The 72,089-nt window shown below is 46.1% G+C and overlaps 2 protein-coding genes across 13 annotated transcripts; one reads left to right on the top strand and one right to left on the bottom strand.

Moving 5' to 3' along the window:
• Nucleotides 1–5,434: 5,434 nt before the first annotated feature.
• LOC125520301 lies at nt 5,435–26,166 on the bottom strand. Of its 12 annotated transcripts, XR_007288616.1 has the most exons (7): nt 26,116–26,166; nt 25,912–26,041; nt 25,278–25,346; nt 24,419–24,476; nt 21,976–22,093; nt 21,797–21,874; nt 5,435–5,924 (listed from the first exon to the last, which is right to left on the bottom strand). XR_007288616.1 is itself a non-coding variant. In XM_048685193.1 (5 exons), the coding sequence occupies exons 2-5, from the start codon at nt 25,930–25,932 to the stop codon at nt 5,895–5,897; spliced, it is 225 nt and encodes a 74-aa protein (XP_048541150.1). In that variant the 5' UTR covers nt 25,933–26,041; nt 26,116–26,166; the 3' UTR covers nt 5,435–5,894. The 12 variants fall into 12 exon arrangements, 5 of the variants coding, with proteins under 5 accessions (XP_048541150.1, XP_048541148.1, XP_048541149.1 ...); XR_007288612.1 differs by lacking the exons at nt 24,419–24,476; nt 25,278–25,346 and adding an exon at nt 7,100–7,247 and having other exon boundaries at nt 21,998–22,093; XR_007288617.1 differs by lacking the exons at nt 24,419–24,476; nt 25,278–25,346 and adding an exon at nt 7,122–7,247.
• Nucleotides 26,167–43,132: 16,966 nt separating this feature from the next.
• Nucleotides 43,133–47,969, top strand: LOC125522985. Its single transcript, XM_048688025.1, has 3 exons — nt 43,133–43,588; nt 44,325–44,468; nt 47,607–47,969. Exons 1-3 carry the CDS (start codon nt 43,313–43,315, stop codon nt 47,784–47,786), a joined length of 600 nt encoding a protein of 199 aa, XP_048543982.1. The 5' UTR covers nt 43,133–43,312; the 3' UTR covers nt 47,787–47,969.
• The last annotated feature ends 24,120 nt before the right edge of the window (nt 47,970–72,089 follow it).

A 72,089-nucleotide genomic window follows, 5' to 3' on the forward strand; every position in this document is an offset into this window, starting at 1 on the left:
TGTCACACCCTAGTTAGTTCAAGCATTAGAGTGTGCATCATGTTTAAATTCCTCTTAAATTTGAAATGGGGAAGACAGAACCCCCAACACCCCCCTGAAAACAACTAGGGTTTACTAAAGTTATTTTTCAATGAACCTGAAATGCCCTTCTAAAAAGTTCACTCTCTTTGTCTTGGGTTAGAACCTCTGGCAAAATTGGTGCACAATTTTATAGGTCAATAGAAGGTCATTGAATTAAATCATAAGTATTTGATTTTGGGCATTTAAATGCTATAAAATAATTTAAATGCTCAAATAATTCTGGAAATAAATGTATACTGTTGGAAATATTCTAAACAGAGCCCACATTTATTTTTAGGATTTTTGGAAACGTTTTAGTATTTTCAATAAAGCCCAACAATTGTAGTTAAATAGAAAAACAGAAACAAATCAAAAAAAAGAGAGGGAAGCCCACCTGGGCCTTACCTGTGCTAGCCCAGCCCACCTGGCTCGGCCCAGCCAACTGGCCTTGCCAGTCGTCGTCGTCCTCCCGCCAGGAGGACGAGGAGCGCGTGGCCGGCGCCCGCGGCCACACGCCGGCCACCTCCTGCTTCTGCCGACGCCCTGGAGATGTCCAGGGATGCCACGCCGACCCCCACGTCCCCCTCTCATCCTCCCTCACTCTCCCCCTCGTCTCCCTCACCCTCTCCCGCGATGGCCGAGCGCGATCCTCGCCGCCGTTCGCCGTAGACGTCACCAGAGCCACCCCCTCGCCCCTCCGACAAGCCCAATAGCTCCGCCTCGTCGCCCTGGACCTCTCCGCTGACCCACGCGACTCCAAACGCCGCCGAACGCCGTCTTCGCCCTCGTCTTCAACCTCGGGCACCCGAGCCGTCTCCGGTCGATTCGTCGCCGCCAGGACCTCCCCGAGCTCACTGACCCCCTCTTCGACCCCGCTGTGAGCTCCTCTTCCTCTTCCCCTAGCTCCCGTGCTCGTTTGGCCTCTGTAGTCGCCACTTCCACCGCACCCGAAAGCTCCCCGCCGCCGGCCATGGCGCCGTCGTGGCTAGAGCCACAGTGGCTCGAAGCCAAGCTCACCGTTGTGCTCAGCGCAGCACCAGGAGCCCGTAGCCACCACCAGCTCTTTCTCCCGTGCACCGTAGCGTCGAACCCAACCCCGTCCGAACTCCGGCCGCCGCTGCCGAGCTCGCCGGCGTTGTTTCCGGTGTTCCCATGTCCAACCACTTGCACCACTGGATGCGGCAGCTCCCCAGCTACGCATAGCACGTCTCCACCGGCGATTTGGTCACCGGAGGACCAAATCTGAAGCTCTCCGCCGTCTCGGCCTCGCCGGTGACTCAAGCCGGCGGGATTAGCCCCGCTGACCAGGGGTTTGACCCCAGTTTGACTCCATCTGAGACACTGATGTGTGGGGCCGGCTTCTAACTAATTTAGATTAGTTTAAATTAGAGCTAATCACTCTGTTAGAGGTTAATGACGCTGTTAACTACCCCTCTCTCACTGACATGTGGGCCCAGAGCCTAACTAACCCAGTTTAGTGCTAACTAAACACTAACCAACTCTGTTAGTTAGCTGAGAGACTGACAGAAGGGGCCCACCAGTCAGGTTTGACCTGGGCTGGCGCCTTTGACCCGCTGATGTCACAGTGACGCAGTGCTGACGCATTAATTCAATTTCTGGATTTATTCTTTAATAGGAAATTCCAGAAAATAATCAAAACTTCTAAAAATCATAGAAAATCAACCATAGCTCCAAATGCAAAGATTTATATATGAAAAATGATCAGAAAAATTCAATCTATCCATCTGTAATGGTTTCATGCATGACAAAACAAGTTAACCTTGCTGTTTAAGCAGAATGAGGTAATGCAGTAATAAAGCCATGTTTAATAAGCTAATAATTGAATCTTTGACTCAAATGAGTTCATCCCTTTCTGTTTTAGCTTGCATTAGGCCAAGACACCTTCATCTTGCCATGTCATAGCATGCATCATATTGTTGCATATTGCCATGTGTTGATTATGTTTCGGTGTGTCTTTCGTGGTAGGTTCTGCCTCCGAGGATAACCCCGAGTATCCGTCTGAAGGGCAGTACCCTGCTACCACTACAACATGCAAGCAACCCATTGATCATTCCGATACAAAACCATGTTCTCGCTTCTGCTCTGGTTTACTGCATTAAGACAACGCGATTCAAACTGCTGTGTGTTACGGTAGTTGAACCCTTATCCTCTGCATGACCTATCATTGCCACAGTAACTAGATGAAACCCACTAGCATGTGTAGGAGTTGATTGAGCCATGTATGTGATTCCTACCTTGCTATGCCTGCTATGCTTAGAGTTGTGTCAGGTCTGGTTCATCTGGGTGATGGGCTAGAGTGATATGATATGTCGGTAATGTGAGGAATGTGTTGAACATGTTTTGGTAAAGGTATCGATGAGAAGCCATGTATGAGTACATGGTGGGTTGTTTCATTGAGACCGTCCATAAGAACTGAGATCTGTATGCGTGATTTAAGATTCAGCTACTACCACACATTGGGCCCTGAAATATGACCCCGCTCGACTTACTGACCCCTCTCGCCCTCTGTCCAGGAGTTGCAACTAGTTTCTGGTGTTTGTAGGACATGTGTTGGCGGCCGTGCGTAGCGCTGACCCTAGGGGTGGGCTATGATGCGGTAGATACACTGTGGCCGGGTATGCCGGGCGCCCGTTTGGCGTCTCGGGACCCTGTACACATCGTTTGGGGCCGTTGAGGACACCCCGGCCGGATTTCCTTGCAGATGGAACCTGAATAGGCGATAAACCTGGACTAGAGACTTGTGAGGTTAGTCAGGTCGTGGTCTACACCAACGTCGGTTTTCGCTTGAAGTCTGCCGAGCACATGTCGTGTGCAGACGCTAAGTGGTGGAAACATGTGTGACGAAGTACACCCCTGCAGGGTATAAAACTATTCGAATAGCCGCGTCCACGGTAAAGGACTACTTGGTTGCCTATGCAGTTCATAGACAAGTTAATGGATACTACTAAAAGACTCAAGATAAGTGTGAGTACCGAGAATGGCCCTCTCGTAGGATGACGAGGGAGGATCCTCGGTGGAGTATTGTGTTGGTGAGTAGTGGACTCGTGTGCGAAAACTATTTTACTGGTGGAGTTCCGTAGGATAGCTTAGCCAAGAGTCAAAGCTGGCTTGCTGCAATAACCCCACCTCCTTCTTGAGAATAAGCATTTATAGTAGGTTCTGTTGTAAGACTTGCTGAGTACCCTTGTACTCATGTTTGCTTAATTACTGTTTTCAGACGACAACACCGCCCCCTCCGATGGGTTCTACGTAGACCTTGACGTCGACGAGTGACTAGCCACCCAGGTGGTGATCCTGGCCATGGAGGGCCCTATGTAGATAGACAGGCTTCGAGAAGCTTTCTTTCTTTCTAGTGTCTGTACTCAGACTAGTTGCTTCCGCATGTGCTTGTATGATTGTATGACTTGAGTGTCGGGTCATGTGACCCCTGTCTGTATGAACATGTTATGTATGGCTCTCTGGAGCCTTTAAATAAAGTACTTGAGTTGTAGAGTTTTGTTGTGATGCCATGTTGTATGTACTCATATCGGGCATATTGTGTGTATGATTGAAATGCTTGGTATGAGTGGGATCCGACAATCTAGTTGTTTATCCTTGGCAGCCTTTCTTATGGGAAAATGTAGTCTAGTGTTCCTCGAGCCATAGTAGTCCGCTATAGCCCGGTTCACCGGAGTCCTGCTAGCCCAGCACTACTGTTCAGGACACTTGACTGGCCGGCATGTGTTTCACTTCGTTCCTATGTCTGTCCCTTCGGGGAAATGTCACGTGGAGACTTCTGAAGTCCTGTTAGCCCAGTGCTACAGCCCGGAATTACTCGCTGATGACCGACATGCTCGATGTGATTCATGTATGCCTGTCTCCATAGGTCTGTGCCGCTTTGGGTTCACGACTAGCCATGTCGGCCCGGGTTCTCTGTCATATGGATGCTAGCGACACTATCATATACGTGAGCCCAAAGGCGCAAACGGTCCCGGGCCATGGTAAGGCGACACCCGTGGGATACCGTGCGTGAGGCCACAATGTGATATGAGGTGTTACCGGCTAGATCGATGTGGCTTGGAATCGGGGTCCTGACATAGTTTCACAACCATCTTAGCTTTGCAACCAGTTTGCAATATTGCATCTCTCTTTTGTTTCTTGCTTCTCTTTTTAGTTTTACTCTCATCATCAACAAAGACAATATCCTCGTAGCCATCCATATCTTCTGTTTATTCAACAATGTCATCTAGCACAGGAACCTTTTCTGCCCCTCCATCATTGACTTTAGGTTTTCAAAACTTGTTGCATACAAACTGCTGCTTTATCATCTCACTAGTGTTAACAGGCTCCCTTACAGTATTCGTTTTTGATTGAAAACCCAATTTGCAAGGAATATGCATTGTAGTGTTCTTTGGCGCCTTCCAAAGTGTCAAACCTCATGCCCACATAAGACTCCTTGGGTTGTAACCAAGCTTCATCACCATTTTCAGTACCTAAACTAGTACCAGCAGTTCCTAGCAGTATCGCTCGCGACACCCGTGCCATTAGGGGTATGACCATCAGTCTCAGTTGCTACTACTACAGACACTTGTGTATTACCAGGAGCCCCTATCCCATGAATTGAGTGCCTATCTGTCTCCACTGCTTCTGCAGTAGCAACACTGACATTTTGCAGGATAGGAGGCTTAGGACATTCGGCCACAGACTCTGTATTTCCAGCAGCATGTTGTGTACAATCCACAAGATAACCATTATTTTCATCTGGTTCCTCATTTAGGTCAATCATCTTCAACCTGTGATTTTCAATTAGAAAAATGAATCAAGTTAGCTCGATGACGCAAGCAAGTAGCACACTAAATACAGGCAAGGAAATAACACACCAACCCAAGCACACCAGAATCACAAGAATATCATCCATTGTTTTTAAGGAAACGTTTGAACATACTTACATAGGCCTATTTTTGTGTGTATCATAATTTTTCTCCTCTCTTTTTTGTTTTTTAAATGCAGGCAACTTTTTTGTGCCTCGAAGGTTTTTTGGTGAAGCAAGCCTCATGTCACAGACATTATATTCAAGCATGGAATTCACACCAAAATCAGAGAGAGCAACATCATGTTTCTGTTAGAACTTTAAAATAGCAGCAGTCATGGGCAACATGTTGTGCCTTTATGTTTAGTACTCGTGTTTCACCTATCTTTGTACTAGTTGCAACTTTGTGCATTTATGTTCAACGTGTCTCCTATTCGCGTATTCGGTTTTGAAGTGACGTAGAAGCTGAGATAAAATAGTTGTCTAGGTCATGGGGGGTTTCTCCTCCATGGGGATGCATTTTTTTCTTCTTAGCATAGGATATTTCTTGTCCTTTATTTTTTGCATGATCAAAATAAGTCTTTTCCATCCACCCAAGTGTGGGAACACAACAGATTTGCCGAAATGCCCATTATTTGGGTCATGCTGAAGTATATAATGCAAGGTAAATTAAACCTTGGAATATACAAAAACACACCGAAACAGCCACATCCGCTCCAAAATTAGTGGCAACCAATCCTCCCGTCGCTCTTCAGAGTTGCCCTCCACCGAAACGCCCGCACCGACGACGCCAGACGACGGCGGCACCGACGATGCCAGACGACGGCCGCACCGACGACGCCGATGACGACCGCGACATCCACGACGACGACCTCCTCGCCAACACAGGTGCATGCTTTCTCTTCAATCTTTCAGACGCCGTCGCCCACACTGTCGCGACTGTCTCCGGACTACGCATCGGCGGCGGCAAACTCCTCGGCAGGCTGATTTGCACGCATGTGAAGATGTTAACAATGACATCCGTTCATTGCTCCTGTTTCTGTTCTGCATAGTTCTGCATAAATAGTGAAACCATGGTTAATCCACATACTAGGATCTATGATTGTCCATGTAATCGATGCAAGAGATGAACCATATGCCGTGAGCATATGTTATGAAAACCAATTATAAAGTGCATGAGCAAGTGAAATCATACCACGGATCCTCAGCAGATCCCCATGGTACTGAAAATTTGATACCACTGACCTAACCTATGACTGAAACAAATCTTTGTAGTTTGCCACAATGTTCTGTCAAATTAATATGTACATATAAAATTCACACTGACTGTGACCTCTTGGTTCCGAACATTAATCTATATGAATATTATTACAAACTACAGAGCTACATGTTTACCGCCAATGTCCCCTCAAAATCATATGACCATAAGAAAATACACCCTATACATGAGGCCTCTTGATCGAAAGCGACAATTGAGAATCAATCTATTACAAAGATGTCCCCTCAAAATCATATGACCATAAGAAAATACACCCTATGCATGAGGCCTCTTGAAAGCGACAATTGCGATTGAATCTATTACAAAGTACATCATTACATTTCGAGGTTGTTGGTTCCATATTCTAAATGATGGTCTTGCACTCCATTAAATATAATGATCTCACATCTTTTTACAGGAGTTCGTATGGGCCCTACCACTCCCAGCAGGACCCCCACCCCCTTCCAGGATATAAGCAACAACCAAACATCAGGTATTGATCATAACCCAGTCAGGACGTGCACCCCCTTCCAGGATATAAGCAACAACCAAACATCAGGTATTGATCACAACCCAGTCACTCAAGTTCGATACAGTATTACAACTACTGAACTGTGTCATGATTTGCAGACCCAAAGGAACTAAAAAGGTAGAGGGATAGAGAGCGGTATGCAAAAAATAAAGATGAGATTAATAAGAGAAGGCGTGAAGCCTACAAAAGAAAAAAAATACCACTGAGGAAATAGATGGCCTACATAACGGAACACCGGCACAGCTAGCTGTATCACAAGGTAATGATGATCAAATTTCATTATCTATGCCCCAATTGAATTGGCATGTAATTATTTTTTCTTCATCTGTTCAGACACTAATGAGACTAAGAATCGGAGGGAAAGGGAGCGTTATGCACAGAATAGAGAGGAAATATTAAAGAGACAACGCCAAACCCATGAGCAAAATAGAAATATTACTGCTGCTTTCGATGGCAGTAACCTTGTGTCGCATATGCCAGCTACTGGACAAGAGGCGGTCACCCAACTGCAGAACATTACTGCTGCTTTCAATGCCAGTAACATCGTGTCACATGTGCCAGCTACTGGACAAGAGGCGGTCACCCAGCTGCAAAACATCACAGGCCCAGATGGTGCATTACCAACTTTAGGACCATACAATGGATTCATACAAACTGACAAGGAGAATATTTCTGACAATGATGAATCCGATTGGCTGCACAGAAATGATGCGTACCAGATGCAACGAAGTTCAAGAAGAATGACACTCACACAACTGTCAGGGGTTGACAACCCCCAACTCAATACAGTCGTCAATCTACGTACCCCAGGGGTAACTTTTCATGATCAGGGTTAGTTCATCGATTTAATTAAGTTGCTAAATTATCAATAGTGTTTGTTTCTCCTTTAATTGAGCACTCCGTTCTTCATTCGATTGAGACTAGCATTTGGTTCATATCTTCGGTTCATCCCTACTACTTACTCACTGGGGTCAACCAATGTTATCAGGCAACGACCACGGCGAAGATGCGTATGGAATACTGGAGCCCGATGTCCAGACCGTAATACTTGATGGTATGCAAAATGGCAGTTTAAGATTCCTCTACCCCGATAATATGTGTCATACGCGTAATTTACGTGACCTTGTGCATCATAACTCTGTCCTAATCATGATTTACTAGACTGCTTGGGAGACCGGAACCTTGGAGAAACTGGTGATGTTGACCCTGATGAAGAAGCTAGGATGTTTGCTAGACCAGGTAGATTATTGCTATCATGAGTTATGAATACGACATAAGATAGTTATATGGTTTGTGCACAAACTTTAAATAATGCAATTGTCCATTCTTTTCCAGATGTTGATTTTGAATCCTACCGAGTGGCACGGCATCATGGTGATGGAACTATCACTAATGAGCATCATGACAGAGTTTACATGAACCTGCCCAAAAATCACCATGTACTTAGAAAAGTTAGCGACTGCTGCCACTGTGGAGCTTTGTGGTTCCAATACGAGGGGCCTGCATTTTGTTGCAGGAAGGGAAAAGTTGGTGTATTTACTCCAGAGGTTGATGAAGAGTTGAAATGATTGTTCACAAGTCAGGATGATGAGGATGCAAAATATTTCAGAGATAATATACGGTATTTCAACTCCCACTTCTCATTCACCAGTCTTGGAGTCACCCTTGATCGTCAAGTCAGCACTGCGGCAGGAACAGGTGTATATACATTTCGTGCCTGTGGGGGATTGTACCACACTCTTGATGATCTGTCGTCTGGTGATAATGGCCCTCGGCATTTGCAGCTATATATTTATGATACGGATGAAAACTTGCTTCACAGAGTTAAGAGGTCTCCGAATCTTAGGCTGGATCTCATACGGAAGATTCTAACAATACTAGAACATAACCCTTATGCAAAGGTTTTGAAGAGCCTTGGTGCTGTTCCGAATCTGGATGAATATAGGATCTCACTAAACACAGATATCAACCTCGATCAACGAAGGTACAATGCGCCAACTACTTCTCAGGTTGCAGCAATATGGGTTGAAGGAAGCGACCCACATAAAACCTTTGATAGGAGTGTTGTCGTATACGGTAAAGGAGACCGTCCCCTGTATATTAGAGCATACCATGGGTGCTACGACCCTTTGTCATATCCACTGTTCTTCCCACGTGGGGAGATCGGTTGGAATCGTTGGATGCCATATATTGAGTTAGTCGATGGCACAAACCAAGTTTCAGTGGATGAACTTGCACAACAGAACCCAACCTATGGTTTTCCTTCAGGTATGATGTTCAAAATTGGTATATATCATATTATTTAAATTAAAACTTATGCATTCATCCATCTTTCAGATGATAACGTGATTAGAGAACAAGTTGGTCATAACGCACAGCATGAAGAGCAACCCACTGATTTACCTGAAGGTATAGGTCGTCATTACTACTTCTATTATTCTCTAAATTCAAACTTATGCAGTCATCCATCTTTCAGATGATAACATGCTTACAGAACAAGTTGGTCATAACACACAGCATGAAGACCAACCCACTGATTTACCCAAAGGTATAGGTTGTCATTACTACTTTTATTGTTCTTTAAATTAAAATTTATAGTCATCCATCTTTCAGATGATAACATGATTAGAGAACAAGTTGGTCATAACGCACAGCATGAAGACCCACCCACTGATTTACTTGATGGTATAGGTCGTCATTACTACTTTTATTATTCTTACTTATGGTTGTACCTACCATAACAATTTTTATGTTGTTAACCAATTATTAGGTGATGACGATGATAACCTGGATGAGGATTTTGGTGACGATGAGATGAATCCAACAAAATCAAGGAAATTTGTTAGCGCGAGAGAGTACTATTGCTTCAAGTTGTGTGTCCGGAAGAAGCTTTTTAACATCATCTTGTTTGGGGGGCGCCTTTTCCAACAGTGGGCTGTTGACATGTACATCAAGATTGAGACAATGAGGCTTGACTGGTATTCAAAGCCAGCAAATCAAAAGGTTATACGCGCTGACCTATACCAGGTAACGTGCTTCTATTTATCACAAAATTTATATGTCAGATGCCTCACTCTTTGCTTGAACCTTTATACTAATTGGAGTGAAATATTGTTTTATTATAGGGTCTTGTTGACACCGTCGTTGCTGGCGAGTCACGCGGTGATCGGATTGGCAAGAGAATCGTGCTTCCACGTACATTTCCTGGTGGTGACCGTGACATGCAGCGCAGGTTTCTGGATGCGATGGCAATAGTTCAACGTTGGGGTAAACCGGATTATTTTCTCACGATGACATGCAATCCCTACTGGGAGGAGATAACGCAGGAATTGTTGCCTGGACAGCTGCCACAAGACCGCCCAGACCTTGTGGCAAGAGTATACAGAGCTAAGCAACGAAATATGATGGACTTACTAACTAAGTGTAAGCATTTCGGAGAAGTCGCAGCTTATTACATGTCACAGAGTTTCAGAAGCGAGGTCTCCCGCATGAGCATATACTTCTAATCATGAAAGCAAAAGGCAAGTTAAGGACCCTAGATGACTATGATCGGGTGATATCTGCAGAGATACCCGACAAAAAGAAATATCCTGTCCTCCATGATCTGGTAGTCAAACACATGTTGCACGGCCCATGTGGTGCACTCCAGAAAAGTTGCCCTTGCATGATAGATGGACAATGTCGATTTCATTACCCGCGAGATTTCTGTGATGCTACATTACAAGGGAAAGACTCATATCCCATCTATAGAAGGAGGGACGACGGGGTTCGAGTAAGGATCAGAGGAGCAGATTTGGACAATAGATGGGTGGTCCCTTACAACCCCTTTCTGCTTATGAAATACAACTGTCATATAAATGTCGAAGCATGCTCGAGGATCAAGGCAGTCAAGTACTTATTCAAGTACATCTACAAAGGGCATGATAAGGCATCATTTGCATTCGAGCAGGATATTATCAATGATGGGGGAATCATTAATGAAATTCGTCAATACAGGGATGCACGCTATATATCTCCTCCAGAAGCTATTTACAGGATTTTTGGGTTTAAAATGTTTGGTGTTAGTCCATCTGTGTTACAGCTGCAGCTTCATTTGCCAAACATGCACACAGTCGCATTTAAGGGTTATGAAAATCTAGAAGATGTTGTCGCTCGCCCAACTTCTTCCAAATCCATGCTTACCGAGTACTTTGAGATGAACAAGAAGTATCCAGCGGCACGAAAATGGCTGCACAGAGAGTTCCCAGAACATTATAGGTGGATTGCCGCTAATAAAAAGTGGCAAACGAGAAGAAGTAAGAGATCACAGATTGGAAGGCTGGTGTATGCACACCCTGTAGTAAGAGATCACAGATTGGAAGGCTGGTGTATGCACACCCTGTTGAAGGAGGTAGGTACTACTTGCGGGTGCTCCTAAGTCATGTCCGAGGTGCCACTTCATTTGATGATTTAAAAACAGTAAATGGCAAGCCATGCACTTCCTTCAGAGAGGCATGTGAGCACTTAGGCCTCATTGAGCATGACAGGACACTGGATGATTGCATGACAGGACACTGGATGATTGCATGACGGAGGCAGCGACATTTCAAATGCCTTCTACTCTTAGACGGTTGTTTGCGACTATACTGGTATTCTGTGAGGCAACACAAATCCGTCAATTGTGGGACAAACATCTACCATCGATGGCTGAAGATTACCGCCGCACTGAGTCGAACGAGGCAACACTTGAGCAGATGGTCCTTAGAGATGTCAGGGATCTGGTGCAATCCATGGGTAAGGATATTAAAATGTATGGACTTCTAGATCTGGTTGACATAGATGGTTCTTCTGACGCCGAGTATAGAGAGGTAACAGAGGAGAGACAAGTTAGAGTTGACCAAGAGCATCTAGATCTATTTAGCTGTTTGAACAGTGAACAACTGGATGGTTTCAACGACATAATGGATCATGTGACGAACCAAAAAAGCCAGATATTTTTTGTTGATGGTCCAGGAGGCACTGGGAAGACGTACCTGTACAAGGCATTGCTTGCGAAGGTCCGTTCGATGGGCCTAATAGCGATCGCAACTGCTACATCAGGTATAGCGGCGTCAATAATGCCTGGAGGCCGGACTGCGCACTCCAGGTTCAAAATTCCAATCAAGCTCACTGACAACAACATGTGTGGTTTCACAAAGCAGAGTGGTACGGCAGAGTTGCTTAAACAGGCGTCCTTGATAATTTGGGATGAAGTTGCTATGACAAAGTGTCAAGCAGTTGAGACGCTTGACAGATCGCTACAAGATATAATGGAATGTCCTCTGCCGTTTGGTGGAAAGGTTGTTGTCTTTGGTGGGGATTTCAGGCAGGTCCTCCCCATTGTTACACGAGGGACAAGAGCACAGATCACGGATGCTACACTGTTGAGATCCTATCTGTGGGATAAGATCCGCAAGATACGCCTCACGCGCAATATGCGGGCACAGGAGGACCCTTAGTTCTTCGAATACCTCCTAAGGATTGGCAATGGAACGGAAGAAACTATTGGTGACGACTATGTGCGTCTCCCTGAAGACATTGTGATTGGTTATACTGAGGACGAAGAACCTATTAACAAGCTCATCGAAGATGTCTTCCCATCCCTGCACACCAATGATAGGTCGAGGGAGTACATGAGCAAACATGCAATTCTCTCGACCAAAAACGAGCATGTGGATGACCTGAATGACAAGATGATCTCTAGGTTTTCGGGAGAAGAAAAGGTATATCATAGCTTTGACTCTATCGAGGATGACTTCCAGAATAATTACACGATTGATTTTCTGAACTCCATCACACCAAATGGTTGCCCCCGCATGTCTTGAGAGTAAAAATCAACTGCCCGGTCATTTTGCTACCGAACCTCGACCCTCATAATGGCTTGTGTAATGGAACACGGCTTATGATCAGAGCCTTCCAGGATAATGCAATCGATGCGGAGATTGTTGGTGGCCAGCATGCTGGAAAGAGGGTGTTCATACCTAGGATCCCCATGTCGCCATCGGAGGATGATGAGGACATCAATACCATTGTTACACCCACAGCCCCTACTGTTACATATACTGGACCAATTACTAGAGCTCGCGCACGCCAATTAAATTACCAGGTACTTTCGTTTCTTGGTAATGATTCTAATGTTCATGAGATTATGATGCTGCCTAAATTGGATACATTTGTTTTGCTTACAAATGAAGGGCCTAGCTTGGAGAAGGATGAACATTGGAGCAAGAACACGCATGGAGTTGATGGCATGCGCAAGGGGATCAAGAACGGAGTTACAAGTGATGATTTCAGGACTTTGAAGCCGCCATAAGGAGTGCATGAAGCCTTGGACGAAATATACAAGATGCCACTTCATAATATTCGTCCATAGGCTATTCTAGGTGCTGCGTCACCTTATTAATGGGCCAGGCCCATGTAATTTCGAAATACTTAAGTATAGGCTATTTTTAGAGTCCGTGTGTGTGGGGAAACAAGAGTTAGGGTTGGTTTCGGACCCCACCCTCAAGGGCCACGAAATTCCCCCCTCTTCCTCCATATATACAGCCCTTAGGGCGTCGTTTAGACTTTGGGTTTTGTTTAGATTAAAAGTTCGCCATAGCTGCAACTTCGCGTACTTCGTTTGTGTCCAACGACCAGACCAAGACGTCACAGAACCCCACCTTGATCAATAAAGCTTTCATCTTATATTCGCAATATCCCGATTGCAACCTCAGTTTCTTGCTTGTTCTTCGTTTGCTCGTAGGAAACAGACCCTCGTGGTCAGGTTGATCGTGCTCCGACGTGGTCAATAACCCTCGGAAGTTGGTTTAGCGATTGCTAAGGCGCGACGTCTCGCACGTTCGTAGTCGGATCGTCAAGGTCAACTCCCACAGAAAACGATAGCCACCATCTCATCGAAACATCGGGACACCTTAGCCGCTCTATCAGAGCTAAGGATTTCGAGTAGTTTAGCATCTTTTATCTTCTTCGCAAAGAATGGTAGTACAGGTCCTCCATAATGGACCTATCACAAGAGGGTAGAGTCCGGTGTACGCAATTACAAGTGTCTGATCATAAATCTAGTACCTATAGACCCCACCTCTGATGTCACATACAGCCACACTCTAATAGCCAAATTTTTATGGCCCTAATCATTTGATGTGACCCGTAACCAAAAAGAGCTCGGAAGCATATCGGGAAGATGGTACACTAATAATTGCGGTCGCCTGTCATATCGAATATAGCAGATTCACACAACGGACCCAACAAATAAAGAATCCAAATTATACATCACATCACAGATCATCCAGGATTGCTCCCTAGCCCTCTGCATCGGTGTAGATTTTTACAATCTAGATTTTAGATCCGAGTCTCGTTCTCGCACACCACGTGTCAGAACCTCGGGAGCATTATCTTCTAACGCATGACCTCCACCCTGAACAAACTCGGAAAAATAGTTCTCCAATTGTGTGTTTCGTCCCTGATTTTGATGCCATGAAGTGAAAAGAGCCACATTTGCAGGCCGAGTGTAGCTGCTCCGGAAATGATAGTGTGATCTGTAGCCAGTTATGTAATGGGTGATACATGGTTGGATGGTGGTCAGAGCATCGACGAGTGGCCCTCGGGTAGCCAGAATACTGTGTGAGTTAGGATGACTGCACGTCCGTGGTCAGTCGCACATAGACTGCAAAGTTCGACCCTCTGGCAGGCAAAAGTATAGATAACTGCGCTCACTCTTGGTGTGTGATCCCTACTACTCTATATTCCAATTCGTTCTCAGCTTTTACTAATCAAGATGATCATTAGGATGCGAGTTGTATTAGATTATCCTTATACTCTAGAAACTTCGTGAGATTCTCTATGCTTTATCCACGTCTGAATTTGACTCACAGTTTCCATAGCCGATGGTTAAGCTCGTCGTCATCTAGTGTGCCTACACACAACAATCAACACAGCGCACTCGATGTCTGGCACCCCTGTACTGTCATGCTATTAGGCAGTCTGTTTAAGCGTCCGTGGATTAAATATTCTTTAGCAATAGTTCCTCAGGATATTCTTTTTTACCTGCATGTTGTTATAGTCCGCTTAGCAATTTGATAGGTGAATTACGGTGATTATTCATGTGGTGGAGACCAGTTGATGTCGCAATTAGCAGTTATTCTAATGGTCAGACCTTAAGGCCGCCGGCTCGATAGTGACTAACTGCTACCCTAATCTCTATCATACGTGCCTATCACTTGAACACTTATCTAGCCAACTACTTATGGACTTCACGCAATATCCGCTTGACTGCAGCAACATCCACTCTCATTACCCATACAATCCGAGTATCATAGCGAGAACGATATCCGTTTACACTCATGCCCACCTATACTCCCTCTGGTGGCACTTGAATATACTCCACTCCCACGCGTCTACCAAGTCTTGTACCACTCACACACCGCTGCACTACTAACTTAGAAATCATAGTTGTTCTCAGTTCTTATGGTGGCTAAGCATCCCAATAGAGTGAAATTTTTGGGAAGTGTGTATATCGTTAGTCTCCCCGAAGGAATGGGCTTTAATGACTTCAACCTCAAAGCCTCGATACTCCGGACTGACTTCAATCCTTTAGTAGTGTTTGTTAGTGCGCAATTCGCGTCATGAATTCTTTCGTCTCCCTGGGGTGAGCCATCCTACCACATTAGCCAATTTTTTGCAAGTGGCTGAAGCCTGGTGGTGCGTGCTGTTGGTGGCCAGGTAGTTCTGTAGCTTTTTTGATGCAACCGTCATCCTCATAAATGCTCCAGACATAAGGCAATCACACCTAACCTCTGATTACTCCCACCCATACAATTCGAGTATCTTGCAGGTATTAGTGGTAGGTTGTGGTTCCTGGAGCATCAATCCTAATTCCTAATGGTTGTGTTCCTATGCCTGCGTGGGAGGATTTCGGAAAAACAGACAGCGACTCTGGAGACCCCCGGGGCCGCCGATCTTGTTTAGGTCCAAATTTTTGTGCACCGGAGCAGGAACTAAATTTAGTTTGTTTCCTACGCTAATTCTTTTTAGAGGCGTTGTCCTGAGTTCTGTTTGAGCGACGTATCCATCATGAGTGGAATTTTTTTGTCGTGCCTTTGTTGCTATAGTGCGTCTCGCTTTGCCCTGACCTTCTCGGAAAAAGAAAGGAAAGTGCAATTTTTTTTTCATGGCGCCACCTATCATGTTTGAGTACGGAAGAGTGTTTGTTAGACGATCTCGCTCTGTTGCTTGTATTAGTTGATATGGTGTTCTCGTCGCAAAAGAAAGGGAAGTGTGCCGTCGAGCATAAAAGAGCGAAGAAATCAGAGAGAGCTTCCAGACTGTTCGCTCGCTTTTCCCTTACTAGCGGTTTGGCGCTAGCGCCGTTGCAGAGTCGTGTTGGGTAGTGTTGGGTACGCGTCATCTAAAGCGAACCGGCTCGAGCTGACCAGATAATAAGGATTAACTTCCTTGTGACTTGATCTGCTGAATGTTATTGTATTTGCATGACACGTTTTTGCCTACGGTTACTCTATTCTTCGCTATCCGAGCCTACCATCATTAATCTCACGTTTCTGTGTCGTTCGTTGATCTCTCGCCATGTGCGCGATCGCTTCCTTTACTCATCTAGGCTTTTGGAGCTATTCTTATGTGTAGCATACATCGATCACGGTTGTCGATAATCACCTTGCTGCTGGCGTAAAGAATATATGCTGGTCAAGAATTTGAGATTGCTCGTTGACGTGATTTGTGTCCACGAAGGCCACTGCCGATCTAGCTCATCTCTGTATAGTGATTCTCTGATATCCTTCAGGCAGTCTCCAGTTACGTCGTTCGCTGGCGTATTGCTTGTGTCGATTACCATGTAGGGAGTCACCATGCCACGGTTAGCAAGTCAATGATAAGCCCGAGAAAATAGGAATATATCCTCCAGGATCACTACATAGATAGGTGATGAGAACTTGAGGAAAAAGGAGCTTGTCGTCATGCCATAGCGTAGCGTTTCAGCAAATGATGAATGGACAGGTGCAAGATGTGATAAACAGATTTGAAGAGGCCATGGAGAAGATAGATGGCATGGAGAAGACGTTTGAAACAAAGCTCGATAACAAGTTTGCTGAATTGCTTTCGCGTTTTCCACCACCACCACCGGCTGCTCCTGCCGCACCTCTGCAACAACAGCAACAACACCGACTACCTCCACGTCGGGAAACAACCCTCCGCCGAGCGAGCCGTGTCCCTCTTCAGTCGGGCCAAACTGCTGGTGCTGCTGTTGATACTTCTGTGGCTCCTACTGCTGATGTGGAGGAGGATGCTTATGTTGGAGATTATGAGGATGAGGTTGATCAAAATCAGAACTACGTGCCACCAACAGCACAGCAACCACCAGGTCGTCCACATGCAAATAATGGCAATGGTAGGGCTCACCCTCAGGTACGAGATCATGACCATCTCCCTAAACTAAAGTTGAATATTCCACCATTTGAGGGTAGATATGTTCCTGATATATATCTTACTTGGGAGTTAGAAACTGAACAACGATTTACATGTTTACAATATCCCGAGGAGAGACGTGTTCCTGCTGCTGTTTGTGCTTTCACTAGTTTTGCATGTGTTTGGTGGTCTGAGCATTGTAGATTATATCCTATTCCGGCTACTTGGGCTGCTTTGAAAACTGCTATGCGTACTCCTTGGGTTCCACCATATTATCAACGTGAATTACTTCAAAAATTGCAGCGCTTAAGACAGGGAAAAAATTCTGTAGAAGAATATTATCAGGAATTACAAACTGGCATGATTAGATGTGGTATTGTTGAGGAGAATGAAGCTATGCTTGCACGTTTTATGGGTGGATTAAATAGAGAGATTCAGACGATTCTAGAGTATAAGGAGTATACTAATATCACTCGTTTATTCCATCTTGCTTGTAAAGCTGAACGTGAAGTGCAGGATCGACAGGCATTGGCGCGGACTAACTTTTCTGCAGGTCGACCTTCATCATGGACACCACGTGCATCATCTACTTCCACACGTTCTGCTACACCGGCGCCTCCGTCGGCTGCCACCTCCAACCGTGATACAATAAAGCAGGCACAATCACCACTATCTTCCAAGAGCACACCTTCTGGGCCTGCAAAGGGCTCTTCTTCATCCATGGCATCAACAGGGCAAACACATGATATTATTTGTCGACGTTGCAAGGGTGGAGGTCATTATGCGAGAGAATGCCCATCTAAGCGTGTGATGATTGTTACTGAGGATGGTGGGTATGAGTCCGCTAGTGACTATGATGAGGAGACTTTGGCTCTTATTACACGTGACGAACACGGTGGAGATGATTCTGATCATGAGACGCAATACATGGCTCCTGAAGATGCTGACAGGTATGAATGTTTAGTTGTCTCGTCGTTATACTATGCTTTCACAACTTGACTTTAAAATATTTGGTTTGGAGACCATCAAAGATCAATATGTTCATGATGCTGAATTTAAAGATGTATTGCAGAATTGTAAGGAAGGGAGAACTTGGAACAAGTTCGTTTTTAACGATGGAGTTGTGTTTGGTGCTAACAAGCTATGCATTCCAGCTAGCTCCGTTCGTCTTTTGTTGTTGCAGGAGGCACATGGAGGAGGATTAATGGGACACTTTGGCGTCAAGAAGACAGAAGATATACTTGCTACACATTTCTTTTGGCCAAAGATGAGACGGGATGTTGAGCGTTTTGTTGCTCGCTGCACTACATGTCAAAGAGCTAAGTCACGACTCAATCCTCATGGTTTATATATGCCTTTGCCAGTACCTAGTGTTCCTTGGGAGGATATATCTATGGACTTTGTTTTAGGTTTACCTCGAACAAAGAAGGGGAGGGATAGCATATTTGTTGTCGTGGATAGCTTCTCGAAAATGGCACACTTTATACCATGTCATAAAAGCGATGATGCTGTTAATGTTGCTGATTTGTTCTTTCGTGAAATTATTCGCTTACATGGTGTGCCAAATACTATTGTTTCAGATCGTGATACTAAATTTCTTAGCCACTTTTGGAGATGTTTATGGGCTAAGTTGGGGACTAAGCTGCTTTTTAGTACTATTTGTCACCCCCAAACTGATAGACAAACTGAAGTAGTCAATAGAACATTGTCTACTATGCTTAGGGCTGTTTTGAAGAATAACAAGAAAATGTGGGAAGAATGCTTGCCTCATATTGAATTTGCTTATAATCGCTCGTTGCATTCTACTACTAAGATGTGCCCTTTTGAAATTGTGTATGGTTTCCTACCTCGTGCACCTATTGATTTGTTGCCTCTTCCATCTTCAGAGAAGGTTAATTTTGATGCTAAAGAACGCTCTGAATTGATTTTAAAAATGCATGAGTTAACTAAGGAAAACATTGAGCGTATGAATGCTAAATATAAACTTGCTGGAGATAAGGGTAGAAAACATGTTGTGTTTGCGCCTGGAGATCTTGTTTGGTTACATTTGCGTAAAGATAGATTTCCTAATCTGCGCAAATCAAAGCTAATGCCACGTGCTGATGGTCCTTTTAAGGTGTTAGAGAAAATAAATGATAATGCATATAAACTTGAGCTACCTGTAGATTTTGGGGTTAGTCCCACTTTTAACATTGCAGATTTGAAGCCTTATTTGGGTGAGGAAGATGCGCTTCCGTCGAGGACGACTTCATTTCAAGAAGGGGAGGATGATGAGGACATCAATACCATTGTTACACCCACAGCCCCTACTGTTACATATACTTGGACCAATTACTAGAGCTCGCGCACGCCAATTAAATTACCAGGTACTTTCGTTTCTTGGTAATGATTCTAATGTTCATGAGATTATGATGCTGCCTAAATTGGATACATTTGTTTTGCTTACAAATGAAGGGCCTAGCTTGGAGAAGGATGAACATTGGAGCAAGAACACGCATGGAGTTGATGGCATGCGCAAGGGGATCAAGAACGGAGTTACAAGTGATGATTTCAGGACTTTGAAGCCGCCATAAGGAGTGCATGAAGCCTTGGACGAAATATACAAGATGCCACTTCATAATATTCGTCCATAGGCTATTCTAGGTGCTGCGTCACCTTATTAATGGGCCAGGCCCATGTAATTTCGAAATACTTAAGTATAGGCTATTTTTAGAGTCCGTGTGTGTGGGGAAACAAGAGTTAGGGTTGGTTTCGGACCCCACCCTCAAGGGCCACGAAATTCCCCCCTCTTCCTCCATATATACAGCCCTTAGGGCGTCGTTTAGACTTTGGGTTTTGTTTAGATTAAAAGTTCGCCATAGCTGCAACTTCGCGTACTTCGTTTGTGTCCAACGACCAGACCAAGACGTCACAGAACCCCACCTTGATCAATAAAGCTTTCATCTTATATTCGCAATATCCCGATTGCAGAGGATGATGAGGACATCAATACCATTGTTACACCCACAGCCCCTACTGTTACATATACTGGACCAATTACTAGAGCTCGCGCACGCCAATTAAATTACCAGGTACTTTCGTTTCTTGGTAATGATTCTAATGTTCATGAGATTATGATGCTGCCTAAATTGGATACATTTGTTTTGCTTACAAATGAAGGGCCTAGCTTGGAGAAGGATGAACATTGGAGCAAGAACACGCATGGAGTTGATGGCATGCGCAAGGGGATCAAGAACGGAGTTACAAGTGATGATTTCAGGACTTTGAAGCCGCCATAAGGAGTGCATGAAGCCTTGGACGAAATATACAAGATGCCACTTCATAATATTCGTCCATAGGCTATTCTAGGTGCTGCGTCACCTTATTAATGGGCCAGGCCCATGTAATTTCGAAATACTTAAGTATAGGCTATTTTTAGAGTCCGTGTGTGTGGGGAAACAAGAGTTAGGGTTGGTTTCGGACCCCACCCTCAAGGGCCACGAAATTCCCCCCTCTTCCTCCATATATACAGCCCTTAGGGCGTCGTTTAGACTTTGGGTTTTGTTTAGATTAAAAGTTCGCCATAGCTGCAACTTCGCGTACTTCGTTTGTGTCCAACGACCAGACCAAGACGTCACAGAACCCCACCTTGATCAATAAAGCTTTCATCTTATATTCGCAATATCCCGATTGCAATCTCAGTTTCTTGCTTGTTCTTCGTTTGCTCGCAGGAAATAGACCCTCGTGGTCAGGTTGATCGTGCTCCGGCGTGGTCAATAACCCTCGGAAGTTGGTTTAGCGATTGCTAAGGCGCGACGTCTCGCACGTTCGTAGTCGGATCGTCAAGGTCGACTCCCACAGAAAACGATAGCCACCATCTCATCGAAACATCGGGACACCTTAGCCTCTATCAGAGGACACCTCACTTCCCTTCAAGCTTAAGAGAAAACAATTCCCCATCCGCCTGAGTTTTGCGATGACCATTAACAAGGCACAGGGTCAAACCATCCCGAATGTCGGTATTTACCTTCCCGAACCTGTTTTCTCACATGGCCAGCTATATGTTGCATTGTCAAGGGGTGTGTCAAGAAAGACGACACAAATTTTAGCCAAGCCTAACAAGGAGGTTGATAAATCTGGGAAGAGCACCAAAAACATTGTCTACAGAGATGTTTTAGAGGGGTGAGGCAGGTACGATCTTTCGTGTATTCTTTGCACCTTTGCTTTTGTATCTATATAACTAATTCTCGACCTAACACTTTTCTTTCCTTCTATTTTCAGGTCTTGTTAGGGACAGAGTGTGAAGCTTCCTTTACTTTGCGCTGGAGATGAGTGATACAATAAACCAGGCACCATATTAGGGAACAATCTATGTTGTATTCTGTGCTATCTAAATATACTGTAGCATTCTGTTCTGCTGAAGATGTTCTCGAACGCCAAAGTGTCCTGCAGTCTTTGAACCCCTTTCATTTTCTTTCATGTAAAGTTTTTTTGAAGATGTCTCCGGCTGTTGAGTAACTTACTTATGTTAGCTATGTCATATATTTGTGATGAAAACTGCAAGAGTCTATGAGATTTGCAGAATGTAGTGAAGTTGAGAGGCATTATTACTACTGTATGACCATACGTCGTTCCCGAATCTTTGGTACATGAGCTCACATGCTTTCTTTTTTCAGAAAGACAATAGAATATTAGATGGCTTTAGGTTCGCTTCAGTGTTTACCTGAAAATTGGGGACAGCAACAGGCGCGGAATCGATTATGGAACCCTTAATCTCCTGCACCGCTGAAGGATCTTGCCGCTGCAAATCGACATCAGGATAACCACACATTACTAAACACCGAGTCGAAAAAACAGATAGTAGAATAGGTACAAGAACGTTCCAAGCAAAGCAATCTTTACCCACAGGATCCCCTTGACTTGCCTTACAGACTTGACACTGTCTCACATTCTTGGAACGACTTAAAGCACTTCCCTGGCCCCTCCTATCAAGCACGGCTGCTGAGGGTACATTAACTAGCTGGCAAGACAAATGATACAAGAATTATATTTCTATACAGAGAGGTAAACTTTATGTATATAAAAAAAGGTAAGAGAAAGCACACAAAAGTATCGATGAAACGTTCCGATGAGCTGAACCCAATAATTCTGTACAAAAATGTATTACGAAAATAACTCCTTTAATTCTGTATGTGTGGGGTATAAAAAAACAAAAAAAAACATTGGGCCTGAGATAAACGAGGAAAGCGTGGGGCCTGAGATAACAATCACGATTCCCTGGACTCCTCATGCTATGGAAGTCCTTCCCGTGATTTCTGCCTTACATATTGCCTACAACTAACAATCTCTCGATCAGGAGCCCAAAGAAGCAACGGGTTTTGCACCATAGGGTTTCCTTCAACCTCTCCTTCATCCTCTCTCTCGATCTGGCATCCTCACACCCCTCCATTGCGCTACATCCTCACACCCCTCCAACGCGCCGGCCTCCTCCACCGCAAGTTTCTCCAGCTTGCGGTACACGTCTGTCCGTGGTGAACTATCGTCGTCCTCCATGTCTGCGTCACAATCCCTGATGGCATCTGCGGATCAATCTGCCATCATCGTTGTAATGACGTCTCTGAAATTACATTCTATTCACGATTTCACATCTCATTTATCATGAAATTTCCTGTTTCTACATGATTTCAGATTCCAAAAACTGGAACATGGAAAGACAAAGAAAGTGTTTAAATTATGCCCAGAATGACACCATGGCCAGCATGGTCTAAGTAATGAACACTAACCACAGGCCCCCATAGTTGTGGGAGACTATTGAGTCCCACAGATTTGCAGGACTCCATTTATTCAGGGCTATCGACAGTTAATCGTGCTTCTGCTGCTGCAGCAGCAGCTCATGAAACATGCTTACAACGAAAAATGATGAGCAGGATTAGTATGTTTATGTAATTTTCCCTCAAAATCGCCCCAGTTATGTAGACTAGGTGATAAACGTCATTCACATTCGCAAGCCACATGATATAAACATCAGTACATCACTAACCGTGCTACAAGGCAACACAGTCACTAGAGGGGATCCAACAAAGTGAATCAACATGCTCTGTTTGACCCCGCAAAATTACCAAAATGCTCTGTGTTACTAAGGAAATTCTTATTACAACATCCACATGATTACTTGAGAGAATAGTCACGCAAGTGAATCTCCAAAAGTTGACTGGAGCATTAACAAAGAAATAGATCATTATTCTGATAGCACTATTTTTAAGTTAACATTCGACCCCTATGTTTTGTACATCACAACTAGATGCAGATAACGGCATGATAATAATATATATGCTTGGTTTTCAGGAACACATCGACAGGGGAGCCAATGACGAGCATACACAAAATATGCAGCTTGAAGGCATACAAACCAAAGACGAGGATGTGAATACCGAGTTAACAACGGCAAAGGAAGAACAAACCAAATTGGATGATACAGAAAATATGCAGATTGATGAGGTGATACCCTAAGACAAGCATACAAACAATTCTTTACTCACCTTCATAATATTTGCTCTTTTATAAGTATTGAATCATATTATATTACTGTGAGTTTCAGAGACTAAGCGAGGAAGAATCAAATGGAATAGACGATGAAGATGAAGTAGAGAAAAAGAATAGCACACAGACCACAGATTGCGAAGTGACAAAGGCAGGTTGCTCTCAGGAATTAACCGTCAAGAGAACAAGTGAAGAAATGCGGCCAGCTCAAGACGATGAATTGGCACAAACATTCGACACCAAAGGGGCACAAACCATAGGGGACAAGCTGGCCTTGAACGAAACAAGTGAACAAATGCAACCTGCTCGGGATGAGGAATTAGCACAAACATTTGGCACCGAAGGGGCAGAAACTATAGGGGACACGCTGGCAGAATCAAATGGAACAACCGACAAAGAAGAAGTGGAGAAAAAGCAAAGCACGCAGTCCAGTGATTCCGAAGACTCCGAAGTGACAGAGGCATCTTTTTTGTTCCAACTGTGTCCCAAATAGTTCTAATTCTAATTATATTAATCCTGCATACCCATTATTCTTTGTAATGTTGCTTCCAGGAATTAAGCTTCAATGAAACAAGTGAACAAATGGAAACAAGTGAACAAATGGAGCCAGGTGTGAACAAAGAATTAGCACAAACGTCCAGCATGGTAGGGGCACAAACTGGGAAGCCTATCCGACTGCATAACAAACCTAAGAAGGCACAAGACTACGTGGTGGCTCCAGAAGGCACGAACAAATCCTTCTATGTCATCCCTCGCTTGGCTACATTTATTTTCTTTGTTATTAATTAATAAATGTTTTACTTACATCATGATAGATTATGCCTGCACCGGCGATGATTGGTCCGTGATTGAAAGTATCATGGCTGAACCAAACGATAAAAGAAATTTAGTGAGCATCGACGACTCACATCTCCAAAGAAAACAGTTAGAACGTCTATTACTCCCCAAAGAATTTCTTGGCGGCGAAGTAAGTATATGTAGCTTTCAGACAAGACTATGCTGTTTTAACATGAGTTCCTATTCTCTCCTCTGACTAAGGTGTGCACTTCATATTGCAGATCATAGACGCATACATACATTGCATAAGTGCTAAAGAGCATCTACAGATGAGGTCAGGTAGAAGTGTGTTCTTAGAGAGTGCATGCATCTCTAAGATGATAAAGGAATTTAGCTCTATACGGGATGACGCACCAAGATGGGTATTAAACAGAGCTACAACTTATTTGGAACATGATATGGTGAGTCTCAGTTCCGTATAAATGTTTGTATAAATGGGACCTAAACTAACAAAAACCCTGTTTTCAGATATTCATTCCAGTTAACATTGAACACTTCCATTGGTACCTAGCAGTTATAAATGTCGGGCAGCGATGCATCCAAGTGCTCGACTCGCTAGGCCCAAGAATGAGCCGCAAAGACCTCACCGCTATGGTTAGTCATTAGTCCCACTACACCATCTTTTGATAAGACGATTTCTGTTATTTTTCGGTTGTGATGCTAATACTTTGTCATTTATTCATTCAACAGCTCAAAGGACTAGAAAATGTATTCGAATATGCATCGCTTCAAGTGGAACTAAAAACTGATAAGTGGAAAGACTGAAACATCTCATCATGGCCAAGGGAAGAGTGTATTAAGAGCAAACTGCAAAGAGACTGGTATACCTTCTAACTCAAAGGCTCAAAGTAATTGACTTCCAAAGACTCTGAATTTAGGCTTATTTTGACAGCAATCTGTAGGAGGAATTAGTTTAAATAAACATGGAGTAGTTTAACAATCTTGAAAGCAAGCTGCGCACACATCTTACTGAATTTAGGCTCATCTTTCTTGAAAGCAAAGTTTTGATAGCTTTTTAGCTTTGACATACAATTTTGACAGTTTGGGGACAGATTTAGTCACTGAACCAATTATGACTAGGAAATCATTAAACTTTAGTCTCAATATCTGAATTTCTATCTCTGGACCATGTGGCGGCAAGCAAGCAAATTAAATTGGTAAACAGTACGGTGTCCAACTGATTCAGCACTAGATGCCGACAGTGATAGCACCAAGCGAAATTCAGTAATTATGACCAGCAAATCATTAAACTTAGTATGAATATCTCAATTCTATCTCTGGACCATGTGGCTGTAGGCAAGCAAATTAAATTGGTAAATAGTGCAATGCCTATCTCATTGAACACTAGGGCCTGAGAGCAACTAGATTCAGTCAAGCATGCAAGTGAATCTAGAGCAGCAGAAAAATCAGGGAACCAGACCTATGAAAACAAAACGAGAGAGAGGTAGAGGGAGGCTTTACCTTGGGTTGTTGCTGCCCCATGGCTGGGCGTCATCCCGTGAGAGAAGCCTCACTCCTCTCCCTACATCAAGTTGGTGCAGGTGCGTGGTGAGTTGGAGGCTGGCTGCATCCATTGGCGTGTTGAGGTCTCCTGCAGCCCAGCATAAACACCATCTCAGGAAGGGAAGAAGAAGAAATCCAAGAGGATAGGAGAAGGGGGCTGACCTGTATGTCGTCGGGGTAGCCTTCCTGTCCCGGAGCCACATGGTAAGGTCGTCGGAGCCACGACGGAGCAGATCAAGCGCCGGCGGACGCGGATCCAGCGTCGGCGAACGCAAATCAAGTGCCTCCTCGCCCAGCAGCAGCACAACCACCAGCACCTCCTTGCCCAGAAGCCTCACTCCTCCTCTCCCTACAGGGTGTGAGAGAACTAGGGTTGGGGCTGCCAGAGTGGGCATAGGTGATGGGGAGCAAGGCGGCCATTGGGAGGAAGAGGAGAGCGCACGCGGTGGATGGACCCGGCGTCGCCAGGAGGAGTGAGGGGCGGCGCAGAGCAGATCGCCGGGCCGCCGCCTGTGGATGGATGTCGTGGCCATGAATGAGGGAAGAATGGGGAGAAAAGGAGAAATGAGGAAAGGAGTAATGACTATATATCTCTCAATGTGATATGGTAAGATTTTTTTTCATTTGTAATACTGCTTTACTTGGTCTTAATTAATATTCTATGTATTTCTAAACTATTTCATCATTGCAGATTTTATTGCCTTGGTATATGTTTGGGTTATTTCTATTGTTTGTCTTGGATCAAAATAGAAAAGTTGTCTCAATTTTCGATCTGATACCAATACCTACTTTCGGGAAGAATGTACTTAAAACTGTGGTCGACAATCTAAACCTTGCGCTTTAAGTTGCAAACCCTACATTCAAGGATGATATCTCTAAATGGGAATGCATAGTTCCTGTTACTCCAACAAACTCACACCGGTATGAATCTTTTAAACGCATTACAATATTAATTGATTCATTCAACACACATTATGTGTTTATTTCATATATGCAGTGCCTTGTCTGGTTATTTGGTTTTTAATTACATGCACTCATTGTGCGATGGAAAGCTATATTTTCCCATACCCCAGGTGACTATTTACACCATGCTTATTTGTATACACATTGCACATACAACTTATTATAACAATGTTGTATAATGCCAATGTAGGATGGTTTTCAACTGAGGAAGCAATTTTTGGTGCATATTTTAAAGTACGAAGAGAATGAAGCTCAAAACAATATCCCATGCATTGAACGAAGCATCATTGATCGCATCTATAGATGGACCTTCATTGCTTCAAAAGATGGACCTTCAAAACATGCTTAGTTGCGGTTTTTAGAATATGTTCTTGTAGCAGTTATAATACAATTATTATATGAAAGTGAATTTTATGCGAAGACATGTTTATGATATGTGTGTTGGATCACAAATATATCGCACTTTTTGAAAATACAATTTGAGTGACATGATAAAATTTAGTAGCGATCTGAATTTTCTGTAAAAAATCATTTTAGTATTATCATGTAAACATGTTTTGTTTGAGACGTGCGTTGCACGTGCATGCTTACTAGTGCATCATAAGGAAAGAAATAACGGGGAGATATTTTATTGATGGTTGGTTGTTTTCGTTTTGCTGTAAGGCAGTGGATTTGTCGAGGCCCCACATGAGTCCATAATAAAGGAGCGGTGGGGCATCTGTTTATTGCAGTAGGTCAAACGAGATCATTAGAGCCAAAAAAACACTAAAAACCGAACATGAGAGGATGGGCATCTGTTCGAGGGTGGAAACGAAACAACCTACTAACTCCCCTTTAATAGTAGACCATAAATTGGAAGGCAGCCTTTTACAAGGAAATATCACGTATATTTGTTGAAACGAATGGTTATTAAATTCCATACAATTTCTCTCCTAAGAATCTCTAAGACATTAATCTTAAGAGCAACAGTAACTGAAGAACAACAAGTAGCTAGACGTCCTTGATGTGACACAATAGTTGAGGTTGGGGATATGCAGCTTCATTTCTTCGAAAAGTCAAACGATCAGGACCGATCTGTACAAGGACATGCATAAGCAAATAGGAGTAATCTGAAAGGGTAAGGATTATACTATATTGTCTTGCTGAGTTCGCTTCCCAGTGAAATATCTGTCATTTTTTTATTGCGATATGGCTCAAATTGTGGCTGGTAGTCTAGACATGCTACGCAGAAATCATGAAGGGCCTAACACTAATAACATTACCATTGTATATCTAGTCATAGTATTCCAACTATCCCAAGGAAAGAAAAGTTATCTGAAAGTTGCACTCTAACATGCAACAATAAGGAAAGAAAATTATTAAAAATACACATAAGCTAGCAAAAACGATTACCATGATCTTAAATAAGCAAGCAATAGAGCAGTGTCGTTCCCACAAAGGCAAATGACAGAGTACAACAAAACTGTAAGTACCAATCATCATATCGTGAAATGTGTTGTTTTCTTCATTGACAGATCTAACAAAAATGAATTGAGTTAGGAACCTGATCAGATGCACGCTTGCAGAGAACAGTGGGTAAAAGAAAGGAATAAAATTCAATATTGAATAATTTCCTCACTCATATCTGGTGCTTTTGCAAGAAAGGAATTAAATGCAATATCGAACAATAGATCTCTTGTTTTCAGCTTGACTTGATTCTATTGTTAACTGCATTCCCAAAAAATAATGCCTGTGTTCTAAAATTTGAGTCATCTAGGAAAACGTAGTTCAATATATAAAGTTGTTGGCGCAGGCATTGTTGGGGAACGTAGCCGAATTTTAAAATTTTCTACGCATCACCAAGATCAATCTATGGAGTCATCTAGCAACGAGGGAGAGGGGAGTGCATCTACATACCCTTGTAGATCACGAGCGGAAGCGTTCAAGAGAACGGGGTTGATGGAGTCGTACTCATGGTGATCCAAATCACCGATGACCTAGCGCCGAACGGACGGCACCTCCGCGTTCAACACACGTACGGTTGGGAAGACGTCTCCTCCAACTTGATCCAGCAAGGGGGAATGAGAGGTTGATAAAGATCCAGCAGCACGACGGTGTGGTGGTGGAAGCAACGGTGATCTCGGCAGGGCTTCGCCAAGCTCAGGGAGAGGGAGGAGTGTCACGGGAGGGAGAGGGAGAGGCCAGGGGCTAGGGTGCGACTGCCCTGCCTCCCCCCCACTATATATAGGACCCCTAGGGGGCGCCGGCCCTAGGAGATTGAATCTCCAAGGGGGGGCGCGACCAAGGGGGGTGGAGTGCCCCCCAAGCCAAGTGGGGCGCCCCCACCCCTAGGGTTTCCAACCCTAGGCGCAGGGGAGGCCCATGGGGGGGCGCACCAGCCCACTAGGGGCTGGTTCCCCTCCCACTTCAGCCCATGGGGCCCTCCGGGATAGGTGGCCCCACCCGATGGACCCCCGGGACCCTTCCGGTGGTCCCGGTACAATACCGATTACTCCCGAAACCTTCCCGATGGCCGAAACTTGACTTCCTATATATAAATCTTCACCTCCGGACCATTCCAAAACTCCTCGTGACGTCCGAGATCTCATCCGGGACTCCGAACAACTTTCGGGTTACCATATGCTAATATCTCAACAACCCTAGCGTCACCGAACCTTAAGTGTGTAGACCCTACGGGTTCGGGAGACACGCAGACATGACCGAGACGACTCTCCGGTCAATAACCAACAGCGGGATCTGGATACCCATGTTGGCTCCCACATGCTCCTCGATGATTTCATCGGATGAACCACGATGTCGAGGATTCAATCAATCCCGTATACAATTTCCTTTGTCAATCGGTATGTTACTCGCCCGAGACTAGATCATCGGTATCCCAATACCTCGTTCAATCTCGTTACCGGCAAGTCACTTTACTCGTACCGTAATGCATGATCCCGTGATCAACCACTTGGTCACATTGAGCTCATTATGATGATGCATTACCGAGTGGGCCCAGAGATACCTCTCCATCATACGGAGTGACAAATCCCAGTCTCGATTCGTGCCAACCCAACAGACACTTTCGGAGATACCTGTAGTGTACCTTTATAGTCACCCAGTTACGTTGTGACGTTTGGCACACCCAAAGCACTCCTACGGTATCCGGGAGTTGCACAATCTCATGGTCTAAGGAAATGATACTTGACATTCGGAAAAGCTATAGCAAACGAACTACACGATCTTAGAGTTGTGCTTAGGATTGGGTCTTGTCCATCACATCATTCTCCTAATGATGTGATCCCGTTATCAATGACATCCAATGTCCATAGTCAGGAAACCATGACTATCTTTTGATCAACGAGCTAGTCAACTAGAGGCTCACTAGGGACGTGTTGTGGTCTATGTATTCACACATGTATTACGATTTCTGGATAACACAATTATAGCATGAACAATAGAAAATTATCATGAACAAAGAAATATAATAATGACCATTTTATTATTGCCTCTAGGGCATATTTCCAACAGTCTCCCACTTGCACTAGAGTCAATAGTCTAGTTACATTGTGATGAATCGAACACCCATGCAGTTCTGGTGTTGATCATGTTTTGCTTTAGGGAGAGGTTTAGTCAACAGATCTGCCACATTCAGGTCCGTATGTACTTTACAAATATCTATGTCTCCATTTTGAACACTTTCACGAATGGAGTTGAAGCGACACTTGATATGCTTGGTCTTCCTGTGAAACCTGGGCTCCTTGGCAAGGGCAATAACTCCAGTGTTGTCACAGAAGAGAGTCATCGGGCCCGACGCATTGGGTATGACTCCTAGGTCGGTAATGAACTCCTTCACCCAAATTGCCTCTTGTGTTGCCTCCGAGGCTGCCATGTACTCCGCTTCACATGTAGATCCCGCCACAACGCTTTGCTTGCAACTGCACCAGCTTACTGCCCCATCATTCAAAATATACACGTATCCGGTTTGTGACTTAGAGTCATCCAGATCTGTGTCGAAGCTAGCATCGACGTAACCCTTTACGATGAGCTCTTCCTCACCTCCATAAACGAGAAACATATCCTTAGTCCTCTTCAGGTACTTCAGGATATTCTTGACCGCTGTCTAGTGTTCCATGCCGGGATTACTTTGGTACCTTCCTACCAAACTTACGGCAAGGTTTACATCAGGTCTGGTACACAGCATAGCATACATGATAGACCCTATGGCCGAGGCATAGGGGACGACACTCATCTTTTCTCTATCTTCTGCCGTGGTCGGGCATTGAGCCGTGCTCAATCTCGTACCTTGCAATACAGGCAAGAACCCCTTCTTTGACTGATCCATTTTGAACTTCTTCAATATCTTGTCAAGGTACGTACTCTGTGAAAGACAAATGAGGTGTCTCGATCTATCTCTATAGATCTTGATGCCTACTATATAAGCAGCTTCTCCAAGATCCTTCATTGAAAAACACTTGTTCAAGTAGGCCTTTATGCTTTCCAAGAATATTATATCATTTCCCATCAACAGTATGTCATCCACATACAATATGAGAAATGCTAGAGAGCTCCCACTCACTTTCTTGTAAATGCAGCCTTCTCCATAAGTCTGCGTAAACCCAAACGCTTTGATCATCTCATCAAAATGAATGTTCCAACTCCGAGATGCTTGCACCAGCCCATAGATCGAGCGTTGGAGCTTGTACACCTTGTCAGCATTCTTAGGATCGACAAAACCTTCCGGCTGCATCATATACAATTCTTCCTTAAGGAAACCATTAAGGAATGCCGTTTTGACGTCCATTTGCCATATCTCATAATCATAGAATGCGGAAATTGCTAACATGATTCAGACGGACTTCAGCTTCGCTACGGGTGAGAAAGTCTCATCGTAGTCAACCCCTTGAACTTGTCGATAACCCTTAGCGACAAGCCGAGCTTTATAGATGGTTACATTACCATCAGCGTCTGTCTTCTTCTTAAAGATCCATTTATTTTCTATCGCTCGCCGATCATCGGGCAAGTCAGTCAAAGTCCATACTTCATTTTCATACATGGATCCTATCTCGGATTTCATGGCTTCCAGCCATTTGTCAGAATCTGGGCCCGCCATCGCTTCCTCATAGTTCGAAGGTTCACCGTTGTCTAGCAACATGATTTCCAGGACAGGGTTGCCGTACCACTCTGGTGCGGAACATGTCCTTGTGGACCTACGAAGTTCAGTAGCAACTTGATCTGAAGTTTCATGGTCATCATCATTAACTTCCTCTCTAGTCGGTGCAGGCACCTCAGGAACATTTTTCTTGAGCTGCGCCACTTACCGGTTCAAGAGGTAATACTTCATCGAGTTCTACTTTCCTCCCACTTATTTCTTTCGAGAAAAACTCTTTCTCTAGAAAGGATCCATTCTTGGCAACAAAGATCTTGCCTTCGGATCTGAGGTAGAAGGTATACCCAATAGTTTCTTTAGGGTATCCTATGAAGACGCATTTTTCCGACTTGGGTTCGAGCTTTTCAGGTTGAAGTTTCTTGACATAAGCATCGCATCCCAAAACTTTTAGAAACGACAGCTTAGGTTTCTTCCCAAACCATAATTCATACGGTGTCGTCTCAACGGATTTCGACGGAGCCCTATTTAAAGTGAATGCGGCAGTCTCTAAAGTATAGCCCCAAAATGACAGTGGTAAATCGGTAAGAGACATCATAGATCGCACCATATCCAATAGAGTGCGATTACGACGTTCGGACACACCATTACGCTGAGGTGTTCCAGGCGGCGTGAGTTGTGAAACTATTCCACATTTCCTTAAGTGTGTGCCAAATTCGTGACTCAAGTATTCTCCACACGATCTGATCGCAAGAACTTGGTTTTCTTGTCACGTTGATTCTCAACCTCACTCTGAAATTCCTTGAACTTTTCAAAGGTCTCAGACTTGTGTTTCATTAAGTAGACATACCCATATCTACTCAAGTCATCAGTGAGGGTGAGGACGTAACGATAGCCACCGCGAGCCTCGACACTCATTGTGTGACGCCCCCGATTTGACCGTACACTAATCATGCACGCAAATGTGTACGATCAAGATCAAGGACTCACGGGAAGATATCACAACACAACTCTACAATTAAAATAAGTCATACAAGCATCATATTACAAGCCAGGGGCCTCGAGGGCTCGAATACAAGAGCTCAATCATAGACGAGTCAGCGGAAGCAACAATATCTGAGTACAGACATAAGTTAAACAAATTTGCCTTAAGAAGGCTAGCACAAACTGGGATACAGATCGAAAGAGGTGCAGGCCTCCTGCCTGGGATCCTCCTAACTACTCCTGGTCGTCATCAGCGGGCATCACGTAGTAGTAGGCACCTCCGGTGTAGTAGGAGTCGTCGTCGACGGTGGCGTCTGGCTCCTGGGCTCCAACATCTGGTTGCGACAACCAGGAAGAAAGGAAAGGGGGAAAAAGGGGGAGAAAGCAACCGTGAGTACTCATCCAAAGTACTCGCAAGCAAGGAGCTACACTACATATGTATGCATTGGTATCAACTGGAATAAGGCTATTATATGTGGGCTGGACTGCAGAAAGCCGGAATAAGAGGGGGATAGCTAGTCCTTTCGAAGACTACGCTTCTGGCAGCCTCCGTCTTGCAGCATGTAGAAGAGAGTAGACTGAAGTCCTCCAAGCAGCATCGTATAGCATAAACCTAACCGATGATCCTCCCCTCGTCGCCCTGTGAGAGAGCGACCACCGGTTGTATCTGGCACTTGGAAGGGTGTGTTTTATTAAGTATCCGGTTCTAGTTGTCATAAGGTCAAGGTACAACTCCAAGTCGTCCTGTTACCGAAGATCACGGCTATTCGAATAGATTAACTTCCCTGCAGGGGTGCACCACATACCCCAACACGCTCGATCCCATTTGGCCGGACACGCTTTCCTGGGTCATGCCCGGCCTCGGAAGATCAACACGTCGCAGCCCCACCTAGACCAACAGAGAGGTCAGCACGCCGGTCTAAACCTAAGCGCCCAGGGGTCTGGGCCCATCGCCCTTAGCACACCTGCACGTTGCGTGGGCGGCCGGAAGCAGACCTAGCCTAGTGGCGTTCCAGTCCAATCCAGCGCGCGCCGCTCCGCCGCTGACGTCAAGAAGGCTTCGGCTGATACCACGACGCCGGGATACCCATAACTACTCCCGCGTAGATGGTTAGTGCGTATAGACCAAATGGCCAAACTCAGATCAAATACCCAGATCTCGTTAAGCGTGTTAAGTATCCGCGAACGTCGACCAGGGCCAGGCCCACCTCTCTCCTAGGTGGTCGGAACCTGCCCTGTCGCTCCGCCTCAAAGATCCACTCGCGGGTGCTCCTCAAGCCGACCCGTCTTTAGTCACCACATGTATCATGTATAAAGTATATAGTATATACCCGTGATCAACTCCCGAGTGATCACGGCCCGATAGTATAGCATGGCAGACGGACAAGGATGTAGGGCCACTGATGAAAAACTAGCATCCTATACTAAGTAAGCAGGATTGCAGGTAAAGGTATCAACAGTAGTAGCAAGGACAGGCTATGCATCAGGATAGGAATAACGAAAACAGTAACATGCTACACTACTCTAATGCAAGCAGTATAGAGAAGATTAGGCGATATATGGTGATCAAAGGGGAGGGGCTTGCCTGGTTGCTCTGGCAAGAGAGAGGGGTCGTCAACTCCGTAGTCGTACGTGGTAGCAGCGGCGTCGGTCTCGGTGTCTAGCGAGAGAAGAGGGGGAAGAAACAATAAATACAATGCAAACAAAAGCATGACGATGCATGACATGACAAGTATCGGTGCTAGGGGTGCCCTATCGCGGTATGAGGTGATACCGGTGAAGGGGGGGAACATCCGGGAAATTATCCCCGGTGTTTCGCGTTTTCGGGCGGAGGAGCCGGAGGGGGAAAGTTGCGTGTTCGCTATGCTAGGGATGCGTGGCGGACGAACGGGCTGCGTATCCGAGTTCGTCTCGACGTTCTGAGCAACTTTCATGTACAAAGTTTTTCCATCCGAGCTACGGTTTATTTTATATTAATTTTAAAAGATTTAAATCATTTTCAGGATTTATTTAATTATTTTAATACAACATTATCCAGAACAGTGCTTGCTGACGTCATCATGACGTCAGCAGTCAACAGAGGTGTTGACTGGTCAACTGACGTGTGGGACCCACTGGTCATTGACTGTTTAGCCTAATAAGTGTTTAACTAAACTAACTACTGTTTAATTAAACTAATTAGTTAGTTAGGTTAATCTAATTACGATTAATTAACTTAATTAATTCCTTAATTAATTAATTAAATAAATTATTATTATCTATTTATTTATTTTATTTATTTTACATATTATTTTTAATCTTAATCTTTTTTTTTATTAAACGTTCTGTGGGGTGGGGCCCCTGTGTCTGTTGACCAGGGGAGTCCATAGCGGGTTCTGGGCAGTGGATACGGGGCGGGCGCCGGGTGCCCGCACACCCGAGCCAACAGGGGGTTGCAGGCGAGGCTGCAGAGGCGGGGTGGTCGCCGGAGCGCGGCCACGGCGAGTACGGCGGCCGCGCGGGAGGGCAGGGGCGCATGCAGGGTCGCGCTGGGCGCGGAGAGAGGGCGGTGCGAGGGGAGCAAGCGGGCACGGCAAGGGGTCAGTGCGGTGGCGCAGCGCAGGCCGGTGGTCACCAGTGGGGCGGCGGCCGCGGCGCGAAGCAGACGGCACGGCGCAGGCAGCGAAGGGGCGGGGGGGGGGGGGGGCGCGAGCGGTGAGCCACAGTGCAGAGCGGGCGCGGTGGCACGGCCGGGCGAGGACGGCCCGGAGTAGGGGCGGCCCCAGACGACGGCGGCCCTGGTGGGCGCGGCCAGGCGTTGCGGGACGGAGGCGATGGTGGTCGGGCGCAGTCATGGACGGAGATAGAGAGAGGGAGAGGCCGGAGCCTCACCGGCGTTCGTGGGGGAAATGGCAGCGGGCTCGAGCTCGAGGAGGAGGACGAGGAAGGGGGCGGCGTTCGGTCGCCGGCGACGAGTGCGGCGGGGCGACGGGGTCGAGGGCGCGGCGCCGGAGTGGCGGCCTCGGCTCGGGACGAGGAGGAGGTGAGGAGGCGAGACGACGGCGTAGAGGAGGCAGGCCGGGGAGGGAGGAAGCAGTCCGGCGGGGGCGGGGCTCCGGGCGTGGAATCCGGGCGGCGGCGGCGAACGCCCCCGATCCGATCTGGATCGGGGAGGGGGCAGGGGGGAGTGGAGCGAGTGGGGGGGGAGTGGGGCGGCTGGGGGCGACGGGGTGGGGTTAGGGTTTCAGGGGGGGTAGGGTTATGGGGGGGGGTGGCCGGCTGGGCCTTTGCCCAGTTGGGCCGGTGGTGGCCTGGCCGGCTGGGCCGTCTGGCCCAGTGGGGGGGGTCCTTTTATATTTTTTTTTGTTTGTTTTCTGTTTTTTTTTATTTATAAACACTTAGGCATTTTATAAAATGGTGAACCTTACACCATAATTATCTTTGTAATATTTGGCAACCACCGAACATTTTTGTTTTAATTTTTTTTTGAAAACTTTTATTGTTTTCTTTTATTTGAATTTAGAACTTGTTTCGGTCCTGAACTATCGAGAGTTTACCACAGTAACCGTGGTGACGTGGCATCATTAGCGGGGAATCACTGTAGCTTAATTATCCGGGCGTTACACATTGGACCGCACACATCAATATGTATGATTTCCAATAAGTTGGTTGCTCACTCCATTGTTCCTGAGAACGGAGTCTTGGTCATTTTACCCATGAGGCATGGTTCGCACGTGTCAAATGATTCGTAATCAAGAGACTCCAAAAGTCCATCTGCATGGAGCTTCTTCATGCGTTTGACACCTATGTGACCAAGGCGGCAGTGCCACAAGTATGTGGGACTATCATTATCAACCTTACATCTTTTGGTACTCACACTATGAATATGTGTAATATTATGCTCGAGATTCATTAAGAATAAACCATTCACCAGCGGAGCATGACCATAAAACATATCTCTCATATAAATAGAACAACCATTATTCTCGGATTTAAATGAGTAGCCATCTCGAATTAAACGAGATCCTGATACAATGTTCATGCTCAAAGCTGGCACTAAATAACAAGTATTGAGGTTTAAAACTAATCCCGTAGGTAAATGTAGATGCAGCGTGCCAATGGCGATCACATCGACCTTGGAACCATTCCCGACGCGCATCGTCACCTCGTCCTTCGCCAGTCTCCGCTTATTCCGCAGCTCCTGCTTTGAGTTACAAATGTGAGCAACCGCACCGGTATCAAATACCCAGGAGCTACTACGAGTACTGGTAAGGTACACATCAATTACATGTATATCACATATACCTTTAGTGTTGCCGACCTTCTTGTCCGCTAAGTATTTGGGGCAGTTCCGCTTCCAGTGACCACTTCCCTTGCAATAAAAACACTCAGTCTCAGGCTTGGGTCCATTCTTTGACTTCTTCCCGGCAGCTTGCTTACCGGGCACGGGAACTCCCTTGCCGTCCTTCTTGAAGTTCTTTTTACCCTTGCCTTTCTTGAACTTAGTGGTTTTATTCACCATCAACACTTGATGTTCCTTTTTGATTTCCACCTCCGCTGATTTCAGCATTGAATATACCTCAGGAATGGTCTTTTCCATCCCCTACATATTGAAGTTCATCACAAAGCTCTTGTAGCTCGGTGGAAGCGACTGAAGGATTCTGTCAATGACCGCGTCATCCGGGAGATTAACTCCCAGCTGAGTCAAGCGGTTATGCAACCCAGGCATTTTGAGTATGTGCTCACTGACAGAACTATTTTCCTCCATCTTACAACTGAAGAACTTGTCGGAGACTTCATATCTCTCGACCCGGGAATGAGCTTGGAAAACCATTTTCAGCTCTTCGAACATCTCATATGCTCCGTGTCGCTCAAAACGCTTTTGGAGCCCCGGTCCTAAGCTGTAAAGTATGCCGCACTGAACGAGGGAGTAATCATCAGCACGTGTCTGCCAAGCGTTCATAACGTCTTGGTTCTCTGGGATGGGTGCGTCACCTAGCGGTGCTTCTAGGACATAATCTTTCTTGGCAGCTATGAGGATGATCCTCAGGTTCCGGACCCAGTCCGTATAGTTGCTGTCATCATCTTTCAGCTTGGTTTTCTATAGGAACGCGTTGAAGTTGAGGGCAACATTAGCGTGGGCCATTTGATCTACAAGACATAGTGTAAAGATTTTAGACTAAGTTCATGATAATTAAGTTCATCTAATCAAACTATTCAATGAACTCTCACTCAGATAGACATCCCTCTAGTCATCTAAGTGAAACATGATCCGAGTTAACTAGGCTGTGTCCGATCATCACATGAGATGGACTAGTCAACATCGGTGAACATCTTCATGTTGATCGTATCTTCTATACGACTCATGCTCGACCTTTCGGTCTTCCGTGTTCCGAGGCCATGTCTGTACATGCTAGGCTCGTCAAGTCAACCTAAGTGTATTGCGTGTGTAAATCTGGCTTACACCCGTTGTATTCGAACGTTAGAATCTATCACACCCGATCATCACGTGGTGCTTCAAAACAACGAACCTTCGCAACGGTGCATAGTTAGGGGGAACACTTTCTTGAAATTATTACAAGGGATCATCTTATTTAAGCTACCGTCGTTCTAAGCAAATAAGATGCAAAACATGATAAACATCACATGCAATCAAATAGTGACATGATATGGCCAATATCATTTGCTCCTTTTGATCTCCATCTTCGGGGCTTCATGATCATCGTTGTCACCGGCATGACACCATGATCTCCATCATCGTGTCTTCTTGAAGTTGTCTCGTCATCTATTACTTCTACTACTACGGCTAACGCTTTAGCAATGAAGTAAAGTAATTACATGACGTTTATGTTGACACGCAGGTCATAAATAAATAAAGACAACTCCTATGGCTCTTGCCGGTTGTCATACTCATCGACATGCAAGTCGTGATTCCTATTACAAGAACATGATCAATCTCATACATCACATATATCATTCATCACATCCTTTTGGCCATATCACATCACACGGCACATGCTGCAAAAACAAGTTAGACGTCCTCTAATTGTTGTTGCAAGTTTTTACGTGGCTGCTATAGGTTTCTAGCAAGAACGTTTCTTACCTGCGCCAAAACCACAACGTGATATGCCAATTTCTATTTACCCTTCATAAGGACCCTTTTCATCGAATCCGATTCGACTAAAGTGGGAGAGACAGACACCCGCCAGCCACCTTATGCAACTAGTGCATGTCAATCGGTGGAACCAGTCTCACGTAAGCGTACGTGTAAGGTCAGTCCGGGCCGCTTCATCCCACGATGCCGCCGAATCAAGATAAGACTAGTAACGGCAAGCAAATTGACAATATCCACGCCCACAACTGCTTTGTGTTCTACTCGTGCATAGAAACTACGCATAGACCTAGCTCATGATGCCACTGTTGGGGAACATAGCAAAATTTTAAAATTTTCTACGCATCACCAAGATTAATCTATGGAGTCATCTAGCAACGAGGGAGAGGGGAGTGCATCTACATATCCTTGTAGATCGCGAGCGGAAGCGTTCAAGAGAACGGGGTTGATGGAGTCGTACTCGTCGTGATCCAAATCACCGATGACCTAGCGCCGAACAGACGACACCTCCGCGTTTAACACACGTATGGTTGGGAAGACGTCTCCTCCAACTTGATCCAGCAAGGGGGAAGGAGAGGTTGATGAAGATCCAGCAGCACGACGGCGTGGTGGTGGAAGCAACGGTGATCTCGGCAGGGCTTCGCCAAGCTCAGGGAGAGGGAGAGGCCAGGGGCTAGGGTACGGCTGCCCTCCCTCCCTCCCACTATATATAGGACCCCTAGGGGGGCGCCGGCCCTAGGAGATTGAATCTCCAAGGGGGGCCGCGGCCAAGGGGGGTGGAGTGCCCCCCAAGCCAAGTGGGGCGCCCCCACCCCTAGGGTTTCCAACCCTGGGCGCAGGGGAGGCCCATGGGGTGGCGCACCAGCCCACTAGGGGCTGGTTCCCCTCCCACTTCAGCCCATGGGGCCCTCCGGGATAGGTGGCCCCACCCGGTGGACCCCCGGGACCCTTCCGGTGGTCCCGGTACAATACCGATTACCCCCGAAACCTTCCCGATGGCCGAAACTTGACTTCCTATATATAAATCTTCACCTCCGGACCATTCTGAAACTCCTCGTGACGTCCGGGATCTCATCCGGGACTCTGAACAACTTTCGGGTTACCGTATGCTAATATCTCAACAACCCTAGCGTCACCGAACCTTAAGTGTGTAGACCCTACGGGTTCGGGAGACACGCAGACATGACCGAGACGACTCTCTGGTCAATAACCAGCAACGGGATCTGGATACCCATGTTGGCTCCCACATGCTCCTTGATGATCTCATCGGATGAACCACGATGTCGAGGATTCAATCAATCCTATATACAATTCCCTTTGTCAATCGGTATGTTACTTGCCCGAGACTAGATCGTCGGTATCCCAATACCTCATTCAATCTCGTTACCGGCAAGTCACTTTACTCGTACCGTAATGCATGATCCCGTGATCAACCACTTGGTCACATTGAGCTCATTATGATGATGCATTACCGAGTGGGCCCAGAGATACCTCTCCGTCATACGGAGTGACAAATCTCAGTCTCGATTCATGCCAACCCAACAGACACTTTCGGAGATATCTGCAGTGTACCTTTATAGTCACCCAGTTACGTTGTGACGTTTGGCACATCCAAAGCACTCCTACGGTATCCGGGAGTTGCACAATCTCATGGTCTAAGGAAATGATACTTGACATTTGGAAAAGCTATAGCAAACGAACTACACGATCTTAGAGCTGTGCTTAGGATTGGGTCTTGTCCATCACATCATTCTCCTAATGATGTGATCCCGTTATCAATGACATCCAATGTCCATAGTCAGGAAACCATGACTATCTTTTGATCAACGAGCTAGTCAACTAGAGGCTCACTAGGAACGTGTTGTGGTCTATGTATTCACACATGTATTACGATTTCCGGATAACACAATTATAGCATGAACAATAGACAATTATCATGAATAAAGAAATATAATAATAACCATTTTATTATTGCCTCTAGGGCATATTTCCAACAGGCATCCCCTCTGAACCTCCATTTATCTGTCTGTGATTGTCATATTTTTGCAGAATTTAGTTAGAACCACATCAAGTGAGCTTTAGTTAACTCACAAATTTATATGCATCTAGAACTTTAAGTTATACTCAAAACTACATAAAGGTGAAAAAAATGCAGGAACTAATAGATCATGAACTTCTAACAACATCTCAAAATTGTCACATGAGGGGACATATCCTATTATTAAACGTAAGTCGGCATGAAGATGTCCCCAAGATACAAACTTCCTATAATTTATCGTGAAAATTGTCCCTGATAGAGTCTAAAGTCCAAATTTCCATCAATCTTTATTATATAAAAAACTTTTGTTTTCTTCATTAAATATGCATACCAGTCCTCTCCAACAAGATGCACCTCTCCAAAATGCTTTATGAAGCTGGTAGATATAAAAAGCATGTAGCCATACCTATTCTTGAATGTGCATGTCAAGTTTGAAAAATACAAGGTAGCAACATCTTTCCAATAGTTTGCTGAGTGCTAATCACCTTACAGGCTGAACAAACACGATGGTACGGAGTGCCAATTAATTCAAACACAAACAACATAAAAACCAATTGAGATAGAAGCTACTGCACACGTACTATTCTGAATCTGATGATTAATTGAATTGGCGCCTTTCTAGTTGTACACTTATAGACATCTCAAACATCGCAAATTACAGTTCAGATTTTGTTCACATACTCGAATAATTAGTGGTGGTAGAAAAAATGGTGAACACATACTCGAATAATTAGTGGTAATCACAGTCCAGAACGCATGAATGGTGGTCGCCGGGCTCATCGCGTGCAAAGCGCGTCTCGTATGTCACTCGCGGTCACTGAGCCGGGCTCTTCCAAAATCCGGCCACGCGAGTTGAGCCCGTGCCAGCGCCACACAGGCCTCCTGGTGCGTCCGCCTCTACGTCCACACCGACATCATCTTCTACAGGTTTGGCGCGTGCAGCCGCATCCCTTCATCTCCACTGGAGACAACACCAAAACTTAGTCAATCCCTTGCCCCGACGAGCGCGCTGGAGGACACCAGCAGCACGATGGTCGCATGACTGCTTCCGTGGTATGGCTCGACGATTGCAATGGAAGAGGGCTAACCAGCCTATTGGAAGGCGGGGCGGTGGGGATGGGGAAACAAGATCAGCGGGAGCTGCGCTGGATTGGATGAAGATTGATTTGTGAAATCTGCTGGGATGTATCGTTCAAGGAAAGGCAAGTTTCGATTCTTGTATGCTTTTGGAAGGAAAGAGTGGGATGGGGAGCGATTGGTTGCCATACCATGGAACTGAAATCTATATGGAAATAAACAGACGGGGGTACTATTTGTTTGCAAAAAAACCGGCGAGGAAATCATTCGTTCGATTGATAGAACTCTACGGGGGAGGAAATGAACGATACCAACGACGACGTACGAACGTACCATCACGACCGCAGACTCCGCCTTTAGGAGTAGAGAAAAAGTAACACTTTCACAATAAGATTTGTTTGTCATGATTTACTTGTTAATTTTTTTAAAATTCTTTATTTGTTTCCTGAAAATATATTATTTATTTCCTAAAACAAATTGCATTAATGAGAGAGATCGGTTGATTTGGTTAAATTAGGAAAGTTACATCGATAATCTTTTGTATGTTTGGAAAGTGCTGATTTTCTAAAGAAAATAGTGAAGTAAAAAAAATAAACCAATGGAAAAGAAAACCCGTGGGAGGGGTGGTGGGAGGTGGGAGGAAATAAAACCGGACGAAAATAAAACCGGAGTACCAGGCTACCAACTGCTAGTAGAGATCCGTCGGCGATAAAATAAAGCGACATCGTGTCTATTTTTCTTTGCTAAAGGGGCATTTTTATGGGTTTGCCTTGGTATTGTGTTCATATTGTTGTATTGAATGATTCGGGTCGATTACTTGCGGTGCATATAATATATACAGCTATAGTTTCTGGTTGGACTGGCTCAATGGCTTTATACGAATTAGCAGTTTTTGATCGACACGGACGTGTCCGTCGACGCTTATGGTCTCCGCTTTGGGCGTTGGAGATGCCCTGATTCCACGGTCGCTGCGAACCGGTCTCAGTTATCGGCCAAATCATCCCCTTCCTCGTGTTACATCTCGACGAATTATTTTCCTGAACCTAATTATTCGCGGCGCTCGGTCCCACTTCGCGGCAGAAGAACACCGCCGCCGCCGCCGTCACAGGAATTCCTTGCCATGGAGGGCGTTGGCGCGCGGTTAGGGCGCTCGTCGGCCCGTTACGGCCCCGCGATGACGTTCACCGGGCCCGTTAGGAAGTGGCGGAAGGAATGGGTCACCATCTCCGCCGCCACGGCCACGGCCACCTCCGCCGCGGCCTCCTCCACCGGGACTGGATCTCGTGGAAATAACCTCATCCTGTTCAAGTGGACCCCGCTGAACGGCGCCAACGAAGGAGATGAGGAGCAGACGGCACCGGCGAAGACGGCCACGAGAAGGCGGCGGTACGTGCCGGTGAGGATTCTTATGTACTTATTTGGTGTGGTCACTTTCTGGTGGTAAGATGAGTTTGATTTGGTGCCAGGATGTATCTTTAGCTTCTTTTGGTTGATTTTTTTTTATCTCGGTCGAATTGAACTCTTTAAGTACTAATTGACCTCTTATGTTAAGAGGATTATGGGATATGCAACAAAATCAGACCATATGGTCGGATCGATCTGCAAATATAGAGGGTTGTTTTGTTTGTTTGCGAGTTGGGTAATTGTAGAGCTGTGGTGTTTTCCATGGTGCTAAACTTGTAGTATTAGTTATTCCTACAAGTGTTAGTTGTTCATAAGCATATAGTATAATCCGCTGCTGTCAAACTGTAGTTTACACTAACTTTTGAGCTATAGCACCTTAGTTGTTTCTTGGTGAATCATCAGCAAGTTTCTTTGATAATTTAACAGCAGTATTGAAACGCCCTACTATCATTGGTTTAGCTTAGTTCAAATATTATTGATAATCTTCAAGTTATCATGGGTGATGGACACCTTTACTGAGTTCAGCTTTGGACACATTAACTTCATGTAGAAGTACATGCTCATTGTATATTTGTATTCGCTTGTCTTGTCGCCTTTCCATCATATGCTTGTACTTACAAATTGGATCACTGTTGGTGACAATATTTACCTCTGAAACTCTGGTATTCTACTCTTTATTTTCCTGATACCTTGTCAGTCGGTATGTACTGAGTCTATCCACACTACAGGTTTCTGTAGTTCAAGATCAAAGGCAAGAATCTGCCAAATCTGATGATGAGAACAAGGCTAATGATGGAGAACCTTCATCTACGGAAACTGAGCAGTCTATTGGGAAAACTAATATGGATGATATACTTATGGATGAGTCCCAGGTAAAATCGGACTTAGTTAGCTGTATAACTAGTTTGTGATGATTATCAATGGCTATCTTCATTAATTCACTAATATTCAACCATTAGACAACACGTGGCATCACATGTCATTTTACAACAATAAGTGACAACATTGCTCTTCTTTGAATTTCATTTTCTTGATTCATATAAACATTATATGCTAGACTCAAATTGTTTTGCCCTGCAAAGCATCCAACACTTTACTATTTGAAATATTTCATCATTTAGCATCCAATCATGATTCATGTGCGCTCTCACAAGGAGTGCTACATTACTTTGTGCAGATAGTTGGTAATAGTGTCACGCTTCATGTATCTTATTATGCCTTGGTAGCTGTGGTTCACCAAACCATACCACTTTTCTAAAAAAAAAGTTTAAACCTCTAGCTTGTCCGGATGTTATTTTAAGATATATTCATTGTTTATAAGGCGTCCTGCTTTAGACTCTTAAGCATCGCTTGAGCGATAAGGCGCCCTGGCAGCGCCTTAGAAATATGCCTGCTTTCGGCGCTTAGGCGTCGGAGCGGGTGGTGCTCACCTTAGGTCGCTTTACCACCTTGTAAACAATGGATGTACTGACATATTTACACTATTGTCATGTCTACTACTCAGTCTACGTTGTAACTATATAAAAATGACCTTGTTCATTGGGAAATAATTTTCCAGGAATATTTTATTTTGAGCAGCCGGGATGAGCTCTGCCTTTTTCATATAGAAGAAGAGAATCGACCAGTTAATAAGGAAAATTGGCTGAAACCGATACAATCTATGCCATACTAGCCCCGAGGTTGCATTCCAAGCGAGGCAAGGACTCCGTCACCCAAGTGACCAGAGTCTACACCCTACCACATGACCCGGGGCGGCCGCTCCGGCTTACAAACCTCAGCAATGCAAAAACACCTGTCCTAAGGTTGTGTGTCAGTTAAGCCGACGACTCTGCCACCCAAGTGACTAGAATCGACACCCAGCAATGCAAAGGCGTACTTCGCAACCGCCGCATGGACTTCCACACTAGCTCCAACGCCGTGTATGATGCCGATGACTCTGCCACCCAAGTCATTAGACCTGACGCCAAGCAGCACAAATACGTCCTCCGGAGCCGTCGCTCTGGCTTCAACGTCGGCCTTGAGGCAAGCACCCGCTTAGCTGATGACGAAGGTGCGGGACGACACCAACCGCCAACGCGTTACACCAAACCGGATCTCCAAGTTGACGCCCCCAAGGGAAAAACCGACAAGAACAACGTCGTCGCCTGCTCCGGCCAAAGCCGAAGCTTAGGCTTTCATGTGGAGAGCTCGAGATGCAAATGCCCAGGTAGGTGAAGGGGCTCCATGACGATGCCTCCAACAAGGAGAACAACGTCCTAGGATGCCGTCCTTCCCGACAACGACTGTGATCGGTGCTTTGGCATTCACTAGCAGTTCACCATGCCCTATGACACTGCATCAAGTCAACTCGACACCACCATCAACCACCACCACGGCCGCCAGACCACCTGAGCACCACAACCTTCCATGGCTCCCTAAACCAACCCCAAGAATGAGCGCCGCTGCGCCACCATTCCGACCCACAGCTCATCGTCGTCGTGCCGCTGTCTCGATTTGCTGCTCACCGTCGCTGCAACGAATCACCACAAGATGTCCGAGACGTATGCAGCAACATCCCGGGGCCGCTGCCATGGCATCCATGCGCCCCGCCGGTCGGGTAAGGAGCAACTCCTCCTAATCACTCACCCAACCGAGCCAGAGCGCACCACGCCATGGCCAGAGAGCTGCCAAGGAGCACTCCCGCCGGGAATGCGCGTCCCAACCTCGGCCATCACCGCGCACGAAGACGAGCCGACACCGGATCTGCGCACCGAGCTCGCCAACAGCTGCATCCTGGCCTCCAGGCGGCACCACCAGGCCACCGTAGCAGAGCTGCGCCACAGCTCCATCGCACCAGCTACAACCAGTGAGCCAGGCGCCGCCCTCCCAAGCGATGACGACACGCCCGCCGAGGCGCATCAAGGGCCACGTGCTGCCGCTGCGTGACCATTTCTGCACCAGCCCCTGCACAAAGCCAGCCACCAGACAACCGCAATCGCAAACGAAATAGAAGCACCGCCACGGCCGCAAGGGGTGAGGTGGGCTAGAGTTCGCCACCCGTGTCTGTTTGTGTGGAGCAACACGGCTTTGCCCGGCGGCGCGTCCTGGTGGCGGCGAAGGGTGAGGTGGTCACGAGGGGGGGTGGGGGGGTGCTGGAGTTCACCACCCGTGTTTGTTTATGTGGAGCAACACGGCTTTGCCCGGCAGCGCGTCCTGGGGGCGGCGAGGGGGAGAGGAGGTGGCGAAGGGTGAGGTGGTCCGGCGGGGGCTACAGTTTGCTACCCATGTATGTTCGCGTGGAGCAACATGGTGGCCGAGTGAGCCCGTGCGTGCGTCCTGGCGGCGGCGAGGGGTAGAGGTGGTCCGGTGGCGTTATAGTTCGCCATCCGTGTCGCTCGTGTGGATCAACACCGCGGCTGAGTGAGCTCACAGCCATACGCCCATACCACACCATTTTCTAGGAATATTGATATGAAGTTTCTGTAAAATTTCTTTGTTTTGGTGTCTACTAATCAACTTTGTGATACCTGATAATATATATAAATGTTGTAGTCCCGCTCTTCTCAACATACTTTTCTTGGTAACTAGCTAAATACTTGTGTGTTGCTACAGAAGTTAAATGCTCGTGCATTCTATAGGAGTTTTTTATTGCATGAGTTGGTTAAATGTGTATGTCATCTTAGTCTCTTTTGCAAACATGAGAAAATATCTCAAAATGTTGATCAGTCTGAAGATCGTGATACATATGTTTAGTACATTGAATAATTGTGATACTAGTTAATTTATTGACGACTTAATAGGTAATTTATGAGGGTGAATGGACTGCCATCAACTAGACCTTTGTAAGAGTAGAACAAGTTAAGATCCCATTTTCCCAATCCATCTGGAAAAACCTAGGAGTATTTTCCCATCGTACACTTTCCATAGGTTGCACTGCAAACATGATTTTGCGTGCTTGTTTTTCATATTTGAAGTCCTCTATTAAGAGAGAAAGGAATCGAGAATTGAGCATATACACTTTCCTGTTTCAGGCATCAGATGAGGTTCGAGATTCTGGAAATTTCGTTGGTGGAACCGATCTAAATCTGAACTTAGGTCCGAAAGACCCCGACGGTGAAGATGAAGGTGATACAGGGAAGCAACACGAGGCTCGAACAGAACACAGATTGAAGAGGAAATCTGTTACCCCTGACCTCGAGATGAGAATGTAACAGGCGGCTTCATTTATTCCTTGGGTTCTTTATTATTACAGTTTCCTTTTTGGGCCATTTATGTAATTTTCTTGACATACTGTATACGTGGAGAGACAAGTGAACACAATCACAACTGCATAGTGAAACGCCTGCGTTGTGTTGCCAAATAACGTTAATGAAACTTTTCTTTCGTTTCGCAAATGTAAACTGTTCTAGTACCTTTTATTTGTTTCGCTTGTGAATTGAGCAAATGAGAGTAACTTCAATAGGGTGATCCATTTCGTCCGTTGGCGAACGGCGGCCCAACGCGCCGATCCACACGGACGCGCGTCCGCTTGGTGACCCATTCCTGGCCCAATTTTGAGCCGGATTTGCGTAGGCTTGGATACAGGATGGACGTGCGCGCCCACTCCTCTCCTCGCCCCCGCCGGTCGATGGCAGCCACCACCATTTTCCCTCATTTCCTTAAAAAACCCTCCCGTCCGCGCGCTCCCGCCCCACACTCGCTATGGATGATGTCGCCGCCTCCCTCGCCTCGTCCGGTGCCGCTGCCGCCTTCGGGAAAGGCAAGCCTCGTGCCCCGTGCAAGACCGCCGCCGCGGCCAAGCCAAAGAAGCTACTGACGCCCGCGCAGCGGGCAAGGGAGTTGGCCAAGAGGAAGGACCGGAGGCCTGCCGCGGACGCGAGGATGAGGCCGCCACGCAGGTCGCCGTCGTCGCCGCCGCGCAGCAGGTCACCAACGCCCGCGTCGCGGCGGCAACGAGGGAGGCTGATGCGGAGCATCTTACGATCATCCCCATGTACACTGAAGCATACGCCTTTGGACCTAAGGTGAACTCGCTCCTTTCTGAATCTTCCCTTTCCGCATGTAAGACATGGATGCTACTTCAAGCGCGGACCTTGTGCATACCCAGGTACACCCAAGGAGTCCAAGGAGAGCCCAAGGACCAAGGCCAAGCGTGCGCGGGAGCGAAGGAAGGAGAAGGAAGAAGAGTCTGCTGCTACAGCAGCCGGACATTCGGCCATGGCCCGGACATCCGGCCCTTCACGAGCCGCCGGACATCCGGCCCAGGTCCCGGAAATCCGGACATCGCCGAACCCGAGAGCAACAAGACCAACCCCGCTAGCCCGGACATTCGGCCCCTCCAGCCCAGACATCCGGCCCTCCGCGAATGCCCGGACATCCGGCCCGTCGCCCGGACATCCGGCCTTCCCTGCGTGCGTGCAGTGCATCTGGGCCGAGGCCCATGTACCCCTTCGCCCCTTAGACTATATATACTCCCCCTCCACCTACGTTTTAGGGTTAGCATTGGTTTAGCTCATTTTAGAGATAGAGCATTGCTCATCCACATCGGATCTACTCCACGAGAGAGACTGCGGCCTCTACGGAGAAGATCCCTTTGGATTCAAGACCTCCTTTTGGAGAAGAACTTCAAGACCTCCTCACGGAGAAGACCGGTTACCGTGTATCGTCCCTACTTGATTGTGGATCGTGTATCTTACTTTATGTACTCGAGGATCTAGCACATGTGTGACTATTTCTTGTTGGTTGAGTGATTCTCTCGTGTTTCCCCTCGTGATTTCCCTCGTTTTCCCCTCGTGTTCCTCGTGTTCTTCGCGGGATCCGCTCCTTTCGTGAAAGATCAGGCGATTAGGGTTCTACCCTACATCATCTTGGTATCATGAGCCACGTTGATCACGATTTCGGAGCCTCCCCTCTTTGTTTTCTAGCCTAATTTTGTTGTGTTCTTTCCCAATTTCGAAAATCCCCACTAAAAATAGCCCCAAATTTTTTTGTGATTTGTTCGTTTGATGAAGTTTTGTTGATTTTGATCCATGGATTTGCTTGGTTTCGAGTGGATCTAGCATATCACCAACTTTCCCCACTTTCCATCCACGAAATCCCATCAATTTTGCCCCCAAATTCATCTATTTCCACCCCCAAATCGAGTTTTGATGTCCCAATCAAGATCTAGAATCGTCGGGCCGGACATCCGGGCCTCAGACGGACATCCGGGCCTCAGGCCGGACATCCGGGCCCCAAGCCGGACATCCGGCTCCTGGAGCGCCAAATTTGCACGGTTCTGGACATCAGGTCCCGGATTTCCGGCCCCGAGCCCGGATGTCCGGCCCCTGACATCTCAGCCACCCCCGTTTCACCGTTTTGTCCATAACTAATTCTTCCGGAGTTCGATTTTCGCGTTCTTTAGCTCATTGAAAAGCTCTTGACATCCCCCTTCCAAAAAATACTACCAACACCATTTGACTCCATCAAATGTTTGGAACTTTGGCATCTTTGCCTAGGGCTTCCACCACAACCTCCGCATAACCACCACCGACTTCCGCAACCTAACCAATTTTGTTCCTTATAGCACTTGTGGTTGCTTGAGTAGTGATTCAAGTCTCCTAAGGTGTTTAGGCTACTAGGGACGATTGCTTCTTCATCAACCACCACCACCACCATAACTCCCACATAGGCTTGCCCACCATACACTTCCACCACCCCGACTTAACCCAATTTTGTTTGTGTTGTGAGTTGTGTCTCCTAAGGTGTTTCGGCTACTTAGGGACCGTGCTTCCAACTACGACACCGTGTATAGTCCACCACCTTACCCTCCACTTCTGCATTGCGTCTCAAAACCCATCACTGCGTTCCCGCAATCCCATTGGGCTTCCACAAAACCACCACCGCATTCCCGCTACCACCATTTGACGTTTGAGATTTTGAGTTCGCGGTTTTTCCGTTTCCTAAGGTGTTTCGGCTACTTAGGGACGAGTCTCCATCATCTTGGTATCTCCATAAAGATCACCGCCACTCATCATCGCCAAGGACGGTAACCTCCATATCATCTTGGTATCGTGGTATCCCTCCATTGTATATTCCCTTGCAATTGCATTGATAACCCCTAGCCCATTTTGCGTCACTTGCCTATCGAGACTAGTCATTTGAGTATTGCCGGCAACATTACTTGTGCACATTAGTGATCTACACCATACATTGCATACATACCATATCATATCGGTATCATATCATCCCTTGTGCCTCAAGTTTGTTCCCGCATATACACAATCGCTATCTTGGTTTGTGCATTTCGCGAAGTGGCCATATAAAAAAAGAATAAGCTTTTAAGCAAAAGAAAAAGAGTGAACAAAGAGCTTGTAAGCAAGTGCCATAGCATCATACCACATTGCGTAAGATTGTCATATCCGATCATCTTGGATCATACCATCGGAACATCATATACATAGCATACTTGGGATAGAAGTCGTTGCATTTTTGTCTCCTATAGGTTGTGCACAAGTGTTGTATCTTCCTATTGAGCAATCGTGCTAGCGTCTCTCTAGATTTGTGCAACAAGAGCATTTTCCGTGGATTCCACATTTTGAGCTCAGTCCTTGGTTGCACAACCCCATTTATCTATCAGTGTGTGTGTTTCTGTGTTCCACATATTGCTATTGGTCTACTTGTTTCACTTGCGAATTTGTGAATCTCTTTCAACATTATTGACTCTTGCTAACATTTTACATCAAATTTTTGTGCCACTATCCTCACCGAGCTCCACCATAAGCCTTACTTGTGTAGGTGTGAGAAACGGACAAGAATTGGTACCAATTGTGCTATTTCCTTGTCCACATTGGAGTGATCATTGATCCACCTTCAACTTCGGTCAAGGTACATTTGGTATTCGTTCTTCTCTTTCTCCCACTCATATTTGCTCGAGTATTGTGATGGATAGGCAAGGCATTTCATATCCGGTCTTCCACAACAACGACGGCGTGAACAACTACATCACCAAAGCATCAATCTTCGATCTACAACGACAAATGCAAGGCGCACAATCAAGATTGCGAGAGCGCATCGAGAACCTCTCCATCGACATTCGTCACTCTGAAGCAAGGAAAAGGGACTACATCGACAACAAGCTTTCCGCACAGAAGAAGGAGCAAGATGCAAGGATGGAGGAGATTCGGACCTTGTTGATCAACTGTTCTTCCCCTTCATCATCCTCAAGGTGGCGACGTTCAAGTCACAAGTCTTCGGAGCACAAAAATGTTGCAAGCGCAAGTCGTCCACGTCCACATCTCCATGGCGACCACCATCACGTTCGTGATCCACATCGTCATGAAGGGCAAGTCACCTCCAAACATCACGTGCGCGACGACGACAAACACCATCAAGCTCAAGCACGACAACAACACCATCAATATGAAGATGCTCGAGATGCGCCTACCTACAAGTCCCAACAAGCCCTACTTCACGCCAAGGCCAAGCTTCAAGAGCACAAGAGAAGACCGCGAGACGAGCACCACCAAGACGGAGCTACGACTACACCAACCACTTCGGCATCTTTTCCAAGTGTTCTCAAGGCATCTTCGCCTTTGGACGTAAGGCATCTTCGCCTACTTCCCATGAGTTCGCCTACATCGACATCATCAAGTACAAGGCGACCACCTACAAGCGAGGGCGACACTTCCATCTTCGGAAGCCCCTCAAGGAAGATGGCCGAGCATGGGAATTTCCCTTCGGTCATGGAGACGAGCTACGAGGTGCCACATCATATGGGCCTCCAACAACAAGACGGCGACAAGAAGGTCGAGCAAGGGCCATCCCCTTCGACCACGGCGACGAGCATGAACCTCTTCAACAACATGAAGACGGCGCCCATATTGGACTCATACTCCGAGTCAAGCTACGAGACCGCACATGAGACCTTATCTTTGGTCTTGGAGGAGAGTGATGATGTGCCATCTTCGGCCTTCATCCACGGCTACGACCACGACATGATTGAGCATGGAGACATTTGCACCTACATCTCTCCGACACCCACATATAAAGAGATGCCCCAATTCCCATGTGAGGAGAGCCACCCCACCATGAGTGATATGAGTGACTCCACCATTTTTAACACCGAGTGCATTTCCTATGAGAGGATGAGTGTGACCACCACTAGCCCCACACTTGAGAGCATGCCACACATCCTATGTGAGGTTGAGAGCCATTTGAGTGACTCCACCAACCATATGAGTGAGAGCATCCGAGAGGGAGTGAGTGAGCCACAACACTTAGTGAGTGAGTGTGACGCCCCCGATTTGACCGTACACTAATCATGCACGCAAATGTGTACGACCAAGATCAGGAACTCATGGGAAGATATCACAACACAACTCTAGACACAAATTAAAATAATACAAGCTTTATATTACAAGCCAGGGGCCTCGAAGGCTCGAATACAAATGCTCGAAGGCACAAGAGTTAGCGGAAGCAACATTATCTGAGTACAGACATAAGTTAAACAAGTTTGCCTTAAGAAGGCTAGCACAAAAGTAGGAACGATCGAAAAGGCGAGGCCTCCTGCCTGGGACCTCCTAACTACTCCTCAAAGTCGAACTCCACGTAGAATCATCCTCGGGATCCTCTGGCTCCTGGACTCCATCATCTGGTCGCAACAACCGGGTACAGAAAGGGGGAAAAGGGGGAGCAAAGCAACCGTGAGTACTCATCCAAAGTACTCGCAAGCAAGGAGCTACACTACATATGTATGCATTGGTATCAAATGGAATAAGGGTATCATATGTGGACTGAACTGCAAAATGCCGGAATAAAAGGGGGATAGCTAGTCCTATCGAAGACTATGCTTCTGGTAACCTCCATCTTGCAGCAGGAGAAGAGAGTAGATGGTAAGTTCACCAAGTAGCATCGCATAGCATAATCCTAGCCGATGATCCTCCCTTCATCGCCCTGTGAGAGAGCGATCACCGGTTGTATCTGGCACTTGGAAGGGTGTGTTTTATTAAGTACCCGGTTCTAGTTGTCATAAGGTCAAGGTACAACCCCAAGTCGTCCTGTTACCGAAGATCACGGCTATTCGAATAGATTAACTTCCCTGCAGGGGTGCATCACATAACCCAACACACCCGATCCCATTTGGCCGGACACACTTTCCTGGGTCATGCCCGGCCTCGGAAGATCAACACGTCGCAGCCCTACCTAGGCACAACAGAGAGGTCAGCACGCCGGTCTAAATCCTATGGCGCAGGGGTCTGGGCCCATCGCCCATTGCACACCTGCACGTTGCGAGGGCGGCCGGAAGCAGACCTAGCCTATCAGGCGTTCCAGTCCAATCCGGCGCGCGCCGCTCAGTCGCTGACGTCACGAAGGCTTCGGCTGATACCACGACGTCGAGTGCCCATAACTGTCCCCGCGTAGATGGTCAGTGCGTATAGGCCAGTGGCCAGACTCAGATCAAATACCAAGATCTCGTTAAACGTGTTATCTTAAAATAACCGCGAATGCCGACCAGGGCCAAGCCCACCTCTCTCCTAGGTGGTCTCAACCTGCCCCGTCGCTTCGCCACAAAGATCCACATAGGGCCGTTGGGACAAAGGTCCTTTCAGCCCCCAATCCGTGAATCACTCGCGGGTGCTCCACGAGCCGACCCAACTTTAGTCACCACATGTATCATGTATAAAGTATATCGTATATACCCGTGATCACCTCCCGAGTGATCACAGCCCGATAGTATAGCATGGCAGACGGACAAGAATGTAGGGCCACTGATGATAAACTAGCATCCTATACTAAGCATTAGGATTGCAGGTAAAGATAACAACAGTAGTAGCAAGGACATGCTATGCATCAGGATAGGATTAACGGAAAGCAGTAACATGCTACACTACTCTAATGCAAGCAGTATAGAGGAGAGTAGGCGATATCTAGTGATCAAGGGGGGCTTGCCTGGTTGCTCTGGCAAGAGAGAGGGGTCGTCAACACCGTAGTCGAACTGGGGTCGCCTGCAGTCTCGGGGTCTACCGGAAAGAAGTAACGGAGGGGGAACACAATAAATAACAAAGCAATCAATGTAACAAAAAGCAAGATGCGGCATTACGTTGGGCTAGGGGTGACCTGACGCGATACGAGGTGATACCGGTGAAGGGGGGAAACATCCGGGAAAATATCCCCGGTGTTTCGCGTTTTCGGGCAGAGGAGCCGGAGGGGGAAAGTTGCGAGTTCGATAGGTTAGGGATGTGTGGCGGACGAACGGGCTGCGTATCCGGGTTCGTCTCGTCGTTCTGAGCAACTTTCATGTAGAAAGTATTTTCATCTGGGCTACGATTTATTTTCTATTAATTTTAAAAGATTTAAATCATTCTCAGGATTTATTTAATTATTTTAATGCAACATTATCCAGAACAGTATTTGCTGATGTCAGCATGACGTCAGCAGTCAACAGAGGTTGACTAGGTCAAACTGACGTGTGGGCCCAGTGGGACCCACCTGTCATACACTGTTAAGTTAATTAGGGTTAGGTTAAACTAATTATTGCTTAGTTAGACTAACAGGTTAATTAGATTAATTAAATAGGATTAATTAACTTAATTAATTCCTTAATTAATTTTAATTAATTAATCTTTTTTTTGAAATGTTCTCTAGGCAGGGCCCATGTGTCATAGGCCCAGGGAGGGCGATGCGGGTTACGGGCGTTAGCGGGCGCCGGGTCTCGTTCATCGCCCGAGCGGGGGGGGGGGGGGGGGGGGGGGGGGGGGGGGGGGGGGGGGGGGGGGGGGGGGCGGGGGGGGGGGGGGGGGGGGGGGGGGGGGGGGGGGGGGGGGGGGGGGGGGGGGGGCGGGGGGGGGGGGGGGGGGAGGCGAGGCAGGCGCGGGAGACGCGGGCGGGCGACGGAGCAAGGCGGGGGGGGGAGGAGATGCTTGAGTTACACTTGTTTGTAGCTTAATAGCCTGGCGGAGTGCAGGAGGCGGCTTGGCTGGGCCGGACGAGCTGAGCGCGCGGGCGGCTGCGCGGTATCAGGATAATATGACAATGGCGGGGTCAGGGCGGCGGCAGGCGTTGCGACCGGCCGTATGCTGGTTTTGAAGTCTGGGAGTGGGTTTTTCAAAGTTTGGAAATTGCAGTGGCATTTTTATGAATCGCCATAATTGGAGTGGATTTATCTAATTTGTTTTTGAGACGGAAGCAGGGTGTCAACTGGGGCTGTGCGGGACACTCTGGCCTGTCTAGACAGCCTTTTCTTTTATGTTTACCACAGACCAGCCCAGTAGTTTTTTTTTCTTTCTGAAAATGGCTAGCCCAGTTTTTTTGTGATTTGTCAAGTAAGTCGCTTTATCAGGCCTGTTGGGCTGCAAATCTTTCAAGACGAGGAGAGCTTCATTCGGCTGGCCGAGAAAATGGCCTATCAGTAATGAGAAATGGGCTGTACATTTTTAAAACACATCAAACCGGCAATTATTTTCAAATATCTTTTTTTCATTTCGAGATTTTAAATTGCATTGATTTTTATGCGTGGACAATTTATTGGATTTTATATTGATATACATTTATTTTTAAAATCAGTCTGAATGTGACTCGAAATTTCGGGATTAAAAACAGTTCAGACCGCACCGACATATGCAAAATTTCGTATTTTTTAACCGTGGCCACAATATGGGCTGTAATGCTAACATAAAGAATATGGGCTCCAAAAAAACCCTTAAGAATTAGCAAATGGGCTGTAAATTATTGAAATAATGGCAGATGGGCTGTATGCTGTTTTCACAGATTTGAGGCTTTCCTTTCCCACAGATGGCCTGTATATGGATGTCCATCCAACGGCCGCTCGTGCTTCTTCAATCTCTGCTCTTCCTGCTCCAGCCGCTCAAACAGACGCCGCTCAGGCGGGACTGCCTGGCTCCCTCCTCCTAGCAGGCCAGGCGGTGCTGCCAGCGCAGGGCCGTCACCCGCGCTCGCACACCGGTAGCTAACGCCCATACGCTGGCCAGGCCATGCCCCTCTGACTCACCCACACCTGCTGAACTACCGCGTGTGATCGAGAGACCACGCCTGAAACCCTTCGCGCGAACAGGTCCGTACTCCCTCCGCGTGGGAAAGAAAAACAACTGCGAGTTCCGCCTGCCTCCGTTGGCGTTGTCTCCTGATGGGCGCCTCGAGGTGACCAGCATACTATATCGTAGCCGACGCCTCTGGGGTTGTTTCGGTCGAGTACAATCGCTGGGTACACGACGACATCATAAGAGACGCTGAATCATGTAAACATGAGAGGTTGATACGCTAGGGTGCACACGGGCCGCATGCACAGATATATATGCGCACTCCTTATTATACAATCGCAAAATAATGTTTCTCCACCTGACATCTGGGACCCAACGAAAGGGCCTCTGTAGTTTTCGCAAAAAATGTTTAATCTGCTCGCTTCGGAGAGACGAGAAGCTCTCGGACTCGCACATATTAGGTCATCATTTGGCAAGGAGAAGTTGCTCTGTGATGTAGCCTACGAAAAATGAAATACTGTCCGCCGAGGCTAGCAGAAGAGTAATGGGCCTCTTAACTTGACGGAGGAACGAGGGTCGTCTTAATGTGTCAACTTAGTCATATGCACGATTCGTACAGCACCAGAGGCATGTTACCGTGGCAATCAGAGATGCTGTCCACTAACCAGACTCCACACGTAGGACGCCTTTCTCTTACACCTCATCTTGGTTATCATTGCTTCCAGCTCTGCTCCATTAAGGTTGTGGCGGATCGTCAAGATCAGCACGCACCTCTCTCCTGCCGAGTCCTCGCTCTGAGTGCAAGCTGGGGAAACTTAAGGCCATACTGAGTCGCAAGCTACAGGCCCGCATAGAGACTCCGGATGCAGGCATGGGGCTGCATTGGCTGCTAAATTCGACACTCCCTTTCCTCGTGTCTCATTTTGTGCTTAGTGATATGCTCCCACATACACACCCACTCACACCCCTTGTTTCATCTGACGAACGCAGTGCAAGGCTATTTGCCACATCCAGGACTCGGTATCTCCACTATCATATGACCGCCTAGTGGGCATGCACACTTGACACGGCCGCTTTACCCTGAGCTCTCAGGTCTCGTACCTCCGCCTTCGCTAGGCCGAATTTCGCTTGTCCGTTACTCAACGCCAACTGGTGCTCTTCGGCGCGGCGTGGTCACAGTGGGTCACGACCCGGAATTTCATTCCGGAAGAAATACTGGGTACGCCATGAGCAGAGGCTGACAGCAGGTCACGGCAGCCGCAAGAAGTGGCCTTCTTACTTACGCGGAAAATAAATTATTCTGCCACCTTGATAAGCAGGGACGCCACCGGATGACGCCTTTCATTCTGTTAAGTTAATTCAGGCCGGGAAAGAAATATGTTTGGCCAAACTGACTGCTGGGCCCTACACGCAATCCCCGTGGGGGCCTGTCGCTATCTTCGCGACAATGATAATTCGCGGATATCCCTCGCTTGCTCAGGTTCTGCACACCGGAGGTATAGCCAGTCACTTTTGATTTCATGCCAAAAACAAAATGTACATCCTCGTTACTTCCGCTCAGATAGATTATATAATTTGCTGGGTGCTACCCACCGAAGAACTCGTTTCCCTGATGTAATCGGTCCCAGAGCGAAATCGGTCACCGAGATTGCAATGTAAACTCAGTGTTTCCCCTTTGTAACTTTTCGGTCTCACCGAGTTCCACTCGGTCTCACCGAAAGAGCAAATCGGTCCCACCGAGTTTGCCTGACCAACTCTCTGGTTAGCTAATTACCAAAATCGGTCTCACCGAGTTTGTGTAATCGGTCTCACCGAGATTACGTTATGCCCAAACCCTAACCATATCGGTCCTACCGAGTTGCATGTCAGTCCCACCGAAAATCTCTAACGGTCACTAGGTTTACATTTTCGGTCCGACCGAGTTTGTTGATTCGGTCCCACCGAGATTGGAAAACTGTGTGTAACGGTTGGATTTTGTGTGGAGGCTATATATACCCCTCCACCTCCTCTTCATTCGAAGAGAGAGCCATCAGAAACACACATACACCATTCCAACTCATTTATGTTCTGAGAGAGAACCACCTACTCATGTGTTGAGACCAAGATATTCCATTCCTACCATATGAATCTTGATCTCTAGCCTTCCCAAGTTGCTTTCCACTCAAATCTTCTTTCCACCAAATCCAAATCCTAGAGAGAGAGTTGAGTGTTGGGGAGACTATCATTTGAAGCACAAGAGCAAGGAGTTCATTACCTACACACCATTTGTTACTTCTTGGAGAGTGGTGTCTCCTAGATTGGCTAGGTGTCACTTGGGAGCCTCCGACAAGATTGTGGAGTTGAACCAAGGAGTTTGTAAGGGCAAGGAGATCGCCTACTTCGTGAAGATCTACCGCTAGTGAGGCAAGTCCTGTGTGGGCGATGGCCATGGTGGGATAGACAAGGTTGCTTCTTCGTGGACCCTTTGTGGGTGGTTGCTTCTTCGTGGACCCTTCGTGGGTGGAGCCCTGTGTGGACTCGCGCAACCGTTACCCTTGGGTGGAGCCCTGTGTGGACTCGCGCAACCGTTACCCTTCGTGGGTTGAAGTCTCCATCAACGTGGATGTAGGATAGCACCACCTATCCGAACCACGGGAAAAACATCCGTGTCTCCAATTACGTTTGAATTCTCCAAACCCTTCCCTTTACATTCTTGCAAGTTGCATGCTTTACTTTCCGCTGCCATATACTCTTTGCATGCTTGCTTGAATCATGTGATGATTGCTTGACTTGTCCTAAATTAGCTAAAATCTGCCAAGAACTAAAATTGGGAAAAGGTTAAGTTTTTATTTGGTCAAGTAGTCTAATCACCCCCCTCTAGACATACTTTCGATCCTACAAGTGGTATCAGAGCTTTGGTCTCCATTTGCTTTGATCTCCATAGCTTTTGGTGGTCATAGCCTTGGTTTCACAACCTAGGAGAGTATGGCGTCTAGCGAGGGAAATTATCACCATAGAGGTCCTTACTTTGATGGTACTAATTTTGCTAGTTGGAAGCATAAAATGAAAATGCATATTCTTGGACATAACCCCGCCGTTTGGGCTATTATGTGTGTTGGTTTGCAAGGTGACTTCTTTGATGGGAGAGAACCAAACCGTGAAGCTACCACGAATGAGTTGAAGATGTTGCAATACAATGCTCAAGCTTGTGATATTCTCTTCAATGGATTGTGCCCCGAAGAATTCAACAAAATCAGCCGTCTTGAGAATGCAAAGGAAATTTGGGACACTTTGATTGATATGCACGAAGGTACCGACTCCGTCAAGGAATCCAAGTTGGATGTGCTTGAAAGCCAACTTGACAAGTTCAAGATGAAGGATGGTGAAGGTGTCGCTGAAATGTACTCTAGGCTTGCTCTCATCACAAATGAGATTGCCGGCTTAGGAAGTGAAGAGATGACCGATAGATTCATCATCAAGAAGATTCTAAGAGCCTTGGATGAAAAATATGATACCGTGTGCACATTGATCCAAATGATGCCCAATTACAAAGATCTCAAGCCAACGGAGGTGATTGGAAGAATTGTTGCTCATGAGATGTCACTTAAGGATAAAGAGGAACTTCACAACAAATCAAGTGGTGCCTATAAAGCCTCACGTGAAGCCCCTACATCGTCAAGTGAGAAACAAGACTTCAATGAAGAATTGAGCTTAATGGTGAAGAACTTCAACAAGTTCTACAAGAGTAGAAGCAAAGATAGAAGCTTCAAGTCAAGGTCCTACAATGACAAAAGATCTTCTAGTCGAGAGCGAAACTGCTACAACTGTGGAAGACCCGGACACTTCTCCAATGAGTGTACGGCTCCCTACAAGAGAAGAGAAGATTCTCCAAAAAGAAGAAGCAAAGAATCATCACCAAGAGAGAGAAGGAGTAGAGATGATCGTTATGAACGAAGATACTCACGGAGAAGCAAGGATTCGGAAAGGAAGGAAAAGTCATCAAGAAGCTACACAAGACAAAGACATCAAGCTCATGTTGGTGAATGGGTATCCGGCTCCGACTCCGACAGCCACTCCGAGAGAAGTTATCACTCCGACTCCGAAGATACTCAAGATGAAGGTGTTGCCGGTCTAGCACTTGTGTCAACCAACTCCTACGACATATTTGACTCACCAAATGAAGGAATTGGAAGATGCTTCATGGCCAAAGGTCCTAAGGTAACACACCCCGAGTATGTTGATTTCAATAGTGATGAAGATGACTTGTTAGGTGATGATTTGCTTATTGACAACTCTAGTGATGAATACTATGATGAAATGTCAATTAAACATGCTAATCAAGATAAAAAGAATGACAATGATAAGGAGAAGATTGAGGCCCTAACTAAAGAACTAAACACTCTTAAGTTGGCTCATGAAACCATCTTCGAAGATCATCGAGAACTTTTAAGAGCTCATGAGAAATTACGCTTTGAGAAGCTCAATCTTGAGCAAGAGCACGAGTTCTTAAAAGCAATCAATGATGATCTCCGCAAGAAAAGTTCTTCTTACATTGCCAAGCGTTTACTCTTATCCACTTACATGCCTCAAGTCAAGTCTAGTAACAAGAAAGATTCTTCCTCTAGCAGTAACAATGATCATGTTAAATCCAATATTGTTGCTTCTAGTAGTTCTCTTGATTCCACTAATGATTCTCTTAGCCAAGTTACACTTGAGCAAGAAAATAGTTTATTGAAGGGAATTATAGAGAAAGGAGTGTACAAAAGCCTTGCCGGGAGTAAGCAATTCGAGGAAATTGTGCGCAAGCAAGGAATGCACCGGAAGAATCAAGGTGTTGGTTTTGAACGAAAGTTCAATGCCAATGGAGTTGAGTGGGAAGAAGATCAATACCCCAAGACAAAGTTTATTCCTCAACAAGAGAAGTATGATACTTCTTTCAAGGGGACACAAGCTCAAGATGATCTTCCACCACAAGACTACAAGCAAAAAGGCAAGGACAAGCTTCAAGAGGAAATTGATGCATTTGAAGAAGCTCCAAAGACCTTAGTCAAGTGGATTCCCAAGACTACTTCAAGTTCCACTTCATCAAGTACGACTACAACTCCAAGGATTCCCATCAAGATGGTTTGGATCCAAAAGAAGAAGAACTAGAGAGTTCTCGAGGGTGACTCCGCCAACATACTTCACTCTTATCATTTTGGCAAGAACAAGTGCAATCAACTTCCACATCTTGCACTAGTTCAAGGAGTCACAAACCCTCTTGTTGGTAAGACAAGGGACAAGGTAACCTAAAAGTTTTCATGGACATCATCTTGTGTGTGCATCACTCTATGTCTATGGATATCCTTGTTTGTTCCTTGTGGGACTAACCCATGTAGGTATTGAAAGTGCAATTCACTCAAATGGATAGCTCCAAGAGATCTACATCAACATTGAGCATCCACATCTTCAATATCTACATGAAGTCATCATCGACAAAACCCAAGGTTAGTTCATCCCTCTTAGGGGGATATCACATCTAGGGGGAGCTTTACTCTAAGACTTGAGCTAAAGCAACTCTAAAGATGTGAACACAACAATGCTTTATGTAAAAGTGGTAACCCCACTTGAGCTTAAACGATGAGTATGACCTATGATCAAGTGTTCTCACTTGACTCCTAAGTCAATATACTCATATATAGATGACCTAGTCATCGCAAATTGCTTGATAGATGCTAGAATTGGTTGTGCATGCCTTGTCACATATTTCATTTGCCATCTTATTGTGTGAGCATGCTGGTTGCATATTTTACTCATTCGAGGACATCCACTTGTTGTTTTGATTGTTCGGCTTTATTTCTTTTTACCAAGTGGATGGACAAGAATGCCTAAGAACCTCCTCTAGCTATCTATGCTTTCCTCGTCTCAAACTCTATTCATGCTGCATCACAAAATTTGATCAAGTCAGATTCGAACCACTCTGTGTGAGGAGCGCTCGGAGTCCCCGATTCGTCATAGACTTAAACTTCCAAAACCTCTTTATGATTCTCGGTCTGACCGATACTCCACTTTCGGTCCTACCGAGATCATTAAGTTGATCTAGGTTTTCGATCTCGGTGCAACCGATTTGAACATTTCGCTCACACTGAGTTTCAGTAACTGCCTGCAGTTATGAATCTCGGTGCCACCGAGTTGTTCCACTCGGTCACACCGACAGGGTCGGGCTATATATAGTCACGGGCAAAATTTTGGAAATTTCTCCGAACCCCTTCGCCCGCGCGATAGCTTGCTCTGCCCTCGTGGTCTCCGGATCGTCTTCTCGCCGCCAGCCGCCTCCAGTCGCTGGTCTCCGTCGCCGTCAACGGGAATTCTGCCCCGCCGTTGCCGCCGTAGCAAGTCCCCGCCGAACTAGGGTATGGACTTGATCTTTGTGCTATTCTCCAATCTGATTCCTAGCACATTGTGATCTTCATGATTCTTGCCACGATTGAAACACTCCTATCCAGTCAAAACTCTCATAGATTAGGTTTGATTCGAAAATTCTAGGTTTAGGTCTCCGCCGAAACCATCTCGGACCCACCGAGTTGAAAAACTCGGTCCCACCGATTTGGCTTATGCCATTGCACAAGTGAGACTCGGACTGACCGAGAATTACTTATCGGTGTGACCGATTTTGGAACTCAGTGAAATCCTAGCAGTCTCGGTGCCACCGAACTGTGACTCGGTCCAACCGAGTTCACTAGTTTAGGTTCCAAAACTGCTTCGGTATCACCGAGTTTGAAAATCGGTAGATCCAAGATTATTTCAGTGGGAAACTAAAACTAAGTTTTTGGATCATTTTTTTGCAAAAATCTCTGCATTTTGTGATGCTCATCCTTTCTACCTCATCTATAATCTGTTCACAGGGTCAGCAGTCAGTTTGCAGCATGTCTGATCAAAGTGATAGCCAAAACATGTCAGAGCAGCAGGTGCACATGAGTGAGGGCACTAGTCCCTCAAGTTCTTCAGATGAGGGCAGCAGGAGAACCCCTAGCAACTTGCCAAAGGCTGCCACCAGACAGAGGAAGAAGAGGACTTCAGATTCCGAAGATGAGAACTATGTGGAAGAGGAAGAGGCCACTTCCAAGAGAGTTGAGCCAGCTCAAGGCACAAAGCCAGGGCTGAAGATCAAAAGGCCAGCAGGCAGGCAGCCCATGTCAAAGGCAAGAGCTTCAACTGAGAAGCCCACTCCCAAAGAGCCAATTGCTGCTGAGGGAATGAAAAGAAAGGAAAGGGTCAAGAAGACCGTGGCCAGAGTACTAGGAAAGGCTTCCATCATGGAAGAGGAAGAGGAAGAAGAGGTAGCTGCACCAGCACCCAAGGCACCCAAGCTGATGGGTGATGCCATAAGATCAGGGGCTACTACATCTAAGCCCAAAGCTGCCTCCAAGCCCAAGTCTGCACCCAAGAGGAATACAAGGAGCATTCCTGCAGCTGAGAAGAACAAGGCCCCAGTGCCTGAGACTGTTGCTGAAGAAGAGGAAGAGAATGTTCTGAGAAAGCTAAAGCCCAAGATCCCAGACCACAACGATGCTCATCCTGTGGCTGAGGATATGAAGCTCAGGAGAGATTCAGGGTTGAGGAAGTGGAGAGAAGCAGACCCGTATGCTTCAAGGAGAAGGACTGCCGTGGACTACAGATTTCACACCAAGGAGCAGCAAGATTTTTATGAGACAGTTTTGCTTGATAAGAAGCCCATAGTCTGTGATATGAGATGGGTCGACTGGACCTACATGAAGGAGAATGAGGAGCACTGCCCTGGAGTATATGACAACTTTAGTGCTGTGGAGTTGCTGACTTTGTTGGGCAAAAGCTCACAAAGTGGAACGAGGAGCTGATCATGCAATTCTACTCCACAACACATTTTTATTCAGATGGGAGGATCATATGGATGTCTGAGGGTACAAGGTACCAATCCACAGTTGCTGAGTGGGCACAGCTCATTAATGCCCCAGAGGAGCATGATGATGACTTGGATATATATGCCAAGAAGAAGATGGACCATAACTCCATGTCCAATATGTACAAGGAAATTCCCAATGAGGCACTTGACACGTTCAAATTTGGCTCAGTGCACTACCTTCTGTCAGGACTGCCAACGATCAATTAGATATTGAGGCACACCTTATTGCCCAAGTCTGGAGATCACAAGATGATCAGAGGCCATGCTATCAACTTGCTACATGTGTTTGATGTGCCTCAGAAGTTCAAGGTGATGAGCCTCATAGTGGAAACAATCAAGAGGACTGCAGCAGATCAGAAGAGGAGTTGCGGATATGCCCCTCAAATTCAGGAGCTCATCAACTCCAAGATGGGCACGGGCATATATTTATTGGACAAGGAACATTTGCCCATCCGTCCAGATTTTGAGGACAATCAAGTTGTCATGACTGAGAACGAGCCATCGTCTGCACAAGCTTACGCAAAGAAGGAGAAGGCAAGGAAGGAGAAAGCTGCCAAGATGCCAACTCAAGAGGAGGCATCTGAGTACTTCTTGAAGACCAAACAAGAGCAGCTTGGTTACCTCATTGCATCCACCCTGCGGATTGAGAAAGGACTAGCCACCCTAACTCAAAACCAGGCAAGCCTAGAGAGAATCATGGAACAAAAGTTCTATGACTTGGATGTCAAGATAACGGAGATTCAGACTGCAGTGGAGCAGCTCCAAGATGATATGCAGGAGAGGAGAGGCAGGACTACCACTCATGCCTTTGCCAGAGTGCCCAGAGGTCCAAGGTCGTCTGCCGTGCCAGTTGCTGACACAAGAGCCACCACCTCAGCACCAGCCACAGCCTCAGTTCCACCAGCTCCAGCATCTACCTCAGCTCGAACTCCAGCGTCTACTTCAGCATCTACCGAAGCCTTCGTCCTTGGAGTGATCCGGACTCCACCACCACCAGAAGATCAAGCCTGAGCGTCGATCTAGCACTATGCATTTTCTAGGAACTTTTTGGTAACTTGTTGCCAAAGGGGGAGAAGATGTATAGATCATAGGCTTCGAGAGAGAGAGTGTGCTTTTCTCTCTTGCTTTATTTGGTGGTTTTTAGAACTTGTTTGCTTTTGAGTGCTTGAGATACTACGTCATTATTTGTGAGACATTGATGATCATGTGTTTGATCATAAGCTACACTTAATGCTTGCTTAATGCTATTATCTTATCTATCTTATGTGATCATTCACTATTCTTGGTGATGAGTGCATGTATTTCATTCTTATCATTTTAAGCGCTCCACCAAGATGTATGTGACATGGAAGAGTAACCCATGACTCTAACTCCTTGTGCATTTGTAGTCCAAAGCAAATTTTAAATATGCACAAATTTAGGGGGAGCTCTTACTTATCACATACTTCTCAAAGCGACGATATATTTCATGCTTATTATCATTTGTCGAAGCTTTGATCTATATGTTGTCATCAATTACCAAAAAGGGGGAGATTGAAAGTGCAACTAATCCCTAGGTGGTTTTGGTAATTCATAACAACATATAGCTCATTGAGCTAATGCTATTCCAAGATGATTATTTCAGGAAAGCTCAATGATTGGCATGGCATGGATGTGAAAGTGGAACCCTCAAAATGCTAAGGACAAAGGATTGGCTCAAGCTCAAAAGCTCAAGACTCTTCATTTTATATTTTAGTGATCCAAGATCACATTGAGTCTTTAGGAAAAGCCAATACTATCAAGGAGGGATGAGGTGTTGCTTAATGAGCCTCTTGCTTCATGTGCTTAGTGATATGCTCCAAAACCCTCAACTACTTTCCCATATCCACATATGACCTAAACCCTAAGCCAAACTCGGTCCTACCCGATTTCTTCTATTCCGGCGCCACCAGTTTTCATTGTCATAAGCACTGCCAAACCTAGCAATTCGGTTCTTACCGATAGGGATTCTCGGTCTCACCGAAGATGGGGTTGCAAACTCTCTGTTTCCCTTTCGTAACTTTTCGTCTCACCGAAAGAGCGAATTGGTCCCACCGAGATTGCAATGTTAACTCAGTGTTTCCCCTTTGTAACTTTTCGGTCTCACCAAGTTCCACTCGGTCTCACCGAAAGAGCAAATCGGTCCCACCGAGTTTGCCTGACCAACTCTCTGGTTAGCTAATTACCAAACTCGGTCTCACCGAGTTTGTGTAATCGGTCTCACCGAGATTACGTTATGCCCAAACCCTAACCATATCGGTCCTACCGAGTTGCATGTCAGTCCCACCGAAAATCTCTAACGGTCACTAGGTTTACATTTTCGGTCCGACCGAGTTTGTTGATTCGGTCCCACCGAGATTGGAAAACTGTGTAACGGTTGGATTTTGTGTGGAGGCTATATATACCCCTCCACCTCCTCTTCATGAGAGAGCTATCAGAACACACACACCATTCCAACTCATATGTTCTGAGAGAGAACCACCTACTCATGTGTTGAGACCAAGATATTCCATTCCTACCATATGAATCTTGATCTCTAGCCTTCCCAAGTTGCTTTCCACTCAAATCTTCTTTCCACTAAATCCAAATCCTATGAGAGAGAGTTGAGTGTTGGGGAGACTATCATTTGAAGCACAAGAGCAAGGAGTTCATTACCTACACACCATTTGTTACTTCTTGGAGAGTGGTGTCTCCTAGATTGGCTAGGTGTCACTTGGGAGCCTCCGACAAGATTGTGGAGTTGAACCAAGGAGTTTGTAAGGGCAAGGAGATCGCCTACTTCGTGAAGATCTACCGCTAGTGAGGCAAGTCCTTCGTGGGCGATGGCCATGGTGGGATAGACAAGGTTGCTTCTTCGTGGACCCTTTGTGGGTGGTTGCTTCTTCGTGGACCCTTCGTGGGTGGAGCCCTTCGTGGACTCGCGCAACCGTTGCCCTTGGGTGGAGCCCTGTGTGGACTCGCGCAACCGTTACCCTTCGTGGGTTGAAGTCTCCATCAACGTGGATGTAGGATAGCACCACCTATCCGAACCACGGGAAAAACATCCGTGTCTCCAATTACGTTTGAATTCTCCAAACCCTTCCCTTTACATTCTTGCAAGTTGCATGCTTTACTTTCCGCTGCCTATATACTCTTTGCATGCTTGCTTGAATCATGTGATGATTGCTTGACTTGTCCTAAATTAGCTAAAATCTGCCAAGAACTAAAATTGGGAAAAGGTTAAGTTTTTATTTGGTCAAGTAGTCTAATCACCCCCCTCTAGACATACTTTCGATCCTACACGAGGTCGTCGGCAGCAGCAACGGTGAGTTGGGCGGGCAGTAGCACACATCAGCAGCAAGAACGACAGCTAACGGCGGAGCAAGCAGAAGGAAAACGCGGGGGAGGGAGTTCGGGGTCCTCACCCCATGTTGCAGGGGTTCAACAACGAGGCTCGATGGAGCCGTTGAGGGGGAGGCGGGGAGGCAGCGACGAGGCCGGGCGACGGCGTGGCGGCGACGCAGGTACTCCCCGGCTCCGATCGAGCGGCGTGGGAGTCGAACGCGAGGCGAGTGGAGGTCCAGGGGACGGTGGTGCGGCGAGTCGTGGCTAGTGGCGATGGGCATCGAGGGTGACAGGGTCTAGCGGCGGCGTCGGTGGTTCGTCCCCATCTCGATCCAGATCGGGATCGAGAGGGGGGGAGACGAGGGAGTGAGAGGGGAGACGAGTGGGGGAAGTGGGGGTCGTGGGATGGGGTTAGGGTTAGCGGGACGTGGACTATAGGCCAGGCGGGCGTGCGGGGAGTGGGCTGGCCCATTCGGACGGCGGAGGCCAGCTCGGCCACTTGGCCCAGCGGGGGGTGGGGGGGGGGCTTTCTCTTTGTTTTTTTGTTAGTTTAGTTTTTCTCTTTTGTATTTTCTTTTATTTATTTACTTTTCTGTTTTAAATCATTTTAAATTATTTAGGCCTTTTATAAAAATGTGTTTACTACACCATATTTATCTATGTAATATTTAGTACAACCCGAACATTTTTATTTTAATGTTTGAAAACTTTTATTATTTACCAAACTTTGAATTTGAATTTTGGATCGGTTTTGATCTAACAATAGATTAGCAGTAGTAACCGTGGTGACGTGGCACCATTAGCGTGGGATTAGTGTAGCTTAATTATCCGGGCGTCACAACTCTCCTCCACTACAAGAAATCTTGTCCCGAGATTTAAGAGCGGGAGTAAGGGGGAAGGGAATTGGTTACGAAATTCTAACGGGTCTTCTCGGTATTGGTTGGTCTTCTCGAAGAAGTTAATCCCTTTACATTGACGTCTTCATTCCTCTGCTTCAGGCCATCATGACGAAGCCGTCATCTTTTCTTCGGGAACTCCATCTTACTTACGAAAGAATAAAGGGTGAGTATTCCGATAGAACGAGCCTCCGCAAGGTTGACTATCTAGTCGATAACATCGGGGAAGGTGGCAGAAAGTAACTCTCGAGTTGAAACGTAAGAATATATCGAGAGCAAAATAAGGAGGTATCATGGGAAGTTTTGAGTGGGCAGGCAATCGTTTGATGCCTGCAACAGGGCGTGAAAGGGGTTGAGATCAACGGGAATAAGTAATGTGTCTGATACCAGAATTGACGATCTCTTGGGAGGTGGCTCATGAATTACTTACGAGGTCACACGCGAGGAATAACCTTGGGAACAGGGGGTGTACAGGAGAGTCAAGTTTCGATCCTGTGGAACTGTGGGTTATGGGCCCACCATGTGGGTTAAAAGTAGGCAGGGCGGGGACGTCATTGCGTGATCATGCAAGCAAGGCATGTTAGAGGATAGACTATCGATTATGTCAGCAACAACGTCGGTACCAAGGGCGAGGGGCGAAGAGAACCATTTTCCTGCTCGTTGAACGAGGCGGACCAATAGGCAAAGTTCTCGTCCATCAGTCGTTACCGGAATGCTATCAACAAAAGCAACAGGGTCTTACTGACACGGTTGTACACCAAGGTGTTTACATAAGCAGAAGAACATTACTACTTAGATCATATAGGTCACCGGAAAGGTTAAACAAAACAATGGAAAGGAAAGGTGATCTTCATATTAAACAGAACAATGGAAAGGAAAATGTGTTTTAAACACAAATTTCAGGGGGTATATCCTTCCCAAGGATAAACAGAGCATGATAGCCATGACAGGATATAACGTAGAAAACCCTTTAGGAAAGGGGAGAGAAATTTCATGACATTATCCATACAACGGTGTTTGGATAATTGATAAAGAAATATAGCATTGTGCTTCAAATGTTCTTATCGATGATTAGAGTACCACAGACATGCTTCGAGATAGCATTGACATGGTCAACAAGTAAGGTTCAGAATTTGGATGCATGAAGGATCCATCAGGAACAACTTGTAGAATAAGTTTTACAATTTCCTCATGGAAGAATGGTTATCCTTACTAAAAAGGAAGCTATAGCAATAGGTCCTCCGGCCAGGTGTGCTAGGCATGACACCACCTTACCGGTTCGTATAAAGACCAATGTTATAACTCTTGGAAATATGTCCCAACCATCACATCTGACCAAGATTCAGATCTGATTGGTGTCAAACTACCTCAGACTCAGGATGCCTAAGAGGAAAAGGTGCAATACAAATTGACGAGATGACATTGTAAGATTCTTGGGAAATTTACTACGGAAGCGAGTTCCGAAACAAAAGCCCATCATTAAACCAATGAAGGGATAAGGAGGTAGCTGATGAACTCATGGACAATTCATCGAGACTTCCAAAAGATGGGTTTCCATAATTAAGTGAACAAGGAGATAACATTAGTTAGATCAAATGGTATAATGATGTATGTTCGAGGAAAACACACACAATTATACATTGGTTGAAAGGTGCACCCGAAATATGGGCTGGGTTGCACGACCAACGTCAGAATGGTGATTCAATAATCAATAGTCTAATAATGAACGACCGACCATTAACTTCAAAGCAATAGGGTTGCTAGAAGTTTTAGAATTACACATCACAGTTCATTTGTCGGTATTCCGGTTAGGAACAACGCGAGGACCAAGAAGGAATGGTGATGGTGATAAATATTACTTGTATCAAGAATTCTCAGGAGGTGGTGAAATTCTCACGACATTCTTGACATCAAAGATGGTAATACTCCAAGGTAAAGAAGAATAATTACTGGATAGCACGGATCTCCAGGTATAACACAAAACAAGAACAAGTTTGTGTTGGAGGGAAAGCAATAATGTTGTCGGTGATACCACAAATCATCGAGGGGCAAGGATGGTACTTCTCACCATGAATTCGACCGATATCTTGGACGAGCTCAAAACGTTGATGATGATCACGACACAATTGTTGAGAGATTTCATGAAGGTGTAATCGATCGGCGATGACATCAAGTCAAAGGAATGATGAAGCGAAAGGTTATTGGAACCACGGGTACATCGCAAACTCGAAATCAAGCTTGTTGTTCAAGGCAAAATGATATGACGAGGAAAATCGACGTAAGCTTAGCTCATCGTCGAACGTGGTGCTCCGGGAATAAGGACCAGGTAGCACAGTTAAAATCATCAAGACAATGATATAGCCAAACAGGCTAGGAATGGCGTGATCGGGTACAAACTCGTACTTAAAGAAGATTACTAAGAGTTATCGAATCACAGTGTGGACTCGATTCACTATTCGGTGTTCTCGGTTGACGACAACCTAGAACTCGTGGAGTGACTATGATAGGGAAGGTACTACTTCAACAGAAATTCATAAGACGTAGTACAATAGCATGATATCCTCGAGATAGTAGGGGGCAATACTCAAGGTAGTTCGGTATAGAGGTTGGACAAGCATATTGATTTGTAGAAGATAAGTGCTTTAACTTGTCCATGTAATGGGATCAAAGAAGAGCAATCATGGTTGGAACCACAGTTGCAAAGGACCAACATAGATACAAGATGAACTTATAACAAGGGGACCATTATTAATACAAGAAGCTTTCATGATAGATTCCACATCGGGTCCATGGGCGTGAACACAAAGTTCAAGGTCGACTCCCACTTCTCCAAAGCACAACCTTACATTCACTTCTCGTTTTGATAATGGCACTAGTGTTGAAAGTTTTACCTGGTGAAATACCATATGAGTATGGCCCGTGAAATCTTTCGGGCCCACACGGTTTAGTGAAGGCATATGTTCAACCCATAAGGGCTTCTTAGAAACATATACCACAAGTTTCAAGAGTAAATATCACAAGCTCGAAAGTAGAGCATGGTTAGAAAAACAAAGGATACAATTTACCAAAGGTATCATATACCCATGGAAAGGCTCACAAGGTTATTGAATAGGAAGGACACTGCCGGATAATAATCCAACAAGGGGTCCTATGGTCTACAATGGAGCTGATGCGAGTATCGGTACTCTATCAGAGGAAGATGGAATGAAAGGGAATCAGATTATATAAACAACTGACTATTTCAAATTTCAAATGCAAAGGAATTATCATTTCCAAATAAAGGGATAAAAAGCCAACACTCTCATTAAGAATGGATCAGTCGAATAGACTTAGGGGTACAATCAACGACAATTTGATTGGTCGATAACCAGCTCATGTTTAAAATGACGTGTGAGCCGG

Source organism: Triticum urartu, chromosome 7, assembly GCF_003073215.2.
Source record: "Triticum urartu cultivar G1812 chromosome 7, Tu2.1, whole genome shotgun sequence".
In the NCBI taxonomy this organism is placed as follows: domain Eukaryota; kingdom Viridiplantae; phylum Streptophyta; class Magnoliopsida; order Poales; family Poaceae; genus Triticum; species Triticum urartu.

What these genes read in the sequence shown, in the direction of transcription:
- LOC125520301 (XM_048685189.1), bottom strand. Translation starts at nt 25,932, where the DNA reads ATGGGGCAGCAACAACCCAAG. An exon ending in AGGCAAGTCAAGGGGATCCT is followed by an intron (nt 21,875 to 21,979) that starts GTGGGTAAAGAT and finishes GTCGATTTGCAG; the next exon opens with CGGCAAGATCCTTCAGCGGT. An exon ending in TTGCTGTCCCCAATTTTCAG is followed by an intron (nt 21,581 to 21,796) that starts GTAAACACTGAA and finishes GTTACTCAACAG; the next exon opens with CCGGAGACATCTTCAAAAAA.
- LOC125522985 (XM_048688025.1), top strand. Translation starts at nt 43,313, where the DNA reads ATGGAGGGCGTTGGCGCGCGGTTAGGGCGCTCGTCGGCCCGTTACGGC. An exon ending in GAAGGCGGCGGTACGTGCCG is followed by an intron (nt 43,589 to 44,324) that starts GTGAGGATTCTT and finishes TCCACACTACAG; the next exon opens with GTTTCTGTAGTTCAAGATCA. An exon ending in TACTTATGGATGAGTCCCAG is followed by an intron (nt 44,469 to 47,606) that starts GTAAAATCGGAC and finishes TTCCTGTTTCAG; the next exon opens with GCATCAGATGAGGTTCGAGA.